General features: G+C 44.6%; 1 protein-coding gene across 1 annotated transcript; it reads left to right on the forward strand.

The window, feature by feature from the left end:
- The first annotated feature begins 15693 nt into the window (after positions 1–15693).
- LOC115864957 (L-threonine 3-dehydrogenase, mitochondrial) lies at positions 15694–36187 on the forward strand. The gene is made up of 9 exons (XM_030879182.2): positions 15694–15808; positions 24546–24743; positions 26309–26351; positions 27004–27074; positions 28631–28780; positions 28876–29048; positions 30026–30116; positions 32530–32799; positions 33370–36187. Exons 2-9 carry the CDS (start codon positions 24560–24562, stop codon positions 33507–33509), a joined length of 1122 nt encoding a protein of 373 aa, XP_030735042.1. The 5' UTR covers positions 15694–15808; positions 24546–24559; the 3' UTR covers positions 33510–36187.
- Positions 36188–62901: the final 26714 nt, after the last annotated feature.

Below are 62901 nucleotides of genomic sequence, written 5' to 3' on the forward strand. Positions count from 1 at the left end.
TAGGAGACTTTAGCACCCCACCAACATCAATAGACAGATCTTCTAGACAGAAAATCAATAAGGCAACAGAGATCCCTGAATGACACAATAAAACAGTTAGACTTAATTGTTATCTAGAGGACACTACATACCAAAAAAACCAAAAACCAAAACAGAACACATTCTTTTCAAGTGCTCAAGGATCATTCTCTAGGACAGACCACATCTAGGTCTCAAAACGAGCCTCAACAAATTTAAGAAGATAGAAATTATTTCAAGCATCTTTTCTGAACACAACAGTATGAATCTGGAAATCAACCACTGGAAAAAGAAACGAGAAAAAAATGATTACATGGAGACTAAACAATATGCTATTATAAAAACCAATGGGTCGGGCTTCCCTGGTGGTGCAGTGGTTGAGAGTCTGCCTGCTGATGCAGGGGACGCGGGTTCGTGCCCCGGTCTGGGAAGATCCCACATGCCGCGGAGTGGCTGGGCCCGTGAACCATGGCCGCTGAACCTGTGCGTCTGGAGCCTGTGCTCCGCAACGGGAGAGGCCACAACAGTGAGAGGCCCGGTACCGCAAAAAAAAAAAAAAAAAAAAAAAAAAACCAATGGGTCAACAATGAATTCAAAAGGAAATAAAAACAATACCTCGAGACAAACAATAATGAAAGCACAACCTTACAAAATCTATGAGATAGAGCAAAAGCAGTTCTAAAAGGGAAGTTCATGATGATACAAGCCATCCTCAAAAAATAAGAAAAATCCCCAGTAATCTAATGTACCACCTAAAAGAATCAGAAAAAGAAGAAACAAAACCTAAAGTCAGCAGAAGGGAGGAAATAATAAAGATCAGAGGAAATAAACAAAATAGAGATAAAAACAATAGAAAAAAATCAATAAAACCAAGAGCTGTTTTTTTTGAAAGGGAAAAGAAAATCAACATACTCCTGGCCATGCTCACCAAGGAGAAAAGAGAGAGGACCTGAATATACAAAATAAGAAATGAAAGGGGAGAATAACAATCAATACCACAGAAATACAAAATACCATAAGAAAATGTTATGAACAGTTATATGCCAACAAAATGGACAACTTAGAAGAAATGGAAGTTTCTAGAAACATACAACCTGCCAAAATTTAATCAAGAAGAAAGAGACAATTTGAAGAGACCAATCACTAGAAGTGAAATAGAATCTGTAATTAAAAAAAAACAAAAACAACTCCCTACAAACAAAAGTCCAGGACTAGATGGCTTCACAGGTGAATTCCATGAAACATACAGAGAAGAAATTATACCTATCCTTCTCAAACTCTTCCAAAAGACTGAAGAGGAGGGAACACTCCCAAATTCATTCTATGAAGGCACTATCACTCTGATACAAACACCAAAGACTAGCAAAAACTAAAATTACAGGCCAATATCTTTGATGAATATAGATGCAAAAATCCTCAAGAAAATATTAGCAAACTGAATCCAACAACACATGAAAAGGATCCCACACCATAATCAAGTTGGATTCATTCCAGGGCTGCAAGGATGGTTCAACATACACAAATCAATCAATGTGATACACCACATCAGCAAAAGACAAAACCCACATGATCATCTCCATACATGCAGAAAAAGCATTTGATAAAATTCAACATCCATTCATGATAAAAATTCTTCCCAAATTTGGTATAGAGAGAACATGTCTTAACATAATAAAAATTATTTATGACAAGCCCACAGCCAACATAATACTCAATGGTGAAAAGCTGAAAGACTTCCCACTAAATTCAGGAACAAGACAAGGATGCCCACTTTCACCACTTCTATTCAACATACGACTGGAAATACTAGCCACGGCAATCAGACCAGAAAAAGACATAAAGGGTATCCAAGTTGGAAGGGAAGAGGTAAAATTGTCATTATATGTGGATGACATGATACTCTATATAGAAAACCCTAAACACTCCACACAAACTATTTGAACTAATAAATGAATTCAGCAAGGTAGCAGGATACAAGATGAATATACAGTAATCAATTGCATTTCTTTACACTAACAATGAAATGTCAGGAAGGGAATGTAAAAAAACAATACCTTTTAAACTCACATCAAAGAACCCAAAATATTTAGGAATAAACCTAAGGAGGTTAAAGACTTACACTCAGCAAACTATAAAACATTGATAAAGGAAACTGAAGATGTTTCAAGGAAATGGAAAGATATTCCATGTTCCTGAATTGGAAAAATTAATATAGCTAAAATGGCCATATTACCCAAAGCAATATATAGATTTAATGTGATCCCTACCAAATTCTCCATGACATTTTTCACAGAACTAGAAAATAAATCCTAAAATATGTATGGGCCTACAAAAAAGCCCAGAATTGCCAAAGCAATCCTGAGGAAAAATTAGAACAAAGACAGAGGCATAACACTTCCAGACTTTGAACTACACTACAAAGCTACATTAGTCAAAGCAGCATGGTATTGGCACAAAAACAAATATATGGATCAATGGAACAGAATAGAGATCCCAGAAATACACCCATACACCCACGGTCAATTAATCTATGACAAAGGGGTAAAAATATACAATGGATAAAAGACAGTCTCTTTGGCAAGGGGTGTTGGGAAAGCTGGACAGTCGCATGTAAATCAATGTAGTTAGAACACTTTTTCATACTACACACAAAAATAAACTCAAAATGGCTTAAAACTTAAATATAAGACATGACACCTGAAAACTAGAGGATAACATAGGCAAAACATTTTCTGACATAAATTGTAGCAATATTTTAAGTCAGTCTCCCAAGGCCAAAGAAATAAAAGCAAAATAAACAAATTGGACCTAATGGGACCTGTGTAAGCTTTTGCAGAGCAGAGGAAACCATAAACAAAACAAAAACACAACTTACAGAATGGTGTGTACTTTAAATTTACACTACATCTCAATTCCAACTGATCACCTTGCAAGCGCTCAGCACCATATGTGGGGTGTGAGTGGCTATGGGACAGTGTGGTCCCCGACTAGATCATCTACTCCTGCAACTGGAAGGGGAACCCTGGTGCTATTTTCAATAACTGGGCGCAGAAGTTGTGGCCCAGTGATGTAATTTACTCACTTGTTCCGTGTGGTTTATTATTATTCCTTCTGGGCCCAAGTCCCTACTGAGGCAATCTATTAGACTTTACACAGGAACAAGCCTCTCCGTTCATATCTTAGATTAAAGCAATACGGAATCCTAAAAGGAAAGCATGGAATTTACATGTGTTGTTCACTCTTCCTTAACTACACACGGAGATATCTTAAACAAACAAAAACATTACCTTTGGACACGTCCTGTTTAGGAATTTATGGTCATAAACGTTTACATAGTCTCTAATTGCACAGAAAATGTTTTTAATAAGTCAGTATAAGCCTGTGATCAGTTTTCTATAAATTATTTGTTTTTCTCTCCTTTTCAATCTTCCCTTACTGAATTATTTGGAATTAATTACTTTCCATTAAATTTTACAACAAAGATTTGATTCGTCTCCTGTTTTCTTTGCTCATTTTATATTTAAACAAATATAACTTCTCCTACTGTGAATCTCCTTTTCTGCTCATTATTTCCACAAAGTCTATTTTTCCCAAGTGAAATTTTACATATCTACATTTTGTTAAAAGATTTTTAGTCATTTTTATTAAGCGACAGGTTTTACTGCGTGCATTCTTTTTACTTTAAAGAATACTTTTTAAATGTTTACTATCATTTTAGACTTACAGAGAGCAAAAATAGTACAGAGTTCCTTTATACCCTTCACCCAACCTCCCCTCATATTAACATCTTACATAACCTTAGGACAATTCTCAAAACTAAGGAAGTAACATCAGGACAATACTATGACCTAAACTACCAACTTTATTCAGGTTCTGCCAGTTTTTCCACAGTTGTTTCTCAGTTCCAGGATCCGTTCCAGAATCCGTTCCAGGACCCACCTTACACTTAGTCATTGCGTCTCTTTATTCTCCCTTAATCTGTGACCATTCCCATCTTTCCTAGCTTTGAGACTTTTTAAAAATTAATTAATTTATTTGTTTATGGCTGCATTGGGTCTTCATTGCTGTGCGCGGACCTTCTCTCGTGGCAGCAAGTGGGAGCTACTTTTCCTTGGGATGTGCAGGCTTCTCATTGCGGTGGCTTCTCTTGTTGTGGAGCACGGCCTCTAGGCGAGTGGGCTTCAGTAGTTGTGGCTCGTGGGCTCTAGAGAGCAGGCTCAGTAGTTGGGGCACACGGGCTTAGTTGCGCCGCGGCATGTGGGATCTTCCCAGACCAGAGCTCGAACCCGTGTCCCCTGCATTGGCAGGCGGAATCTTAACCACTGTGCCACCAGGGAAGTCCCCCGGCTTTGAGACTTTTGAAAGGAGTGGTCAGTTCCTTTGTAGACTGTTCCTCTATGTGTGCTGTCTGATGTATTCTCATGATTAGACTGAGATTATGCACTATCGGGAAGGACACCACAGGGTGGTAAGCTGTTCCCAGGGCATCATATCATGGGGTACATGACGATGCACCTCATTTCTGACGATGTTAACCTTAGTCGCTTGGTTAAGGTGGTGACTGCCAGTTTTCTTTACCGTAAAGTTACTGTCTTTCCCCTTGTTATTAATAAACATCTATTTGGGGAGAGATACCTTGAGACTATGCAAATATCTTGCTTCTCCTTAAGCCTTCACCCACTAATTTTAGCATCTATCTGTGGACTTGCCTGCAGCAATTACTGCTATGGTGCTCTATGGGGAATGTCTATTTCCCTCATTCCCTCCATGCTTATTAGTTGAAATTCTTCTATAAGAAGGAGTTGTCCCTTCTCCTTCCTTCCTTCATTCATTCACTCATTATATCAATATGAACTAGGGGATATTTATTTCATTTCTTATCATTTGGGTTTGTGACCTGAGAGCCAAAATCTCAACCCTGAAAATGGAAGGAAAGTCTGAAAATTATCATTATCTCACTATCCAAGTTAGGGTAAGAGAAACCTACTTCCCTGACTTAAGCCATGGATATGAAGAAGACACAGCCTGGAAAGGGGCAGGAAGCCCACAGGCAATGGCCCCGGGCATGACTGACTTTCTCAGAGGGCCTCTGCTGGTGGGGACAGCACCTGCTGTCTTCAGACTCTCAGTCAGTCCAATCAGGATTTAAATCCTGAGGGAGTGTCTGTCCCTTGACTGGGGGAGGCAGAGGGCTGGTGACATTCATACCAGGCTGTGTCTGTGGGGAAGAGAAGAAATAGATGTTAAGACCTTAAGCCCAGAAGACAGCTTCTCAGATTGCTCTGAGGGACTGCTCCGAAAAGGTAAGGGAGGAGCCAAATATATAGGAGGGCTTCCCTGGTGGCGCAGAGGTTAAGACTCCGCCCACCAATGCAGTGGACACGGGTTCGAGCTCTGGTCCAGGAAGATCCCACATGCTGCGGAGCAACTCAGCCCGCACGCCAGAACTACTGAGCCTGCACTCTAGAGCCCATGAGCCACAACTACTGAGCCTCGTGCCACAACTACCGAAGCCCGCGTGCCTAGAGCCCGTGCTCCACAACAAGAGAAGCCACTGCAATGAGAAGCCCGCACATCGCAACAAAGAGTAGCCCCCCCTCGCTGCAACTAGAGAAAGCCCGCGCGCAGCAACGAAGACCCAATGCAGCCAAAAAAAAAAAAAAAAAAGTTATACAAAATATATAGGAGCTTTGCAACAAAAACCAGGTAGTCGGGCTTCCCTGGTGGCGCAGTGGTTGGGAGTCCGCCTGTCGATGCAGGGGACGCGGGTTCGTGCCCCGGTCCGGGAGGGTCCCGCATGCCGTGGAGCGGCTGGGCCCGTGGGCCATGGCCGCTGAGCCTGCGCGTCCGGAGCCTGTGCTCCGCAGCGGGAGAGGCCGCAGCAGTGAGAGGCCCGCGTACAGCAAAAAAAAAAAAAAAACAAAAAACAAAAAAAACCCCAGGTAGTCAGAACATCAAAAGATTACTTTTAAAGAAAACCAAACATCTCAAGTTAATGAATTTAGCGCTTTACTAAGTATGGGAAGATGCAAGAGTCTGGCCTCATTGAAATCATTCCTTTGATATGCACCTTAACTATCTAAGGCAAGTATCCTGCTTTTCTCCATCCTGAAGCCCCTCAGGGTGAACAGGCAGGGCAGCTGCAGTGGCTGCTGGCTTGACGGCTGCAGCATCCTTTGTTTACTGATATGGCAGGCAACACTTTTCATCCACAGCGCCTCCCCTTGGTCATAAATTCGACCAACATTTGGGAGGCATTTCATGAACAATTTTGTCCCATGGCACTAGGAATTCTCAGTCCTCTATCAGGTGAAGATTCTGTTGACAGGCCATTCAATGTGCTGACCTTTTCTGGATCAGGCCCTATAGATAATCTATAATTCTCTGGATTACCTGTTTTAGTAGCCTATTATGATCTGGGAAATGTTTTCACTTGTTGCTTCTTCCCATACCTAGAGTTGCACAATTACAATTATTCTATGTAGAGTTTTATATATGATTAACTCTCTCAAGACATCATTAATTTTGTTGGAGGCCTGGATACACATTGGGAAATGCAAGAGACAACAATCTTATAAAACAGACAGGATATAAGTGATACAGATAGTAACATTAATAAAGTCATAATGCAGCAGAGAGAGACACAAACCATAAACAAATTGAAAATAAAGAGAACAAATTAAAACAATGATTAGTACAACTAGTTGTAATCTGGTTGCAATAAACCATCAAGTCCACAGGGGAGTTAGCTGGAGAAGCCAAATTCTGGAAGGATCAGGTAGAGAAAAAATATATATGTTTCATCTTTGTTTACCAAGGTATACTTTATCAACTCATTGTAGGTCATAGCATAAGAGGAAACGTTTTTCTAGAAAACAAAGATTAAAAGCTGGTATATTTCAGAAAAAGTCATATAATTATAAATCATATTTATCAGTTCATTTGGTCCCATGTAATTAATCCCTGTTGATCTGGATTAAATCGTCAGGTTTTCCATCAGAACTTTGTAATTTCTTATGCAGTTTAGTGGTATGATCTAAAAGCTATCAGAAACATATTTATCAAAAAGCTTTATGAATTTTCTTGAATATCTTCATTTTATAAAAGCATCAGAGTAAAACAATGATTGTCTATAAACCACAAAAGACTTAAAATAGCACGGTTAAAGATCTGATTACAACGCAATTGACAAGAAACTTGGATATTTCTGTGACATACAACATTTTAAGATACTAACTAGAATTATGACTGAAAACATTATACCAGGACATATCACATTTTTAGGAATTCCATATAAATTTTAGAATATCTATTGATATATTAATGACATTTATCCATACAATATAAGGCTTATCTCCAATAACTTGACAATGCTTCTCAAGTAATTTAACATACCAAATAAGCCCAATTACTCTAATTTTCCTCTCTGAGATGTCTCAAGGTTCCTTTGAAGCATCCCAGAGTTAGCTGGAGGTCAAAAAATCTTTAGTTAGAATTTGATATTTGGAAAGCTTGTCAAAAACATAAAAAAGGTTTCAAAACACTTGTTCCAAAAGGATCATAGGTCACTGTGAAACAATACTTATTCACTTAACCAAAGTGACAAAAAGATTTCAAAAAACAAATACAGATCACTTAAAGGCAAAGAAACTCACACAATCTGTTACCAAAAGCAGTATTCCAAGAAAACTTTGTTCTCTTAACAGAGAGAGGAACAAAATCTAGTCTTGCATCAGCCGACTTTTATAACAAAATCCATTTATCTAACTAAATTTAATCTAATCCCAGACTGACCATGTACAAAACTCCTTTTCAGGACTCCCTTTCTGGAAACCTACAACTTTCTGTTTCCATATTAGTTTGTCCCTTATTTTCCCATCCAAAAACAAACAACTAACCAGCTCTAGGACACAATCATTCTTTCCCCTTAACAAAATGTTTTTCCATTCCTCACACTTTCTTTTGCTGAAAACGCACATCCTACTTTCCTTGCATACTGAAATGTTTCCCTTATTATCTTTATAGCTTTAATTACATATTACAATTTTAACCCTTAAAAACCTTAATCTTATGGTTTCTAAGGGTTAAAATCTTAACCTTAATGTGGGTCCTGGAAGATCCCACATGCCGCGGAGCAACTAAGCCCGTGCGCCACAACTACTGAGCCCGTGTGCCACAACTATTGAGCCTGCACTCTAGAGCCTGTGAGCCACAACTACTGAGTCCACATGCCACAACTACTGAAGCCCACATGCCTAAAGCCCGTGGAGAAGCCACCACAATGAGAAGCCTGCGCATCGCAACAAAGAGTAGCCCCCACTTGCTGCAACTACAGAAAGCCCACGTGCAGCAATGAAGACCCAACACAGCCAAAAGTAAATAATTTTATAAATATTAACTTGGTATGGTAATGTTTTCATAAGTTGTAAAATAAAAGTAAATGAGAGAATAATTTAATTTATTTATTTTTATAAATTTATTTACTTTTGCCACCAGGGAACCCTCCAGTGGTTTGAGTTTTAAAAGGCCACTTTTTCCTTTTTTGCCCCCTTGGTTTCAAGTTCTACCTGATTGAGCTAATTAGGCTCAGTCTCAGGTCCTCATGGGCTCTATTTACACTTCTGTCTTGTAGAGATTTGCAAGACAAAAACAGTTGCTTTTAATTCCCCAAAGAACCGGTCTGTCACCTAAATGATATTAAAAGATTGATTTGCACAGCTATATTTTCATTAATTTGATTTTCTATATTAGTGAGAAGACTTCCAACTAAACCAAAATTTAAGAGTTCTATGTTCTAGGGACTTCCCTGGTGGCACAGTGGTTAAGAATCCACCTGCCAATGCAGGAGACACGGGTTCGATCCCTGGTCTGGGAAGATCCCACATGCCACGGAGCAACTAAGCCCATGTGCCACAACTGCTAAGCCTGCACTGTAGAGCCCACAAACCACAACTACTGAGCCCACGTGCCACAATTACTGAAGCTCGCATGCCCTAGAGCCCTCATGCCACAACTACTGAAGCCTGTGTGCCACAGCTACTGAGCCTGAGTGCTGCAACTACTGGAGCCCACGCACCCAGAGCCTGTGCTCTGCAGCAAGAGAAGCCACCGCAATGAGAAACCCGCGCACTGCAATGAAGAGTAGCCCCCCCGCTCGCCTCAACCAGAGAAAGCCTGCGTGCAGCAATGAAGGCCCAATGCAGCCAAAAAATAAATAAAATTTTAAAAAGAGTTCTAATGGAATCTAAAAAAAAAAAAAGGGCATGAAGAACCTAGGGGCAGGATGGGAATAAAGACATAGACCTACTAGAGAATGGAACTGAGAACATGGGGAGGGGGAAGGGTAAGCTAGGACAAAGTGAGAGAGTGGCATGGACATATAGACGCTACCAAATGTAAAACCGATAGCCGCATAGCACAGGGAGATCAGCTAGTTGCTTTGTGACCACCTAGAGGGGTGGGATAGGGAGGGTGGGAGGGCGCGAGATGCAAGAGGGAAGAGATATGGGGATATATGTATATGTATAGCTGATTCACTTTGTTATAAAGCAGAAACTAACACATCGTTGTAAAGCAATTACACTCCAATAAAGGTGTTAAAAAATAAATAAAAATAAAAGAGTTCTATGTTCTAGAACTTTAGGGTTTAATTCATCAGGCCTTCTAAAGCTTTCATAAGGCAGTCAACAAAGGCCCTCTTTCTGAGTGCACAAGTTAAACTCAGAGCAAAATCTCTACTATTAATTAGCCCCTGAATATTGGTTCCCAGTATTTTTTTTTTTTTTTGTAAAGAGCTCAGGTAACCCTATTAGTTTCCTTTAGTATGTTTCATTAATATTTCTTGAGGGGCAAATCTACTTGGGGAAGTATTCCCCAGTGAAACATGTCTATCCCACAATGTAATTAAGCAAAGGAGATGTAACTGTGAGGGGAAACACTGACTGAAACCGCTCACCCTGGCCAGGCACCACAGTAACCATTTGCCTGAGTTATCTTAAACAGGAGGCCCTGGTAAGGAACACAGAACTAACAAGCCACCACCAACTGGAAGAATTCGGGAAAGGTCAAAAGGACACACCAGTCCATATGTCCTACCAACCTCCCAGAATCCTCCTCGCTGGAATCCATCCTGGCTGAGTGATGCTCGTGCCACCAGGAAGGACCCTGAGTCAGAATGATAGGCCAGAGACAACCAGGAAACTAATCCCATTACCATAAAACCAAAGACTTCGAGCCACCTGGCAGAGCAGTCCTCCTGGGTTCCCTTACCCTCCTGCTCTCTGCCCAGGCGCCCCTTCCCAATAAGGTCTCCTGCGTCGTCAGCCTGTGTGTGTCCTCGGACAATTCATTTCCGAATGTTAGACAAGAGCCCACTCTCGGGCCCTGGAAGGGGTCCCCCTTCCTGCAACATAACCATCTTACATAAAGTCCATTTAAACATACCAATTTTTACAAACTTTAATCTCAATTCTATATATTTTGGTTTACATTAGGACTCAATCAACAAGCCTTGGTTTTACGAGTTCTAGAGCTTTCCTTACTTATTTTATCTATTTTGTATAAAAGGTTCTGGGGTCCCCAGTGAGGGGTTAAGCCCAGAGACTCAGGCCCTTTTGTCAGTCTTTTAACTTGATTAATTGGCCTAACTGTTGTCCCAAGTAATTGTTGGTCAGGTATCTCAATATAATTTTCTTCCAGCTGTATATGTTTTTTAAACTGGGGTAAATAGAGAGGACTTGTTTGGGGCCATTTAATGTTGAGGACCAACAGGGGGTTCCTCTGGCCCATCCAACCTTAGGCAGTGTTGTATCAAACCTTTGATTTAATCCCATTAATGTCCATTTTATTTCTCTCATCTTAAAATAACCACCTAAAGATTTCTTTATCCATTTGGGACAAGCCCCTTTAAAATTTCCACCTGGTTGGGAAAAAGTCTCTAGACTTCAGGTTTTTTTCTTAGTCTGTTAATCAATCTAATTAACATTAATTATTCTAATGTTTTCATTAGCATCTGTAAGACCCATTGAGGGAAAGAAGAGACCATAAATAGAATTCCCAAAATGGTTTTTCTTGTTTGTTTTAAACTAAAGGAGTTCTTAGGTTAACCATTAGATATATATTTTTTCCACTTTTTTTTAATAGGCACCAATAAAACAGCTGTTTATAATGAGAGTCTCTAATTTACCAATTTAGAGTTTTTCCCATTTAAAGGATCCATCATCTGCCTTTAATGAGATATATCTTAACAGTGACTCAAACCAACAAGACACAAGAGGCTTCCCCACAAGAGAGTGTGAAGGATGCCCCCTAAACAAGATCCAGAAAGTTTATTCCCAAAAACAGTCTAAGAAAGTAAAGGCCTTCATTGTACTTCCTGATGCAAGGAAGTTAAAATGGTAAAAATCCCGAGAGTTGGCACAGACAAAAGACTGCTCAGAATCCCAGTCTAATCTACTGGCGGCCAAAAGTACACCACATGTATACCTTTTGGATGGCAGAGACCGAGTTCTCAAAACATACATCCACACATACATGTGGTGCACTTCTGGCCGCCAGTACAGTTTTTGCCTGGTCGTCAAAGAAACATGTGGCCCTGCGTTATCCTGATGGAAGAGTATGCGTTTTCTGTTGACTAATTCCGGATACTCTTCGTTGAGTGCTTTCAGTTGGTCTAACTGGGAGCAGTACTTGCTGGAATCGTTTGGTTTTCTGGAAGGAGCTTATAATAGAGGACTCCCTTCCAATCCTACCATATACACAATGTCACCTTCTTTGGATGAAGACCAGCCTTTGGTGTGGTTGGTGGTGGTTCATTTCCCTTGCCCCATGATCTCTTCCGTTCCACATTATTGTACAGTATCCACTTTTCATTGCCCGTCACAATTTGTTTTAAAAACAGAATGTTTTCGTTATGTTTAAGTAAAGAATCGCATGCGGAAATACGGTCAAGGTTTTCTTTGCTTAACTTATGTGGAGCCCAAACATCAAAGCAATTAACATAACCAAGCAGGTGCAAATGATTTTCAGTGCTTGATTTGGATATTTTGAGTATGTCAGCTATCTCCCAGGTGGTATAACGTTGATTGTTCTCAACTGTTCTCAATTAATGTCTCAATTTGATCGCTATCAACTTTAACTAGCTGACCGTCTTGGAGCACCATCCAGCGAGAAATCTCCAGCATGAAACTTTGCAAACCACTTTTGACATGTTCGACCAGTCACAGCACCTTCTCTATACACTGCACAAATCTTTTTTTGCATTTCAGTTGTGTTTCTTACCTTTCTTGAAATAATAAAGCATAATATGCCGAAAATGTTGCTTTTTTTCTTCCATCTTCAATATTAAAATGGCTACACAAAAATTCACCAATTTTGATAATTTTTTAAATGCACGCTGATATGACAGCTGTCACAATACAATCTAACATAATTGTTTCAAATGACATTAAAGACAATTAAGCGCTACTAGAGCCACCTTACAGAAAAAACTGAATGAACATTTTGGCCAACCCAATAAGTACTCGTAAGCTTTATTTTTTATTTAATTTTTTAAAAGTTTCTTTTGAGGTGGACCATTTTTAAAGCCTTTATTTGTCACAATATTACCTGTTTTTTTTTTTTTACGTTTTGGTTTTTTGGCTGTGAGGCATGTAGGATCTTAGCTCGCCGACGAGGGATCAAACCCACACCCCTTGCATTGGAAGGGGAAGCCTTAAGCACTGGACCACCAGGGTAGTCCTGGTACTTGTAAGTTTTATACGTACATAAACCTGTCCGGGATATTAGTTGGAAACTGGCCATCTGTTGTTCCTTTTTCTTTTGTTTTCGAAGCTTTGTTTCCCATTCCAAGGTTGGTTTGTTGAGATAACTTTTACTTCAACAAACTCTTTTGTTTTTTTTTTTAACAAGCTCTATTAAAGTAGCCAATTCAAGGAAAAATGATAGGCCAGTCTTCTATTAATTACCCAGGCCAACCCTACTCAGTGTCTTTCAAATGAGCAAAGTCCTCCCAGTCTTTCAACTGAGGATAAACCATTCAGTGTCTAAACTGAGCAAAATTTTCCCAGTGTCTTTCACTGAGGATAACACAGGTACCTCTTGAAACTAAGTTTCAAAGATAACCTACTCCTCCAGAGAGTTTAAACACCACTGAATAAAACCTAGGACATCAGCCAATAATGGGAGGTCCAAGAACCAGGAAAGACTCACCCAAATTCGTCTGGACTCTGACGAGGTGGAGGTGCATGGACCAAAGAGGCCTCTGCTGGTACCAAGCTCCAGATACTCGTAGAGCTCAGGTGAAGAAGACAAGTCTGCTCTGGGCCCTTCGTGGTCACCAAAACCGTCAACTGAAAAAAAAAAAAAAAAAAAGCACAACCTAAAAGTTGAGAATTATGTTTTATTTAGCAGATTTTCTGAGGACTTAAACCCAGAAGATAGCCTCTCAGACTGCGCTGAGGGATTGCTCCAAAGAAGTCAGGGAGGAACCAGGATATACAGGGGTTTTTGCAACAAAAACCAGGTAGTGGGAACATCAAAAGATTATGTTAAAGAAAACCAGACATCTCACATTAATGAATTTAGCAGTTTTCTAGGTATGGGAAGATGCAAGGGTCTGGGTTAACTGAAATCATTCCTTTGAAACGCACCTTAACTATCTAAGCCCAGTATCCTGATTTTCTCCATCCCATATGCCTTCAGGGTACACAGTCGCGGGGAGCGGGGGGGGGGGGGGGGGGCGGCAGCAATGGCTGCTGGCTTGATGTCTGCAACATCCTTTGTTTACTGATATGGCAGGTGACATTTTTCATCCACACCAGAAACCACGTCACCTTTCAGTCCCTTGGTAATCACGCCTTGTTCTTGCCCTGTCCTCAGGAGCAAAGGTTGAAGCCACGCTTCCTCCCCTTCCCCGCCACAAACAAGAAGCACCCTCAGTGGGTTGCTCCACCCTGAAACATCCCTGTCTGCAACCCACTCAAAGCAAGTTCAGTGTCATCTCTGACCTCACCACAATCTTTGAGGAAAACAAAAAATAACTCCTAATGATATGATGTGGTGTATTAGAAAGGGCAGTGACCCAGTGGCTGGGGCAGCATTCTGGTCCCCCTGGCCTCTGGGGAAATCTCTTCACCTGTCTAGGTGGGGCTCTACCTCTTCCTGTCAAGTGGGCACAGTGGCCTTGATAATCTCCTAGGTCTCTTGAGAGGCTAAAAGTCTAATTAAAATTGGAAAATTCAAGTGCACTAGAGAGAGACCCATAATGAAGGTCATGTCATATGAGAAAAAGTTGAAGAAATGGGGCCTTCGGGCTTCCCTGGTGGCCCAGTGGTTGAGAGTCCGCCTGCCGATGCAAGGCACACGGGTTCGTGCCCCGGTCCGGGAGGATCCCACATGCCGCGGAGCGGCTGGGCCCGTGAGCCATGGCCGCTGAGCCTGCGCGTCCGGAGCCTGTGCTCCGCAGCGGGAGAGGCCACGGCAGTGAGAGGCCCGCGTACCGCAAAAAAAAAAAAAAAAAAAAAGAAAAGAAATGGGGCCTTCTAAAAGTCTGTAAAACAGAAAGACATATTTCATAAAATCATGGATTCTTAATGTTGAAGGAGGCCTTAGAGCTGTTTTTCCAAACCCTAACGTGCACACGAACCACTTGGAGAGCCCCTTGAAATGCAGACGGTGATTTAGTAGGTCTGGGAGGGGGTTGTTTTCTCCAGGAACCACACTTGGAGGACCAAGCCTCTACGGTATATCCGTGGTTCTCACCATGACAGCTCATGGGGATCACTTGGTTCTTACCTTGATAGCACATGGGGATCACTCGAGAAGCTTAAAAAAAAAAACTTATGCCTGGGCTTCCTGCCGTCCCTCCTTCCCCCGCCGACGAGATTCTGATTTGTTTGGGAGGTTCCAGAACTCCCCGGTGATTCTAATCTGCAGCCACGTCTGAGAAGCCACTCCCCTAGATCAGCGCTTCTCAACTTTAGCACAGATCATCATCACCTGGAGGGCTTGTTAAAGCACCGCTCACAGGGCCCCAACGCAGAGATTCTGACTCAGCAGGTCTGGGGTGCAGGCTCAAATCTGCATTTCCAACAAGCTCCTAGGTGATGCTGACTCTGCTGGTCCGGTGGCCTTGGAGGTCATCTAATTTCACAGCGATATTTCCCATGTGGGAAACCAAGATGAAATGACCCTCTCAAGGTCTCTTTGTACCGTATCTCCTGACCCCGGTCCGGAGCTATTTCCCCTGCCAATCCTTCCAGCTTTCCCTTCGCGTCCCGCATTCCTCCTCAAGTCCACGGCTGAGCCGCTAAACGCCAGCACGGACCAGTGCTCTGGGGCTCCGGGCCCCTTGTGTTGGGAGGCCCTTGAGCTGTCCCCACCTGGACAGTCCCACGCGAAGACCTGCGGGCTGGCTCTGCCGCTGCCGGGGACGCCGCACGCTGGGCTCGAACGCGTCCCTAGCCTTCTGCGAGCTCTCCCGAAATGGGTCGGAGGCGGAGCCCGCGTGAGGGGCGTGAGACGCCAGGAACACTACTGGGACCCTCGGGGAGGGTTACCATGGCAACCGACGCCCTCCCACTTGGTGATCCGACGCCCAAGCCAGGGCGGCCCGGACCGAAGAAGGGGATTGGTGCGCCAGGGGGCGGGATTGTGGGCAGAGACTATAAAGGCGCCGCGCGCGCTGAGCTCTAGTTTCTGTTCCGCGCTCCCGGACTTCTGGCCACGTGCAGCTGCAGCTCCAGCTCCGGCGCCGCAACAGCGCGGCATCTCTGGGCGGCTGCGTCGGAAGGTCAGTGCGGAGGCGGCCGGATGCTTCCCCGGCGGCTGACCCCGGGGGCTGAGCCTCTTCAGAACCGAGGCTGACTGTGCAGGTCCTCTTGACCACATGGCCCCCGCTGGCCCCATCGGTGTGACGCGGCGCGGGACTGGAGACCCAGCGATCCCGAGCGCGAGCGGGGGTCCCCAGCAGTCGCCGCGGAGCTGGGAGGCCGGGGGAGGGCCGGGCCACTGCTGGGGTCGCCAGGTGCGGCCCGGCCCTTCCTACTTTTCTGAAGGGCACACCCTGCCAGAGAATAGGGGCGGGAGCGGCTGTTCTCATAAAACCGGTTTATCCAGCCATGCAGGGAGGCGGAAGCCGGAGACCCGCGTGCGGCCCAAGTCCCCGCGTCTTCTTGGGTTCCCTTTCCCGGGCCGGCGCGCGTAATAGGGAGTATGGGGGCGCCCGCTCCGCGAAGCCAGATCTCCCTCTAAAACCCTCTATGTAGCTCACACTGAGAGCTCCGGGATTTATTCCTCCGACCCTTTCTGGCTTTCGGATCAACCCCACCTTAAGTCTAGACTTTACCAGCTGGTTGATGGAGTCTCTACACTGACTGAGCAGTTTGCTAAGTGCTTTTCTAAATTGCTTTTATTAAATCCTCCCAGCAGTCTAATGTGGTGGTCCGATCATTTTCCCCTTTTCTAAGGATGGGGAGACTTGAGGTTTGGCGAGGTAGTGTACGCAGGCTCGCACGGCGGGCGAGGGAGGGCCGTGTCTGGCCTTGAACGCCCTCGGCTCGAGGGTGCTGTCCTCCTGGGGAGCGGTGAGGAGGAGTAACCGAGCTGTAGGGGAGGAGGGGCGGCGGGGAAGGTGCCCCCTGCGCCACCACGAGGATGTTTCCTCTGTCCTCTCTCTTAGGTACCTGATGTTATCTCTTCTCTTGAGGGAGAAGAGTGGGGGTGATGGAAGGAGGGTTTGAGACTCAACGGACCTGGTTTGCAACCCCTCCTTTTGGTAATTAGTATCTGCCCGACCTTGGGTGGGTCAAAATTCCTTCTGCAAAATGGAGAAAAGATCCCAGCTTCAGAGTTACTCTGAGGCTTAAATAAGAGTTCAGGAAAGCAGGTGCTTCGTCAGCGCTCAGTAGTTGAGGTGCCTGATTTTTCCTTGGGTCATTACTAGGAAGAGGACACGTTTGCTTTTATGATTTAATGAACTGGAGGATGTAAAGCGGAGACTGCCTTGCAAATGTGTCTTAGAAGCGTTATTAGTCCTTAGAAGCGTTATTAACAACTTCTCCGGGGCCAGGAAGTTGTCAACTGGGCAGTGACTGACCTTTGGTGAAAGCAGTTCCACTGGATGCAGAGTAAGAGGCCCCACTTGGAGAGGCAGGGAACTCTCTGGAGATCCTTGAGATGGGAAGGAAAGGTAAAGGCTGGAGGAGAATAATAGGTTTCAGCAGGTTTATAAGCACAGGGAAAAGAACCATTTAGGGGGTTCGGTGAGACAAGGGCTGGGGAGTTTGGACGGGACGGGGGTTTGATGGGTCTCTGGGGTGGCGTTGATCTCCACTGGGAGAATCTTCTAGCTCCTCAGTAGTATATGTATGCACTGACCATTTCTTGGGGCTGGATTTTTTTAAAAATTTAAGTTGTGGCTTCAATTACATCACAAAATTTACCATCTTAACCATTTTTAAGAGTACAGTTCAGTACCGTCAGGTATATTCACAGTGGATCTCTAGAACTTTTTTATCCTGCAAAACTGAAGCTATGCCTGTTAATTGAATACTCGTATCCCCTCCCCCTTGTTCCCACCCCTTGGCAACTACCTTTCTACTTCCTGTTTCTGTGATTTTTTGGATTACTTTAGATAACTGGTATAACTCATGTGAATGGAATCATACTGTATTTGGCCTTTTTAAATATAAATTTATTTATTTTTGGCTGCATTGGGTCTTTGTTGCTGCGTGCAGCTTTCGGCGAGCGGGGGCTACTCTCCGTTGCGGTGCGCGGGCTTCCCATTGCTGTGGCTTCTCTTGTCGCAGAGCACGGGCTCTAGGCACGTGGGCTCAGTAGTTGTGGAGCACGGGCTCTAGAGCGCAGGCTCAGTAGTTGTGGCGCACGGGCTTAGTTGCTCCGCAGCATGTGGGATCTTCCCGGACCAGGGGTCGAACGCACGTCCCCCGCACTGGCAGGTGGATTCTTAACCACGGTGCCACCAGGGAAGCCCACATTTGGCCTTTTGTGACCAGTTCATTTCACTCAGCATAATGTCCTCCAGGTTCATCCATGTTGCTGCATGTGACGGGATCTCCTATTTCAAGTCTGAGTAATATGCCATTGTCTGTATATACCACATTTTCTTTCTCCATTCCTCTGTTGGAGGCTGGATGCTTTTAGCTTCAGGCTAAATGTGCTGGAGACGTTAATACATCTTTATTTACTGTCTCCGTGGCTAAGGATGATTAGAGCTAGAAATCTGGGGAAAACACAAGACAGCAAGAATATTAAGGGAAACTGATGGCGCATTCTCAGGGAAAGGGCCTATTTCGTTGGTTTTCAATATTTCAAATTGGAGTTTCTTTGAATATTTCTGAAATAAAAGTATCTGTCTTCAGAGCAATCGCAATTGAATTCAGGTTTTGTTCCCCAGGAAACAGAAGTCATGTTTTCTGACAACAGGGGACATTCTGTTTATTGTGATGTAGACAAACCCCTGTTATTTCTTGGTTTCTTCTTCCTGCCTACCTGTTTGACATGGTGGTTGAGTTCTGACATGCATCGGGCACTGCTAGGAACTGCTCAGTGGGACTCACAGCTCCATGGGAAAGGCAGCCATACTGGCTCCTGGCACCTAAAACCAACATGTCCAAAACCAAGCTCGTTTGTCTTCTTACCTGACCTGCTCCTCCAGAAAGCCCGTGCTTACAGCAGCACAACTTGGAAGGCTGTGTTATTCTCCTCCATTCCTTCACAAGTTGCCCCACATCCAAGCAGTCAAGGCCAGTTGGGCTCTGAGTCTGTATCTCTATCACCCCCACCGTCTTCCTGACACCACTGCTTTCTTAGAGTTCTGCTCTGGTAAGTGCAGAAAGGGTAAATGCCGGGAGATGGGAAGAGTCATGTAACGGAGGCTTGGGCCGGGGAGACGCTCCATTATTTAAGGAGGAATGTCTGTTGGCCAGTTTCTTTTTCATCCCTTGGAGTCAAAGTAAGCAAGGTGCTTAGGGGAGAAGGTCTATGGACTCTCATCTGATCTTCAGTCATCTTGGACGGTTCCCCTGTATAAGTTTAATAACTAGCTTGGCAAAGCAAGTTTTACTTTAGAACAGCTGTTCTCAAGTGTGATCTGGGGGAGCCCTGGGGTTCCTTGAGACCTCTGTAGGGTCCATGAGGTCAAGGCTATTTAAAAAAAAATACTAAGAGACTGCCTTTTTCATTCTTTCTCTCTCAGGTGTATGGTGGAGTTTTCTAGAGGCCAAATGGCTTGTGATGAGCTTTTCCTCTGATGGCTAATGAGATGTGTGCTTGTGTACTCTTGTGTTTCTAGAATCTTCTAAGGATAGTAGGCTTAGAGTATAAATATGTACATTTTCAGAGATGAACTCTGTTTGTTCTTAGTACTTCTTTGCATTCTTACTAGCTACCTGCAGTTATAGCTGCTGTCATCTCTGGGGCCTGTTTTCTTTTAATAAGTCATTACTTTGAAATCCCTAAATTGAGTCTTGTGGGTATATGGAAAAAGAACAAAAAGTTTATAGTCTTGATTTTAAAACTTTTCTAAAATTTTAAATGGTATAAAAATTCTTTTGAACTTAATATTTTATTCTAACATAAAAGGATATTAATTTATATTTTTTTTATATTTAAGGATAGATCAATGGTTTAAAAAGGGGGATATTAGAACACTCGATTTTTTTCAACTCATAGCTGTACCATGTGTATAAATGCTGAAAAAAAAATGAAACAATGACATAACGGAGTTCTCTGACTCATGAAAAGAGGAATTTACTCCAAATAAATGTGCAGAACTAAATAATACATAAAAATATGAAGGCTTTCGTCAAGTTTTACGGATGTCAGAAATTTACCATATGTGTCTGATGCCACAGAACTTTTTTGAATAGTATTTTGGTCGCAATAGCATTATTCTTAGACCAACCATTCATCATCTGAAGAAAAATAAAACAAATGAATTAAATGTAGATATGATGAGCTCTTTAAAAACCAAAAATTATTTGGTACAGCTTTCCAAACTAGAAAAGAAAAAGCTATTAAGATAGGTTATCAAATTGCAGTGGCTGGAGAAACATACAATAAAACCTTGTTTGGATGAAAAAGCATTGAAAGAAATAATAGCACTGCCACTTTCTAATAATACAGTAACTTGTCAAATTAAAGATTTAGCTGCAAACATGAAGACTAGTTTGGTATCTTGACAGAGAAGGGTATTTTTTCCTTACAAATGGAAGAATTTGTAGTCATGGCTGCACTTACCATTTTGTTTGTATTTATCTGGTATCAGCGCCAAAGCAATTATCAAAGAATATCTTTTTGGTGAACGTTTGACAGAAAACACAAATAGTGCCAAAGTATTCAGTGTGGAATAACTTTTTTGAATTTCATGGTTTATTCCGGAACAACTGTGTTGAATTTGCACTGACGGTGCACAGGTCACACCTGCTAAAAGTACTGGTGCCTTTGCAGGAATCAAGGCAGTGGCACTAAGTGGTACTAGAAGTCATGGTATTCTTCACTGCCATGTACTTCCAGTGAAAAATAAAGTTAAAAAATGGAAAGCTTTACTTAAGAATGCCCTTTATGAAGCAGTAGAAATGACTGATTTTATTAAATCTTGACCCTAGAGACATCTTTTTAACGTGTCATGTGGTAAGTGGATGTACTTGTTCCATATTGAAATATGATGGTTGTCTTGAGAGAAGGCGTTTTGTGTGATTGAATTGTGAGCTGAACTGGTCCCTGTTTTTCATAGAGAACCATTTTTGCTTGAAAGAATGACTGACAAACGATGGTTATTCATACCTGGATAATCGGCACACATTTTCTTAAAAGAATGAACCAAGCAATCCTGCCAAGGTATTTGTTGCAAGTTAAGTTGTATCCACTACCGTGAATTTGACAGCTTCCCAATACTTAGGAATTTTCTGATGAGATCAGTGATAGCAACCAGTATGACTTTTGGGTATTGTACAGTGAAGTGTGTTAACAGTTGGAAGCTCTGCATAACTTACTGAACCAATATTTTCCAAAAAACAATGTATGAAATTACAAAACCATGCAGGAGTAAAAGATGTGTTCAAGGGATTTCCCTGGCGGACCAGTGGCTATGACTTTGCCTTCCAGTGAAGGGGGTGCAGGTTCAATCCCTGGTCCGGGAGCTAAGATTCCTGCATGTCTTGCAGCCAAAAAACCAAAACATAAAACAGAAGCAATATTGTAACAAATTCAATAAAGACTTTAAAAATGGTCCACATCAAAAAAATCTTTAAAAAAAAAGATGTGTTCAAAGCATTAGATATGCCAGTGGGTTTTAATGTAGCAGGTACAAAAGTTTACTGATAATGGCTTCAGATTCTACGTTGCAACTAACCTTGAAGAAACTAGCATGTGTTGAGTTTTGGATATCCAAGATGAGTATCCAGAATTATCTGAAAAGGCTTTCAAAATACGGCTTCCTTTCCCCACTGCTTTGCTTTGAGTCTTGATTTTCTTCATTTACTTCAATCAAAGCAGCAGATTGAGTTAGAAGCAGATGTGAGAATCCAGCTGTTTTCTATGAAGGAAAACATCAAAGAGACAAGTAAATGTAAAACAGTGCCACTCAGTAAATTTTTTGTTTTGGAAAATACAGTTATTTTCATAAAATATGTTTATTTTAACATGTTTATTGGTTTTAAATGAACTCATTCATAGGTTAAATGTTTCTCAGTTTTGTTGTCTACTACAGCAAACATTGTTAGATAGACCCCACTTAAACAAAAGCTCTCTGTAGTCCCCAATTTTTAAGAGTGTAAAAGAGTCCAGAGACCAGAAAATTTGAGAGCTGCTGCCTTAAAAGTATCAAATTGAGTTTGGCAGTGGCAAGATAATAATCTTGACTTGAAAAAGCTACATGCGGTAGGTGGTTGGAGGGTTTTTTGGGTTTGTTTTTAACGTACATGCATTGTTAATCAAAGCAATCCCATTATAGGGACAGTAGAGCTGCTTGACGGTTAAGAACTGGGTTCCCTGAGAGGGGTGGTGCTTGCCATGGTTAAATGCTGTAATTCAGAAAGACATTCACAGGCCTCTGGCCTGTCGTGAACATCAGATGTGAGCTAGTAATAGTAGTGGAATAAGAACCAACTCAAGCATGAATTGTCCACATTGTTAAACTAAAATACTTTATATTCAATTGAGAATTTGTGCCTCCTTCATGCTTTCCCCTTCTGGGGAAGGAGAAGATGAACCGAGTCGTACGTATTTCACATCCCTGTTTCATGTCTTCAGGGTTTACCTTTTCCCAGACTCCAGTGTCTTCAACCTTTAAAAGAAAAAAAAAGAAAAAAGAACCGAACTTCTTCACCTGTGGCCATCACTACTTTGCTTCTGGGAACTGAGAATTGTCTTTGAGTTTCAGATGTTCTGGTAAATCTGGCTGCTTCTTGGCTTCCTCGCCATCCTCTTGAACTTGCTGAAATAAGTGACTTTAAGAATCAAAGTTCTTACCTGGTCTCGGGTGTCAGCAGTGGCTGCAAAGATGGTTTGAAGGGATGATGGAAGAAAAGCTGGGGTCTCTCCTATGGCGACCTCCCTTCCAATCCGGAGATGTACCATCAGAAGGTTGTCTTCTGCTTGTTTGGAAAGTTAGCTGGGATGCAGGGCCTCAGGACCTTGGCGGGGCTGCGTCTCAGGCTGCGGATCTGGTGGGCCAAGCCCCTGACCCGACAGAAGCCATCGGGGCTCTGCCCCGCCTTATTTCGGTGTCCTAAAGAACAAGACCTCTGTGGCTCGCAAAAGGGTGTTCAAGCATAGGGTTTCAGCAGACTGTATTGCCCTTTTGTTTGTATAATCTGGATTTTAGGGATTGCAGGAAAGCTTCTGATACCTCTGGCGGTTTTAACTTAGAATTACTGTTACCTATTCAAGGCACTGGGTTGAGGGGCTAAGTTCAGACCCTAAATGGGAAATGTCTCCAAGTGTGGTTTACTTTTTCTTGTTTTATGATGCAAAATAGAAGATGGTTGAGATCTGGCCACTTCTTTGTGAGGGGGTTGGGCACTGGGGCCGCTCTGAAGGCTCATCCACCAGTGCTGTTGGAAATCTGATGGCTGACAGACGTGGAGGCCACGGGCAGTGTGCAGAGTGCAAAGGCCTGAGCTCTGGGGGCAGGAAGGTCGCTGTTAGAACTGAGTAGCTCTGATCTGCTCTTGTGACATGCTTGCCTGGGTAAAGCTGACTAGGAAGGGGAGCTGGACTGCAATGAAATATACATGATCTGGGAACAGAGGAGAAAATGGCTTTTCTAAATGATCCTTCCTAAAGAGTTGGCAGTGAAACAGAAATTAGTCACAGCTTACTCAGTATTGCCGGGGGCCTTTTCACCTTAACTGTCTGCTTTTCTAGTCTGGTTCATCCTAACGATAACATCTGAGTTAGCACGAGAGTCACAGGGCTCTGTGTTATTTAATCGGGGACCTGTTCGCTCCTCGATGGTACGTGGACAGACGATTACAGCTGTGAAGATCTGAGGCCTTTGCGGGATCCATGATGTTCCTGTCGTGGACGGCTCTGTACGCAGTAACCTCCGCCGTGACTTTAGATCCCAGTTGGTGTCAGCCCTGTGCGGCTCCAGTCCTAAATCTCGGCCAGTCTTTGTTTGCCTGCACTTTGCACCAGTGACGTTTATCCCCTTTTCACAGGGCTGGGCTCACGGGGCGGGCTCTTGACTGGCTCCCTGTCCGCGCAGTCAGTAGTCTCTCTAGTTCGATTCACGAATCCAGAACGTGTCTTTGCTCGTGAGTCGGCGATCTTAGTGTTAGTTGTGGTTAAAGGGTTTGTGTTTTGAGGGGTCGGGAGGGTAAGCAGTGACATACTGAACTCTGCTTCTTTTGTTTGTTTTTTTAAATTTTATTGACATATAGTTGATTTACAGTGTTGTGTCAATTTCTGCTATACAGCAAAGTGACTCAGTTATACAGATATGTATATATTCTTTTTCATATTCTTTTCCATTATGATTGGTCACAGGATAGTGAATATAGTTCCCCGTGTTATACGGTAGGACCTTGTTGTTTATCCATTCTATATATAATAGTTGGCCTCTGCTAATCCCAAACTCCCATTCCTTCCCTCCCCCACCCAGCCTCCCGCCTTGGCAACTATCGATACAAGTCTGTTCTCTATATCTGTGAGTCTGTTTTGTTTCTTAGATATGTTGATTAGTATCGTATTTTAGATTCCACCTATAAATGATATGTGGTATTTGTCTTTGTCTAGCTTACTTCACTTAGTATGATAATCTCTAGGTCCATCCATGTTGCTGCAAATGGCATTATTTCATTCTTTTTGATGGTTGAGTAATATTCCAGTGTGTGTGTGTGTGTGTGTGTGTGTGTGTATGTACACACACACACCTTCTTTATCCATATTCATCTGTTGGTGGACTCTTAGGTTCCATGTCTTGCCTAGTATAAATAGCGCTGCAGTGAACATTGGGGGGGGTGCTTGTATCTTTTCTCAGCTCTGCTCCTTTCGTGTTGCAGTGTCTGCAGAGATCATGCCGGTCGTTTGGATGCTGTGGCGGGTTGCCAGCCGGATGCTACAGAGACCGGCCTGTGGCTGCCAGGCTCCTGTCCTGCCCAGCCGGTTTCTGGGCACCTCCCCTCAGCAGATTCCAGCGGATGCCAACTACCACTCTACCTCGTTCTCTGAAGCAGACCAACCGCGCGTCTTAATTACAGGTTGGGTTTTTTTCTTTTTTCCACATTTGTGGCTTTGTTATTTTCTTTGTGTGCCAGTGTATTTATTATTGGAATGTCTAACATGCCGCCAGGTAACACTTATTAATCAGAAACTCCCTTTTCCACTCCTGGCTCCCTCCGAAATAGCACAAGTCCCCTGTCCTTATTTTGCCGCTGTTGCCAGGGCTTGGTTTCCCTGCCCAAATCTTTTATTGTCTGAAGGGAGGATCTGGGAACCTGAAGAGGCCCAAAAAGCTGCTGTGCGACTCAGTTCCCCTTTCCTGCGAGGAAGGGCCTGGGAGCCAAGGTGTGTGGGTAGAACGTGGCCTCTGGAATCAGGCGCGTCTTTCCTTGGCCAGCCTTCTCAGGCCAGGCAGTTCCTGCACATGTGTATGGAAGAGATAGCCAGGGCCTGCCCAGGGCCCGAGGAACGCCTCACCGTCACCTCGTGACACTTGCGGCTTACTGTCCACAGACTGGCCCGCTGACCCCTCTCCCCTCGTAGCCACCCAACACCTGGTTCTGTATCTGCTCGCTGCAGACTTGACCATCTGTCCGTAAGTCCTTGCAGCTGACTCAAGCCCCCCTCTGATTTGACTGACGTGTTTTATTGTCCTCTGTTTGCCAGAGTTTCATCCCTTGGCCTCACGTCCTTATCCTTCTTACATTCCTCAGTGTGTGTGTGTTTCTTTCACTGGCACCTCCTCTTCCTCTCCTGCTGTAACTGGGTTTCCAGTGAGGCCAGTTCCCTCTGCACTTCCCCCTGGCTCTCCCAGCTTCTTGTCTGTGTGTTTGATTCCCTCCTCCCTGCACCAACAAAGCATCTTCCAGGGCCCAGTGTTACCGTCAGTGGGCTGGTTTCAGTCCCATGTTAACACACGCTTACAGGAAATCCCACTGTCCATATCTTCCTGCCTCTTACTTTCTCCCAAATGGAATCTAGGGTTGTATTCCCCTGAATGTGTTCCCAGACCCCTAGCTCTCCCATTTCCATCAATGGCATTTGTAAGCGTCCAAATTAAGATGCTGTAATACTCATCTTTAACGTTCTGAGCAGCTCCTTGCCCATCCAGATATCTGCCCCGTTTTTCAGGTGACTTCTTGGTTTGTCCCTTCTTTCTTTCTCCCTTCCTGTTCCTCTCCAGGTCTAATGGAAGGAGGGTGCTCTGCATAATCTCAGCAGAGGTTGATATCAAACTATTATATCTAGCTTTGAGTGTTCTGGTACCCGTAGCAGATAATTTTCACAGCCCATCAAATAACAAAGGCGAAGCTCGTAGTGATTTCCTGACCAGGAGGTCAGGAAGGCCCTGCTCTTCTTACCTGTACCCTGGCTTCCCCTCAGCCCCTCTGTGCTGGAGAGCACTTTTGTCTCTGGAATTAATCTTACCTGTACCCGATCTCTGTCATAGCTCCGAGGAGGTAATTCCGTTCTATCAGACCAACCTGGGGCTTTATCTAGTTAGCTAAGAGTGCCCGTGGAGTTTTCTTCTATTATTACATACTGGGAATAATTGAATTGGTTAGATTTAGATTAAAGATTCACTTTTTTCTTCTTTATCCAGGGGGTCTTGGCCAGCTTGGAGTGGGGCTTGCTAGCTTTTTGAGGTAAGAGCTCGCAAAGTTTCCATTTAAATTCTGAGCTTTTCAGGGCTTGTCTTTGGCCCCATGTAACCATTGAATCTTTTCTCTCCCCTCTTGCTTCTCTCCCCTCTTGCGTACGTTAAGATATCGTATGTAAATGACCGTTTGGAATGCATTTCATTGTGCCTCTTCATATCACAGACAATGTTTCAGGTCCTCTACTCAGCAGCCCCCAAGCTGGTCCTTCGCCCTCTGCCTTTCCTAGGTTAGGCAAAGTAAGACCTGCCTCTCAGTAAATCACTTGGTTTTCAGATGTTTGGGGGCAGAGGGAAGTATTGTATGTGTAGAAACTAAAAGGAACAGTGTGGGATTTGGAGAGTGGGATAAAAGGATAAGAGGAGAGAAGAACGGGGAGGCAAAGGGAAAAACTCAGGGGCACTGGGAAGAAATTGGTGACAGATACCGGGATGATAATGGGCTGAGGTAGAAGCAGGAGGTGCAGCCCTGAGTGTGCCTGCAACTGCAGGGCTGTGAGTTGAGGACAAGAGGGAAGAAAGGTGTGAAGAGGAGGGATTTGGAGGCTGACGGGACATGACAGTTCCTGTTGGAAAGACTGTTTTCATAGGACCTGTTATGTCCTCCGTGTACCAACTCGTGTGTTTGATTTTCCCTTTAGGAAACGATTTGGGAAGGACAACGTGATTCTGTCTGACATTCGGAAGCCCCCTGAGCACGTCTTCCTTAGTGGTAAGAGGCTCACAGAGCAGGTAGAGAGGCAGCTCCCAGAATCGGTGTCACCGCTCATAACCAGGCTTGTGAATTAAAGAAAGAGGAGTATTTGAGGCACACCTGTGCCACTTAAAAATGTTTCATGGTTTTGTCCTCATTAGTTCTGTAAAAAGCCTACGGTACAGCTACTGCTTGTTCAAGGGATCCAAGGACAGGAGAGTTCTTCAGACCTTGACATGAAGTTGTGGGAATAGTATCTTTGGATATTATTTGGAGCAGTATCTGTGGGATAAAACTGATTCCTGTCTTTCAGAGTTTTAGTGAACTTAGCTCAGAGAGAAAGCAAACAAAAATCAAGTTCTGAAATGAGGGAAAGGAACTTTAAATTTTGGAGAAATTAATCCACATATTTCAACGTGAACTTGTTCTTAAACTACTGTGCACACACACAGACCCCAGACTCCTCTAGTCAGGTTGTCTACACCTCAAAGATGTTTTTATAATTCCAGTCCTTCCTGGTTCTGTGTCAGCCTTTTGCTGTTTACCATGGGGAAGAGCGGTAATTTGCTGAAAGTGGGGGAAATTGGCACAAAACATCGGCTCTGCCTCTAGCCTAACCAGGTGTGGTGAACTCTTAATTTATAGTTCTTTTATACCATGGTGGGTTTTTTGTTTTTGTAAACCCATTTCTCTATTCCTTTAAAATATGCAACTTTTTTTTTTTTTTTTTTTGCTGCACCACGCGGCATGCGGATCCTCCCCAACCAGGGATTGACCTGTGCCCCCTGCACTGGAAGCGCAGAGTCTTAACCACTGGACCACCAGGGAAGTCCTAAACTATGCAACTTTTTTTTTTTTAAAAAAGGGAACACTATTTATTTATTTATTTTTGCTGTGTTGGGTCTTCGTTTCTGTGCGAGGGCTTTCTCTAGTTGTGGCGAGCGGGGGCCACTCTTCATTGCGGTGCACAGGCCTCTCACTGTCGCGGCCTCTCGTTGGGGAGCACAGGCTCCAGACGCACAGGCTCAGTAGTTGTGGCTCACGGGCCTAGTTGCTCCGCGGCATGTGGGATCTTCCCAGACCAGGGCTCGAACCTGTGTCCCCTGCATTGGCAGGCAGATTCTCAACCACTGCGCCACCAGGGAAGCCCTATGCAACTTTTAAGCAGGGTGAAATCTCTGTGTGCCTATAGGTTTGGCAACTCAAGCCAGTTGCCTGGTCATTACTCCAGTTCTTAATTTTATTCTGTTTGATACTGGCAAGCTACTTAACCTCTCTATGCCTCAGTTTCCTCATCAACAAAATATCCGCCTCGAAGGCTGTGAGAGTTAAACATACAGAAAGCCCTTAGAACAGCACCCAGCAGGTGTGTGCCCTGTATAAGCATTAGCTGCTGTTAGCCGTGGGGTGGCTGGGATTTGTTATTCTCCGTAAGGAAAGTGCTGGGGAGTGTCCAAGTTGTTGTTATCAAGTCGGTACCAGTGGAATTCAAAGTCAGCGGGGGAGGGGAAAAGATCTGTTGAGCTTTTCAAGCTCGGAACTCTTTTACTTCCTGGTTTCACTGCTCCTTGCAGGCCCGTTTATTTATTCCGACATCCTGGATTACAAGAATCTGCGGGAGATCGTGGTGAACAACCGTGTCACCTGGCTGTTTCATTACAGCGCTCTGCTCAGTGCAGTGGGAGAAGCAAACGTGTCCCTGGCCAGAGCTGTGAACATCACTGGTGAGTCTCTGGATCTTGCCCCAGATGACCCGTCTGCCAGATTTCCCAGTTCTTTGGGAAGAGGTTTCCCAGTTTACGACATCTGCTTGTTTCAGGACTGCACAATGTCCTGGACGTTGCCGAGGAGCACGGTCTGCGATTGTTTGTGCCAAGCACCATCGGGGCGTTTGGACCTACTTCTCCGCGGAACCCAACCCCCGATCTCTGTATCCAGAGACCCAGGACTATCTACGGGGTGTCCAAGGTCCACGCGGAGCTCATGGGCGAGGTAAGCATCACTTGGCAAGATGACGCAGTGTTTCCTTTTCTGTTTCTGCCTCAAACACCTGCTGGTTCATCCTTGGAGGGGACTCTCTCCCTCCCTTAATCTCTGCCCCCAGAAATGCTCGGGGACTGAGTGTGTTTGCCAAGTGGTCAGTACCGACAGCTCCAGAGGAATCCTCAGTCCTGTGCTAACACAACACTTCGTACACGCCCCTCGAACGGCACCCCGTCTTTGGTTTGCTGCCCATCTTATTTGTACTGCACTGTTCTTTCAGGTTCCCAATATTGGTAGTTATCAGAGGTAATTTTAAAATAACCTCAGACGTCTTTTTGGTTTTATTTTTTAATACGCTTTGTCTTTATAACTCTATAGCACATTTTAGCCGGTTTCTGATCCTTCGTCTAATATATCACAGTCACCATCTTTCCCTATACTCCTCCCCGCACTGCACCGCAGGACAGGCTTGTGGAGATTTGTTCAGGACTGTGTGCAGGGTCTCCCTTCCAAAGAAAGGCTGGAAATCCTTACTCTCGGCTGATCTGTTATTTACAGTGTCGCCTAGTGATGTTATCAGCAGAATGACGATTCTTTGAAGATAAAAACTTCAGGGTTATTTGTTAAAGAAAAATGAGTGACTGTTAGCAATTCTAGAGCCTTCATTTCCTTGAGGAGGATTTATTTTTATTTATTTTTTTCACTTAAAAAATATTTATTTGGCTGCGCGGGATCTTCGTTGCAACATCTTTTTTTTTTTTTTTTTTTGGTTGCAGCATGTGGGATCTAGTTCCCTGACCAGGGATTGAACCTGTGCCCCCTGCATTGGGAGCACAGAGTCTTGACCACTGGACCCCCAGGGAAGTTCTACGAGGATTTTAATATGACTGTATGGGATGAAGTTTCAGGAGAAGGCTGTTATTTCTTTGCATTGCTCTACCTGATTTAAAAGATTCTTTTTAAAGTAAGTTTTCTCTTTTTTGTAGTATTATTATTACCGGTATGGGTTAGATTTCCGATGCCTGAGATATCCTGGAATCATTTCTGCTGACTCCCAGCCTGGAGGAGGAACGACTGGTAAGTGTTATTTTCGAATTCTTTTTTCACATAAGATAAGCTTTCTAATGGCCGGGCAGAGTGGAGATGGATCTGTTGTCTTTTTAGTCGTATGCTGACCGGAGTTTTTGCATCCTTTCTGGGAAGTGCATCTGAGAAGCTCATTGAACCCTACTGACTTAAACTTAAACTCATGCCGATGCTGTAAGTCCAGTGGGATTGGCCACCCACAGTGCCGGAGTCAAACTGACATTCGAATTTGTTACCCACAATGTAGGAAGACACCAAATGAGAAATCACCTCTTGGGAATTCCCCGGCGGTCCAGTGGTTAGGGCTCGGCGCTTTCGCTGCTGTGGGCCTGGGTTCAATCCCTGGTCGGGGAACTAAGATCCCACAAGCCGCGTGGTGCGGCCAGAAAAGAAAAGCCTCTTTCTTTGAATCTACCTTTGTTTCTTCGTACAGAGAGTTCTATTAAAATGGACTCTGCATCTTCAGAAAGAACATAAGCGTTGCTCCCGCCGCTCTTGTCATTGTGCCTATTGCTGTTTATCCGAATTGTCTTAGCGTTTATTTCAGAAAAGCTTGCCCCCAAATGAGAGTGGGTCACTGCTCATCTCTAGTGCCGTCGGTTACTTGTCTGTTTAGGAGCCTGTATTATTCATTGGTGACTGGAGCACCAGGCCTGCTTAACTTCATTTTTTTCTTTTTTCTTTTACCGAGGAATAGTGAATTTACGATATTGTATACGTTTCAGGTGTACAACATAGTGATTCACGGTTTTTAAAGGTTGTATTCCATTTATAGTTATAAAATATTGGCTAGATTCCCTTGTCTGTACAATGTATCCTTGTAGCTTATTTGGTTTCTGCATAGTAGTTTGTACCTCTTAATCCGCTACCCCTGTCTTGCCCTTCCCCACTTCCCTCTCCCTACTGGTAACCACTAGTCTGTTCTCTATGTCTGGGAGTCTGTTTCTTTTCTGTTGTATTCACTAGTCTGTTTATTTTTTAGATCCCACATATAAGTGATATCATTTATTTGTTTTTCTCTGACTTATTTCACTAAGCAAAATACCTTCCAAGTTCATCCATGTTGTTGCATATGGCAAATTTTCATTCTTTTTTATGAGTGAGTAGTATTTCATTGTGTGTGTGTGTGTGTGTGTGTGTGTGTGTATATATATATATATATATATATATATACACGTTGTGTCACATCTTCTTTATCCATTCATCTGTCGATGGACACTTAGGTTGCTTCCATGTCTTGGCTATTGTAAATAGTGCCGCAAGGGACATTGGGCTGCGTGTATCTTTTCGAATTGGTGTTTTCATTTTCTTCGAATATGTACCCAGGTCATATGGTGGTTCTATTTTTAGTTTTTTTGAGGACCCTCCCTACCGTTTCCACACTGTTGTTGTTATCATTTTGGACTTGAGCATGTGTTATATTCAGTAACTCCCACATTAGAGATCCCTCCCATATGAGGGCTTCTGAGATACAGTGTAAAAGATACTTGACAAAATCCAAGGGGTTTTTTACTGTAGATTTGTAGTATTGTCTGAAGTCCGAGAGGGTCGTGCCTCCAGCTTCTTTCTTTTTCCTTGGGGTCGCTTTGGCAATTCTGAGTCTCTCGTGGCTCCATATAACTTTTAGGGTTATTTCTTCTAGTTCTGTGAAAAGTGTCATGGGTAATTTGATAGGAATTGCAGTAAGTCTGTAGAGAGCTTTGGGTGTATGTCCATTTTAACAATACTAATTCTTCCAGTCCAAGAGCATGGGATATCTTCCCATTTCTTTGAATATCTTCAATGAAAATTTGAGAGATTTTAAAATAGGTTTTGGTTACTTTAAAAAATTTTGCCTTAATGTGATGCATCTCCAAGTATGCACTAGGAACCCCTAGGAATCCTTGAGACCCTTTCAAGGGGTCCAGGAGGTCAAAACAATTTTCCTATCAGTACTAAGATGTTATTTGCCCTTTTCACTCTCCTTTACAAGGACACCGTGGAGTTTTTCAGAGGCTACATGTTGTGTGTAGCGCAGTGGACTGAACACAGAAGCAGAGATTCCCGCTGTCGCCCATTAAGACAGTAGAGAGGTTTTCAAAATGTAAAACACGCTGTTCTTCTCACTAAATTTTCTCTTGTTTGGAAAATGCGTTCTTTTTCACATAAAATATTATACATGTGAATGTGTGGGTTTATTATTGTCATTTTAAAATGCAGAAATTTTTTTTTAATTCTCAGTTGATTTGTGATATAGTAGCTGTTGCTACAGCTCACCTTCATGAAACCTCTTTGGGGATCCTCAGTGATTTTTAAGCACATAAAGGGGTCCTGAGACTAAGACGTCTGAGAACCACTGCCTTAATGCAAGAGGTTCACTCACCATTTTGTTATGAGAAGACCCACAGACCAGATTCTCTTTCAGACTACGCCGTCCAGATTTTCCATGACGCCGTCAAGAATGGCAGATTTGAGTGCAACCTGAAACCCAGCACGAGACTCCCGATGATGTATATTGATGACTGCCTCCGGGCCACCCTGGAGGTCATGGAGGCCCCAGCAGAGTCCCTCTCCATGAGGACTTACAATGTCAATGCCATGAGCTTCACCCCCGCGGAGCTGGCCCAGGAGATTCTCAAGCACGTTCCAGAATTCCAGATCACCTACAACGTGGATCCCGTCCGACAGGCCATAGGTTGGTACAACATTGCAGAACCCCTCAAAGCCAAAATTAAGCTTCAGGCCGCCCCACGAGTCCTTGAGAACATAAACGGAGGAAGATAAGGAGAGCTCAGCACCTTCCCAAGGGGCCCGACACCTTCTGGAGAAGGAGCTGCTGTGGCACCAGAGCCAGCAGATGCTGCGGTTTTGGGAAATGATGTCTAAAGGGGGTGAACTAGAACCGTCCAAATAAACAGCTTGTTCTCACTTCACCATTTGCCAGTTTAAACGTAAAACCAGCAGGTGTAGTAGGAGAGCAGCCCTGGGTTCTCAAAGGCTGTGACTGTGCCCCTGTGTGAGTGCCATCTGAGCACAGCAGCCCCACCTTACAGGTCTGCATGAGACTTTCCTCCGAGGTGACAGACTTCTAATCTAAGAAGGTGACTGTGTGTGTGCCCATAATAGCTGCTCTGCTCTGCTCAAGGGGGGATTTCAAATAGGACGTTTCTTTCGTGGATGATAATCCTTTATTTAAAATGTTCTAGACCTTTTTGCAAATCTAGAGCCTGAATAACTTAAGCTCCTCTTCCATATCTTGTCCTAGCCGATAGTTGGCCAATGAACTTTGATGATAGCAACGCCCGGAAGGACTGGGGGTGGAAGCACGATTTTGACCTCCCGGAGCTGGTGACGACGATGTTGAACTTCCACGGTTCCGAGAGCAGAGTTGCCCAGGCTAACTGAAGGGGCCAGAGGAAGAGCTCGTGAGTCCTGGGAGGCTGTCCAGGGAAAGTCAAAATAACCCCGAGATTCCAGACCCCGAGGAATCTAGATGATGTGGAGTTGAAGGACTAACTGGACTATTTTCGCAGCTCATATGGAACTGCCAGATGGAGAATTGACTTGGCTTTAGCGTTTTCCCAATGCTGTAGGATTGGTGGCAGGACCTCTGGAGCCTTTGCTGTCTGCCTAAGCTTGTCCAAACACACAAATCACAGAATGAACACTTAAGTCATAATAGTTTTCCATTTCCTTAGTTAAGATGAAGGAACCATTTCCGAGAAGGTTGAAGTATGTGATGTTTGTATTAAATTAAACTTAAATATCGCTCCTAAGACTCCATTATTCTCTTGACTAAGACCGAAGATTACATTTTAAAGACTATCAAAGATAATCTCCCATTTTAAAAGAATTCTTTGCTATCCCATCAGAACATAAAAAATGCCTGATGTATTAATCCCATGTTCACAACGTTCAAGAGATTCATTGATTGATTGATTGATTTTTGGCTGTGTTGGGTCTTCGTCGCCGCGTGCAGGCTTTCTCCAGTTGCGGTAAGCGGGGGCTACTCTTCGTTGCGGTGCACAGCCTTCTCCTTGCGGTGGCTTCTCTTGTTGCACAGCACAGGCTCTAGGTGCACGGGCTCAGTAGTTGTGGCTCGCGGGCTCTAGAGCGCAGGCTCAGTAGTTGTGGCACACGGGCTTAGTTGCTCCGCGGCGTGTGGGATCTTCCGGACCAGGGCTCAAACCCGTGTCCCCTGCACTGGCAGGCAGATTCTTAACTACTGCACCACCAGGGAAGTCCCTGTTCAAGAGATTTTTAATGTGTCAAAAATGATCACTTCTAATTTATTTGTCTGTAAGAAGATATACTGGTAGGAAACTAAGAATATCAAGAGATGATCTAGGGGACTTCCCTGGCGGTCCAGTGGTTAGGACTCCACGCTCCCAATGCAGGGGGCGCAGGTTCAATCCCTGGTCAGGAAACTAAGATCCCATATGCCACACAGCGTGGCCAAAAATAAATAAATAAAATTTTTAAAAAAGAAAAGAAAGAAAAGAGATGATCTAACTAGTAAAGGGGAGCACCTCTTACTTTAATTGCCTTCCTTTTGGTGAGCTGAGGGGTGCTGACCGGGACTGTGATCCCTTACCTGCCATGTCAGCCTCCGGAGGAGCTTGTCTAAATATACAGATTTCTGGGCTGTACCCCTTCAGGTGGATTCAATTGATAGAGATGGGAATCTCGAAGGACCACTGGTTATTCTCTTCCAGCTTCGGCCCCCTAATTTAGACCAATCCCAAACACGATTTTCTAAAGAGAGCTTCCTTACTACAGCCTTTCTATACACTCTTAGGTGAGCCTTCAGAAAAGCTACGCTAACCCTCTGAAGCAGTTACTGTCTAAATATATAGACTTACTTTCTCCAGCTACCTCAGGATGTGCTGCCCCTGAAATCACTGGAAAGTGAAACTCCAGTCAGTCGATCACGGATCTCATGGACACAGCTGTCAAGGATTAAAAGGCATTTCTACTATCTGCTTAATGACAGTGTTATGTATTTGGAACTTGTAACTGCTCGGTAGAAGCGTGAATTGTTTTCTTTTGAGGCGTAATTGGATTTGAACTTCTAGATAATTATTTAATAGTTATGTTGATACAGTTTCCTTCCCTACTTAGTATAATTAAGCTTACATTTGTATGTTTGATTTGCTAAAACCAAACAGCTAGTGTTACGGTCTTTTTTTTTCTTTTTACAACTTTATTGAGATATGTTTCCCATACCATAAAATTCACTCATTTAAAGATTGCAGTTTGGTGATTTTGCAGTATATTCAGAATCGTGCAACCGTCACTATAATCTAATCTTAGGCCATTTCAGCATCTCACAAAAAATCCTTCCCCAGCCTACACCACTACTAATTTACTTTCTGTGTCTATGGATTTGTCTTTCTGGATATGTCACATAAGTGGAATCATACAATATGTGGTCTTTTGTGAATGGCTTCTTTAATTTAGCATAATGTTTTCAAGGTTCATCCATGTTGTAGCATGTGTCAATGCTTTATTTCATGGCTAAACAGTGTTCCGTTGTGTGAATGTATGACATTGTTTTGTCAGTTCATCAGCTGAGAAATGTTTAGGTTATTTGCACTTTTTTTAGTTTTTAGGAATAAATGCTGTTATGAATACTTGAGTAGATAATTTGGTTTTGAAGCTCATTAGAAACTATTTCTAATCGTTCAGTTTGAAAAACAGTTGTTCTCTTAATTTATTCTCAATTACCTTAAAGGAACAGAAATTAATTCCCTCCTTCCATGTGAAGGGAAGAAGCAACTGAATTGAATGACCCTTTGTCTCTTAGACCCTAGTCTTCCAGAGTTTCCACCAGGTTCCTCGCATGACCTTGTAATTGGGGCCCTCTGGAGGGATTTGTTCTAGAATGGCTTCCTTTAATCCTTCTAAATCTATAAATGCACCTCCGGAAGAACCTCAAAGAAGCATAAAAGAACAAATGAATCCTTCAAATTACATTGGTGATTCTTAGTCACTGACAGCTTTGCACTTTAAGATTAAAATTAGAGTTGCCCTTTCTATCCAGATACTCAATATCAGGTGCATATCTTGGGATCCCAGGAGATGACTCAATACTTTACTATAAAAGCTTTCCTTTCTGTTGGGAGAAAGGGTTTTTTGTAGTTAATTTGAAAGTGATCTGAAAAGCTACTTAGAAGGGGAAAGTGTGGGTTGCATCGCAAAAATAGTTTTTTGATTTTTAAATAAAGAGGAATACAAAGCTTGACCTTGCTCTGATGTTTTTCATCCTGAAGATTTCTACAGGCTACCAGTGTGGTTACTAGATCTGCTGGTGTGTTTTCTATGTGGCATTGCCGTGACGCGCCTTTGTGTCACTCCACAAACAGCACAGCCCATGGCTGCCGTCAAGGTGTACTGTTTAAAATCGAGAAGCAGGCTCTGGGCAATGAATACGATTGCACCATTTAGGATACTTACTGTAGAAGGGGATGGGTGCTAATACTATTTTTTTTTTAACTCATATAGGCCAAATTGCCAATTTGTTATTGTATTTTATGGTAAGGGCATGAGTGTTTTCAAGAAGCATTTAAAATTTTTTTAACTTAAAAATGTTTCTATTAAGAATTTAAAAATTAAAAGATACATAATGAAAAAAATTGTCTTCTCCCCTAAACCCAATCAATAACTGATGTTAACAGTATAGTGTGTGCCTATGTTTTTCCCCGTATGCTTATACAACATGGTATTAGATAGTCAATTTTTTTTTTTTTTACTATAAAAGTAGTGCTAAGACAACACTGCTGAAAATTTTGGAAGAGTCACTTGCAATTTTTGCTGCCTGACGTACTAGCTGTTTTTTTAATATTCCCATCCAGTCTTCTCATATGTGTTACAAGTAACTTAAATGTAGTGTTGATATTTACCATTTCAAAATAGCTGTGTAATAATTCATTGAGTGGAATATCATAATTATGCAATCATTCCACTATTTAATTGCTTTATTTAGAAACCCAGAAGTATGCCTACTAAGTCAAAAGGTATAAACACTTTCCTTGCCTCTTAATTTTACAGTCAAATTCCTGTTGAGAGTGTTGAATTAATTGATGATGAAATTCTGCTCTACTGTCAGCAGCCCTTGGTACCTATTTACCTAGTAAGATATGGTTCACATGTATTTAAAAGTTTGATTTTTTAAAAAAGTTTGGGAATATAAACTTTATCTTTTGCTGGATAACCTTAAGATTCTAATTGAAATGGATTTGAATTAATATAAGAAAGATACTAAATCTCAGACTAGTGGTAACTGCCTCTAACTTCAGTGCATTGGTTCCGTAAGCCCCCCATGAAGATAGTAATTCTGTCTTTTAATCACATTTTATTAAGATAAATTAGGGTACTTGCTTTTTTGAAAATAGAATGATCTCGTCAATTTTTGTGGTTTTAATATCATGTATGCTTGACTATACTGAGACTAAATTGAACAGACAATGCCTCTTCTTCCAATGTGAAGGAAGATCCTCCCAAAAACTTTCTTTCTGCCCAACTTAAACATTTAACTTTTAGGGTTGCAGATGAGATGGTAAAGTACCTCCTTTTAACATTAGCTATGTGTTTCAAATTTGTTCATCTATAAACCAAGAAACGAGCTTTTCCCCCATTACCTTCATGTTTCATGAGTGTTGCACACACTTCAAATTCACTGTTGAACGTTGACTTTTGTAGTCACCTAACAAATCAAGAGCAAACGATCTTTTCTTCCAATTTGTTTGAGATGCAGCATTCTTTTCATCCATTGTTTGATGCTGTTAATGGAAATTTTATCCCAGACCACAAGGACCCCTGCGCATAACACCAGAACATTCAAAATCCATCCTGTGATTGCTACGCATCGCCTACGGTGTTGCTTTCCGTGCTTTTTAAGTCGTGACACCCAACACTTGAAATTGTAGCTTTATGATCTCAGGGAGCATTAGCAAATCTGTTCTGTTTTTTTTTTAATTAATTAGTTTATTTTTGGCTGCGTTGGGTCTCTGTCGCTGCGCACGGGCTTTCTCTAGTTGTGACGAGTGGGAGCTACTCTTTGTTGCAGCGCGTGGGCTTCTCAATACGGTGGCTTCTCTTGTTGCGGAGCACGGGCTCTAGGTGCGTGGGCTTCAGTAGTTGTGGCATGCAGGCTCAGTAGTTGTGGTTCGTGGGCTCTAGAGCTCAGGCTCGGTAGTTGTGACACACGGGCTTAGTTGCTTAGTGTTATTCTCCGTGCCAATAAGTGTGTGGATGAGAGCATTTCTTAAAAGAATTTATAAAAACAAAATCTTTGGTGCTATAAACCAGCTTTACAAGGATATCAAGTTAGTCTACTTTTAACACCTGCTTCAGGAATGTGGCTAAATGTACTGGACTCACCCTAAAACTACAACTCTGGTTCCTAGGGGTTGAAAAGCTGACGCCCACCCTGCAGGTTTGATGCTGTTTTTGATGGTGCTCAGGTAGGTGATACTGACACTATTCCAATTGCCCGCCCTGATCGATAGCGGTTGTGCAATGGAGCCTGATTTCAAAGATGTTTGAGTGTGAAGAACATGTGAGTCTGAGTGTACATATCGAGATGGGGCTGCATTTGTACGTGGCGGGGCCAGGGGGAGCCCTGCAGCTGGGCCACTGTTGGGCTCACCACCTGCCTTTTGCATCGCTGGTGGGTTAACAGATCCGGTGGGCGCTAGATGAGTTGCTGAGGGTGATATGATGTGTACACCTGCGGAGGAGGAGAGGAGATGTGAACCGCTGGGAGAGAACTTCAGGGAAAGAGCAGGTTGTCTAATGGGGGCTGTGTGGTCATGCTGCTCTCTGTACATCACCTGCCCGACCAGTGCTGCTTCACCTACACCCTACGCACATGACTGATCTTCCTATGTCCTTGCCCCAGACCCCAGCTAGTGATTCTTCTTATCTAAGGGGCTGTGAGGGGCGTGCCCCTCTGCTAGTTTCCCTGGTAACAAATGAGCCCACCTGGCCTCAATCCCCCTATAACTGGCAATCTCCCACCCCCCCACCCCTGCCCTGCCCCAGGAGCAAAGACTGCTGCTATGTCCTGCTCGCCCATCCGATGCACACAGTGGGGTGTCGCTCCAGGACCTTGCTTCAAACGTGTAAGTTCCCCCATCCATTAAACCACTCATGTCTCTCTTACTGACTCTGGGCTCTTCCTTTGATCTTGAAGCTGGGCAAGTGCAGGCCTTCTAGGCCTGCAGGGGGCAGCCCAACAGGGGGTTAAGTCACATTAGGGTTATGGTCCCTGAGGTGACCCATGCCTTTTGTTCCGTAAATGAGTTCTGGCTGTTGCTTTGCCCCCCCGGTTGTGGATCTTGACCAAGTCACTTCCTGTCTTGGGTCTCTACTTCCTCACCCATGAGAAACGATATGAACCTGGCCCTGCTGGGCTGCTGCCTCCCCGCCTTCCAAAGGTGTGATTTTAATCGAGGGACTAAACGCATGCCCATAGTTAAATGTTTTCTGAAAATGTAACATTGGGTACGTTTGAAAGAATATCTGTAAACATGTAAATTATGAAGTATAAGAAAACCAGCTGGGGGGTAAACCAGGGGAGGGATAAATTGGGAGACTGGGATTGACATATACACACAACGATATATAAAATAGGTAAGTAATAAGGACCTACTGTAGAGCACAGGGAACTCTGCTCAATACTCTGTAATGGCCTATATGGGAACAGAATCTAAAAAAGAGTGGATAGATGTATATGTATAACTGATTCACTTTGCTGTACAGCAGAAACTAAGACAACATTGTAAATCAACTAGACTCCAATAAAAATTATAGAAAAAAAAAAAGAAAGAAGAAACCAACTGCCATAAACCCACAACTGTGCTCAGGAGCTGCCCGTTCCCATGGGCCCCCTTCCCACCCACCCCACATTTTCCTTCTCTTGTGCAGTTTTGCTCATTAGAGCTGGACGTGGCAGTCTGTTTCCTCACTTCACTGGTGAGACATTAAGCTTCTAATGGAAGATGAATCAATATTTCTGTTCCCTTTTCTCCTTTAAATAAACCATTATCAAAATACCTAAATTAAAAAATACTTTCCTTAAAATTATTCGGCACATTCATAGTAAAGCAAAATTTTTTGGTTGTCTTGCTGAAGAATATATAAAGCTGAAGTGTGGATTTCCAGTCAGTGAAATAGGTAGAATATATGTATGGCAACAGTTTGAAAATTTCTCATTTTCTCCTTAAGTCATTGAGTTTGGGCGGGGGGGGGGGAATTTTTGCTAAATATCTCCCATATGCTCTGATACTAAGTTTGCAATGTTTACTAAACTCTGGAAATGAACTGCTGTGCGGACATATTTATTCAGTCTTGAAACAGATGGGATTCTGTTTGAAGGGGAGAAATGATTTTTTAGAATCTTTTTGTTTTAGTAAAAGATTAAAAAACTGTCCCTGTTCATATTGAATTTTGGTCATCCGGTAGTTTGTATAATTGTATGGAAACTGTTTTCAACACTTCTGTTTAAAGACAATTTACAACTCCCTGAGAAGATTCCTTTGCACTAATAAATAATGTCCTTTATTTTATATTTTAATACTCACTTTAGTGAGTGCTGTTTTGCTATCATTTTTCACAACAAATATCAGGGAACCCAGACTGACTTCATAACTTAAAAAATAAGCTGGAGGCATCAGGCTCCCTGACTTCAGACTATACTACAAAGCTACAGTAATCAAGACAGTATGCTACTGGCACAAAAACAGAAATATAGATCAATGGAACAGGATAGAAAGCCGAGAGGTAAGCCCACACACCTATGGTCACCTAATCTATGACAAAGGAGGCAAGACTATACAGTGGAGAAAAGACAGTCTCTTCAATAAGTGGTGCTGGGAAAACTGGACAGCTACATGTAAAAGAATGAAATTAGAACACTCCCTAACACCATACACAAAAATAAACTCAAAATGGATTAAAGACCTAAATGTAAGGCTGGACACTATAAAACTCTTGGAGGAAAACATAGGCCGAACACTCTGACATACATTGTGGCAAGATCTTTTTTGACCCACCTCCTAGAGTAATGGAAATAAAAACAAAAATAAACATGTGAGACCTAATTAAACTTAAAAGCTTTTGCACAGCAAAGGAAACCATAAACAAGACAAAAAGACAACCCAAAAAGAATGGGAGAAAATATTTGCAAACGAAGCAACTGACAAAAGATTAACTCCAAAATATACGAACAGCTCATGCAGCTCAATATCAATAAAACAAACCAATCGAAAAATAGGCAGAAGACCTAAATAGGCACTTCTCCAAAGAAGATATACAGATGGCCAACAAACACATGAAAAGATGTTCAACGTCACTAATTGTAAGAGAAATGCAAGTCAAAACTACAATGAGGTATCACCTCACACTGGTCAGAATGGGCATCATCAAAAAATCTACAAATAATAAATGCTGGAGAGGGTGTGGAGAAAAGGGAACCCTCTTACACTGTTGGTGGGAATGTAAATTGATACAGCCACTATGGAGAACAGTATGGAGGTTCCTTAAAAAACTAAACATAGAACTACCATATGACCTGGCGATCTCACTCCTGGGCATATACCCAGAGAAAACCAGAATTCAAAAAGAGTCATGCACCCCAATGTTCACTGCAGCACTATTTACAATAGCCAGGACATGGAAACAACCTAAATGTCCATCAATAGAGGAATGGATAAAGAAGATGTGGCACATATATACAATGGAATATTACTCAGCCATAAAAAGGAACGAAATTGTGTCATTTGCAGAGACGTGGATTGACTTAGAGACTGCCATACAGAGTGAAGTAAGTCAGAAAAACAAATATCGTACATTAACTCATATATGTGGAATCTAGACAAATAGTATAGATGGTCTTATTGGCAAAGCAGAAATAGAGACACAGACATAGAGAACAATGTACAGATACCAAGGGGGAAGCGGGGAGGGATGTGTGTGGGATGAATTGGGAGATTGGGATTGACATATATACACTACTATGTATAAAACAGATGACTAATGAGAACCTGTCGTATAGCACAGTGAACTCTACTCGGTGCTCTGTGGTGACCTAAATGGGAAGGGAATCCAAGAAAGAGGGGATAGATGTATACGTATGGCTGATTCACTCTGCTGTACAGCAGAAACTGGCACAGCAGTATAAGGCAACTATACTCCAATAAAAAAAATAAGCAAATATGAGTCTTCTGAAGTCTAGGTGACGGCTCACGGTAACAGTTTCCAGGGGTAAGGTTTAGCTATAAAATGAGTTCACAGAATAAAAGGAATACGTCTTCCAGCACAATGTGAAGGACTTTATAAAAGCTAAACTTACAACAAACACAGTGATTCCTGAGATGAAATGGAGAAACCATTTATCCCTGTCCTGGAACCTCTGTGCTTCTGTCTGCCAACACGGACACTCCTGACCACAGCACAGGTTGAGAAAGCCGTTGAACTTTCTCGCTCCATGGCTGTGTTAGCTATCTATTGCTGTGTAAAAAACAGGGTGGCTTAAAACAACACACATTAAGCATCTCATAGCTTCTGTGGATCAGGTATGATCCTAGGAGATCCTAAGCAGGTTCTGTTTAGGATGTGACTGAATCACGGTGTGGTCCAGGGCTGGGTTCTCATCTGGATGCCCTCCTGGGGAAGAACTGCTTCTAAGCTCACTCAGGTGGCTAGCAGGATTCGTTTTCTGGTGGTTATATTACTGAGGGCCCTGGTGATTTGTGGCTGTTGACCGTCAGTCGCCCTCAGCTCCTAGAAGTCAGTCCTAGCTCCTAGAAGCTTCTGGAAGTTTCTTGCCACGTGGGCTTTCCCATCATGGTCACTTAATTCATCCGGCCAGCAAGAAGAGTTTCTAGAGTGAATCTGCTAGCAGGACAGAGTCTTACATAACATAACCCAACCAAGGAAGGGACATTCCATCATCTTTGCCATATTCTATTGGTTAGAGGCAAGGTCTTGCTTACATCCAAGGGGAGGGGATCCCCAGAGGAGTGACCACCAAGAGGCAGGGACTGTGAGTCTGCCACAATGACCAAGTTTGACGGTTGTCCAGCACCCTGAATTCATCATGATGTGTTATATCACGAGGGTGAAGAGAGACTTGCAGTTTACTCCCAAAGCCTCCCATGAATTACGTTCTTGGGCTCCTGCTGGATTTCTGCCTGGCCAGGTGATCAGGTCGGGACTATTGAAGATGCTCTGCTAACATCTGACTCCACCCACTTGGTATGTGGCATCCTTTACTCCATCAGCCATCTCTGAGAGACGATGCTTCCCGTCTTTTCTTTCACCGCAGAGTTTAACCTTAGCTAACACTTCTCCCTGTTCCCCTCCCTTCCTCTGGGGCCTCAGAGACAGCTTCTCTCCCCACACTCCAAGTAGCTTTCCCATCCTCCCATCTATCTATCAACCAGGTTTCAGAGGGATGGAAAGCCAAACTCTCAGCCTTCCATTAGATGCTACATTTTTCAGGGCAAAAGGTGCTGGCTTTTATCAGATTCTCAAAGGGTCCCCCTCTACCCCAAAAGAGTAAAGAACCATGGTGTGAGGGGATCCTCACGTGTACGTTTGGAGGAAAATGCAGACAGCTCCCGTTTGGGCGCACATCTGGGGGCTGGGCTGGCCGTCTTGGCCCCACCCCCCGGCCGCGCCGGCGGTACCAGGCCTGAGCCGGGCAATCCTCCAATGCCCCAGTTGTGGTCGGCCACAGAATAGCACGGTAGGTCGTGTGCCTGTGCCTGGTGTGGTTCTCAGGCTCTGCTTTGCTTATCAGCCGCTCTGCCCTTGCCTTGAAGCTCAGACCTTGTGAGCTGATAGCATCCTCCCCTCATGCCAGAGTCTACACTGCCAGGGCACGTGAAGCTGGCAGTGCTCCTGGAGAGGGGGTTGGATGCCACGTTGTCGCTGAGGCAGCAGGTGTGTTTGGCCCTCATCTTGACAGGCTCCTTTGGTTCAGACCTTGTGAGCTGATAGCATCCTCCCCTCGTGCCAGAGTCAACACTGCCGGGGCACATGAAGCTGGCAGTGCTCCCGGAGAGGGGATTGGATGCCACCTTATTGCAGAGGTGCCAGGTGTGTTTGGCCTCATCTCAACAGACCCCTTTGATGTCTCTCCTCATCTCCCCTCCTCCCGAGGCCCCGCAGTACTTACTTGGGTCAGTGGATCCAAGGGCAGCAACTCTTCCCTGTCTAGGGTCCTCTGGGGTCTGTTGTCAAGTAAGATCCGCTGTTCTTCAAATGTCGGCCCCATGGACATTTCATTCTCACTGGCGGGAACCCTGGCAGGGCCTGTGCTTCCAGAAACCAGAGCCACGTGTAGGGGTACAGCATCACATCCCTGGGCAGGAAGCTCTGAACCTGCGCTTGGCCAGTGTCCCTGGCTCGTGACAGGGCAGGCTGCACAGGTGGAGCAGAGACGGCGATCAGCTGAGCGTGTGCAGGAATTCTATGCGCCGTCAAAGCTGCCGGGGCCTCCAGCTCTGTGCCAGCTCCATGTCGTACTACGGAGATCTGCAAGGATGCCACACCAGTGTTCCTGCCTTGCAGCCCCGGAAGAAAGAAGCAAGTTCTGTACATGGTCAGGACGCGAAAGGCATCTGCCGGGAAGTGTGGACTGCGCATTCTGGAGAGCGCGTCAGGCTGGCTGGGCCAGTTTGCAGGAGTGACGTGTGGCAAAAATCATACCTGAGGAACCTAGAGACATGAAAGGCCCCAGCTTCTCATTCTTTGTGCAACTAATTTCACAAGAGGGAGGGAAGGAGGCCACGCTGGTTGTTATTGGGAAATGAGACCAAATAACTAGGTCAGAAAGGGTAGCACCAGTTCTGACGGGATGGGGGCAGGTGCCATGGATGCGACCCAGCTACTTGGGATCAGATCGAATAGGCCGAGTCCCAGGGAGCAGGGGTCACCGGGTACCCACCTCTGGTCAGAAAACAACCTGAACCCTGAACTACTGTGCAAATGTGACTGTGAACAAAACACATGAGCAGAGCGTCAATAGAATGTGTGGGAAACGAGCGTCCTGAAGGGGAGTCTAAGAATCTCCACCCAGGGCTTCTCTCTGGGTGCTGTGGGTACAACACAAGTGTGCAGAGAACCTGATGCCCTTGGCCCGTGGGGACCCTCGGGCGAGGGCTTTGCCCCAGTGGCAGCACCGTCTCCTGTGCTCCAGCACGGGCCACGAGTTCTATCACCTTCTCTGGATGCCACAGGTGAAAAGGTGGGGAGACACTGGTACAGGTGACCTCAGAGATGTTGCGGCTTCTGGTCCAGACCACCACAATAGAGCGATTATCGCAGTAAAGCGAGTCACACGAATTTTTTGGTTTCCCAGTACATATAAAAGTTATGTTTATACTATATTGTAGTCTATTTAGTGTGCAATAGCATCATATCTAAAAAACAATTTACATACCTTGATTAAAAGAAACTTTATTGCTAAAAAATGCTAACCATCACCTGAGGCTTCAATGAGTCATAGTAGTAATATCATCAAAGATCACTGATCACAGGTCACCATCACAAATATAATGATAAGGTCCCCAAGTCCTTGTGATAAGTAGGCAGAGGTCTGGGCTTTGTGTCTGATTGGGCAATATGGTGAGGGGACCTCCAGGCTGAGGACCTACTTGATAGAAATGCAGAGTCTCAGGCCCCACCCCAGACCTGCGAGTCAGAATTAACAAGAGCCCAGGTAATTTGCGTGCACATGAACGTTTTGAAGAAACTACCAGAAACTAAGTTAGCAACGTATGGAAAAGAGTGGTCTCAGGAAAGGCATGGCCAAGGGAGCCCCTTGAAACCACAGTCGTGGTTTCAAATACTGTCTCCACCGTCCTGCCCATGTGACCCACTGCAAGTTAGTCACCTCCTCTGTGCCTCACCTGCAAAACGAGGACCGTCACAGCACCAGCTTCATAGGACTGGGAGACGAATTACATAGGCTGGTGTATGAGAAGTGTCTGGCGCGTGGTAGATGCTTGGTGGATAAGGACTCTCTGGAGTTTTCTTCCTGGCAGATTCTTCAGGGGTGGGGCAGAGGAAGGGGTGTCTTTCCTCAGGCGGGTGAATTGCTCCCAGATAATTCCAGTGCAAGGGCAGGTGACACTGCTTTGGGCCATTTACAGAACCTCACACCTGGGATTGTACCTGGGATGTGCCCTTGTGCCAGGACGAGGCTGAGGAGAGAACTCGAGGCTGAGGAGAGAACTGAAATGGTATTGGCAGTGGGGACTGGGGGGTAACTAAACTAGCCTTTATTTAGCCCCTGATATGTTTTCTATAGGTTTACTTTTTTAAAAAGCTTTTTTTTTTTTTGGAAACTGTATGATAGAACATATATATACGAAAGTGCATAAAATAAAAACGTACAGTTTAATAAATAATAATAATTATATAAATAGTTAATTTATAATTATTAATAAATAATTATAAAGCAAAGTCCTGTGTGGCCACCAACCAGCTCAAGAGGGAGAACCACGCCGACACCAGAAGACGGTGTGGACCATGGCCTCCCAGCAGGAGACCGCACGTGTCCCTATGTCTTTCTTCGTGTCCCTATTTTACCCAGTAGGATACCGAGGCTCAGGTAGGTTAACTACCTTCCCCAGGGTCACACAGCTCGTAATCAGCAGAGTCAGAATTCAAACCTATGTGTGTCTGACTGCAGGATGGGGCTAAGGGGCAGGGCTCCTGCATGGGGGCGGGGGTGGGGGGCAGGACTGGAGGGGCAGGCCCAGGGCAGGTGAGCAGCAGCGGGGGGAATAGATTCGGGGACAGGGCTCCCTGAGCAGGGGAGGATAGAGGAGAGGTGAAGGGCGAAGGGGGAGCCCATCCCGCAGGTCCCCCGACTGTGCCCAGAGTGGTCACCCCTCAGTAAAGCTAGCAGGGGGCGCCCTTGAGTCTTCCTGCTAGAGAGAGAGCTTGGCAAGCAGGTCTGGAGGGTGCAGGATCACCAACGAAAGAATACCCATGGAGGTGACAGAAAGCCCAGCAGAAAGATGGACCTGCCCCCAGAGGGAAGGGTTCCAGTGCCCTCAGGGTCCACTGCTCTCAAGGGAGCTGGACTGTTTCCAGAGGAAAACGCTCTGCTGGTTGGTCTGAGGGTTCATGCTGGGTTTCAGGTGAGGTAAGACAGATAACAAGGCGCCGATCAATGGCAGGTCAAGGTGAACCCCGCCAGAAAGGGTTATCATTCAGAGGCGGCCACATGGCCATTAGGCAACACTCGAATCTGATTTCTGCTTTCCCATAAGCAGCTGGGAATTTCTGAGACCTGTTTGTATAAAATGAGAAATTCTTAGAAAAGATACATGACAAATGTCACACCGACCCTTGCCCTCTATCTGCCCAGTTCCCACCCCACCCCTCCAAGGTAAAGTTTATTTTTAGTTTCTCATGCATCTTTCCAGAGCTTTAAAAATGCATATCCAAGCAAATAAAGTACTAGAGTCTAACCGCCCCCCCTTTCTACCATAAAAGTAACTGATTGCATACCGGTTTGCACCTCGCTTTTTTCCCCTAATTAAAAAAATTTTTTGGTAGAATACACATAACATGAAATTCGCCATCTTAACCATTTTTAAGCGTACAGTTCATCGGCATTAGGTACATTCACATTGTTGTGCAACTGTCACCACCATCCATTTCCAGGTTTTTTCATCTTGCAAAACTGAAACTCTCTCCACTGAACTATAATTCCCCATTTTTCCCTCCTCCCAGCCCCTGGCAACCCCCATTCTACTTTGTGTATCTATGAATTTGACTCTTCTAGGTACCTCATAAAAGTGGAATCACACAGTATTTGTCCTTTTGTGTCTGGCTTATTTCACCTCGTATACCTTCTTCCAGGTTCATCCATGTTGTAGCCTGTGCTAACATTTCTTTCCTTTTTTAAGGCTGAATAATATTCATTGTATGGATAGACCACATTTTGTTTATCTGTTCATGCATCAATGGACACACCTGGGTTACTTCTCACTGTAGCCCTTACAAATAATGCTGAGTATACAAATATCTTTTTGAGTTCCTGCTTTAAATTCTTTTAGTTATATACGCAGAAGTGCAATTGCTGGATCATATGGTAGTTCTATTTTAAAATTTTTGAGGAACCGCCATACTGTTTTCTACAGAAGCTGCACTATGTACGTTCTCACTAGTAATGCATGAGTCCCAATTTCTCCACATCCTCTCCAACACTTGTTATTTCTTTTTTTTTTTTTAATAATAGTCATCCTCATGGGTGTGAGGTGGTAGCTCACTGCAGTTTTCATTTGCATTTTTCTAATGATTAGTGATGTTGAGCATCTTTTCGTGTGCTTATTGACCATTTGTATATCTTCTTGCAGAAAAATCCATTCAAGTCCTTTGCTCATTTTTATTTATTATTATTATTATTTTTTTTTTTTTTTTTGCTGTACATGGGCCTCTCACTGTTGTGGCCTCTCCCGTTGCGGAGCACAGGCTCCGGACACGCAGCCCCAGCAGCCACGGCTCACAAGCCCAGCCGCTCCGTGGCATGTGGGATCCTCCCGGACCGGGGCACGAACCCATGTCCCCTGCATTGGCAGGCGGACTCTCAACCACTGCGCCACCAGGGAAGCCCCTATTTTTTATTATTTTTGATTAATTTTTATTGGAGTATAGTTGCTCATTTGCTCATTTTTAAATTGGGTTGTTGGGTTTTTTGTTGTTGAGTTTTAGGAGCTCTTTAAATATTCTGGATATTAATCCCTTATCAAATATGTAATTTGCAAATATTTTCTCCCATTCTGCTTGCCTTTTTAATCTGTTGATAGTGTCCTTGGACACACAAAATTTTCCATTTTGATGACCTCTAATTTATCTATTTTTCTTTTGTTGTCTGTGTTTTTGGTGTCATAGCCAATAAATCATTGCCAAATGCAGTCATTTTAAAAAATCAAAATTAATGCAAAAAAAATCCATGTGAACAACTATCAAAATCTAACCAAGATGAATCTTGCATGACTTACCTTCCTCATCTCACCGTGATCTCAGCCTTGTCCAACCCTGTCTTTCCTTAAAATTTTGATATTTTGTTCATCATGGGGCTTGGTGGGAGGCATTAATTTTGATCTTTAAAAATATTGCATCGAAAGTACAAGTTGTCTTGATTACTGAGTTTCCCCGATGCCCCCTAAAATTTTGTACCCGTGGTGAGTCCCTCCCCCCATCACCCTAGTGCCAGCCCTGAGACAGCAGTTAGCCAGGCTCTCTGGGGACGTACAGCTGTCTTCATGCGGGGGCCAGTTCTCCTCTTAGGCGAGGTGGGGTGAACTGGAAACCCACCTCTGCAGAGAAGCCCCCTGCTCTGCCAGCAGTTAATGGACGAGTGTCCATTGCGGATCTCACCCAGATCTCCACCAGTGGCGTGCTGGTGAATGTTCAGAGCTGGCCCTTGGTGGAGTGGGGATGGGCAGGGTGAGCAGGATTTGTAGTGTTTGCAGATTTCCATGACTCCCTCCATACGAGATTTCAAGCCACAAACAAGATGTTGCTGAAAGCAGAGCTGGGAAGAGCTGGCAACGGGCAGACCCAAGCGTTGGCAGGTGTTGAAAGGAGAACCCAAGGCCACTGGGGGAAGGGGCAGAGCCTCCCCATGGGATGTTATTACCAGGTGTTGAAACTGCAACACATCAGCCAGAGGTTAACCAGGAAAACATATCTAGATAGCAAAGGAGGTTGAATGCAGGAAATTGGTTCCCCAAGGGATGGAGAGGCTCAGGAATCAACCAGGGACAATGCAAGTCCAGGAGCGGTGAGAAGACCCTCCATCCCTGGGCTGAGAGAGAGAAGGAGGTGATGGTGAGTACCAGAGCCAGGGGCTGGGGTCCCCCGGGAGAACCTGGGCCACAGAGGGCCTGTACGGCAGTGCTGGAACTGCAGACAAGATGGAGATGCTGGCGGAGGGAGAGAGGAATGAGAGGAATACCCTGTCTTCTCTTCTCCTGCCTTTCCGTCCCCACCGGTGCCTCCCATTGGAGACCTCACTGAGAAGGGGGCTTGCAGGCTGCAGGCTGCCCCTTCAACATACAGCAGAGCAGGGAAAGGATGAGGAACAGATCCGAGGGCAACCAGGCCCAGGGCTGGCACATCCAGGTGCTGGGCACCTAGCACTGGTCCATTATCACAGTGCCCATAGCAAGGGCCATGGGTACAGATGGCCTGGCTCTGTGATTCTGAGTATTATTTGGTGATTAGACTATCTACAGAGGGAAAGGAGTTTGGGGCTTAAATAGTTGAGGACTTTAGATCTAAATGTGAAAATTACCCAATTCCTATAGAGCATGAAACTGAAATGTGAGTAGATAAATGTTTGGAAAAAAAAATTTTTGGGGGGGGCTGCACTGCGTGGCATGTGGGATCTTACTTCCCCGACTAGGAATTGAACCGTGCCTCCTGCATTGGATGGGTGGAGTCTGTTTTTTTTTTTTAATATTTATTTATTTATTTGGCTGAACTGGGTCTTAGTTGCTGCTGCAGCATCTTCGTTGCAGCAGGCAGGATCTTTTCTAGTTGCGGCATAAGGAATCTATAGTTACAACATGTGGGATCTTTTAGCTCAGGCATGTGGAATCTTTAGTTGTGGCCTGTGGGGGTCTTTAGCTGTGGCATGCGGGATCTAGTCCCCGACAAGGGATCAAACCTGGGCCCCTTGCATTGGGAGTGTGGAGTCTTAACCACTGGACTGCCAGGGAACTCCCAGAAGAAATTTTTTAAATTAGAGACTTGGCTTAAGTAAATAATATTCTAACAGACCTCAAAACTTTGTTTTGTTTTACAAGAAAGAAATATTTCTGTTATTAAAGCTGATAGATTATTCTGATGAATGATAGTCATTACACTTATAAATCTAAATACAGAAAATAAGAAAGAAGCAGAAGATATTGAGAATGAGGAAATAATGAAGATATATATCCTATATAAGTATATGAGAAAAAATAAAGAATTTAAAATAAAATATCAAGTACAAGAGAAAAGTTATTAATTTTTAAATAAAGTATCTATAGATGCATGTTTGATGAGAAAAGTGAAAACCATAACAGATTTTAAGTTCCTTCCATATGGCTGATGGATGTTCACAAAGCTTCATGGGTTGCAGGTGAACATAAGTTGATAAAATTAAACCAATTCTTTAATAGGACATTTCAATGAACATTTTTATGACTTAGTTGGTATCAGAAATATTAAATAAATAGAAATATCAAACAGGACTATAAGGGCTAAGAAATTCTTTAGTGAAATTCCTTAGTTCAGTAGAAGATTCAGCACCAAAAACTAAAGCATTGATGCTAAGAGACATTTACTTAAGACAAAAGTCACCTGCCAAATATCGACTGAATGTGGAACGTTGTTGAGAGCCAGATGTGATTCTCTAAGTCAAATTATGGTTCAGGCGGTTACGGTTTCATCTAGCAGGTGATAGCTAGCCAGCCAAAAAAAAAAAAAAAAACCATGGCAAAAACTTTAAAAGATCAATACGTGATTTGGAAACTGCTAAAATGGTTTATTGATTTATTTTCTCAATCATTTCTATCCCTTGATAAGTCATGGTAGTAGCTCTGTAATTTAGTTTATTTCAATATGAAATAGACTATATTTTTGCTGATTTGATTTGCACTTGATTTACATGATCCTTCCTGCTGTTCACTATTTTCAGATCACAGCTGCGTGGGGAGCTCATTTCATGGAGGAGAGGCTGCAGCTGAGTTTCAGTTGATAAGTTGGGAGGGGGTTTCAGCCCATAAACATGAGCAGGGACATGTGAAAGAACTGATACAGGGGCTCATTGGACAGTCACATGTGGACAGGGAAAGCTTACTCGTCATTCATTCAACAAATATTTATAGGACACCTGTGTGCCAGGCACTGTCTTAACTGCTAGGAATAAGGCAGGGAGCTAAAAAGATAAAGACCCTGCCTTTCATGGACCTTACATCATTGAGGACAACGTTCACATACACAGGGACTTTTTTTTTTTTAAAGAATATGAGAAAGGGGCTTCCCTGGTGGCGCAGTGGTTGAGAGTCCACCTGCCGATGCAGGGGACACGGGTTCGTGCCCTGGTCCGGGAAGATCCCACATGCCGCGGAGTGGCTGGGCCCGTGAGCCATGGCCGCTGAGCCTGCGCGTCCGGAGCCTGTGCTCCGCAACGGGAAGGGCCACAACAGTGAGAGGCCTGCGTACCGCAAAAAAAAAAAAAAAAAAAAAGAATATGAGAAAGAATATATATGTGTATAACTGAGTCACTTTGCTGTACAACAGAAATTAACACAACATTGTAAATCAACTCTACTTCAATAAAAGTTTTTAAAAATTGAACAATTTTGTGTTTAAAAGTTATACAGGGACTTCCCTGGTAGTCCAGGGAAGGTTAAGACTCCGTGCTTCCCCTTCGGGGGTAGTAAGAAGTGGTTTGATCCCTGGCTGGGGAACTAAGATCCCACATCCTGCGCAGTGTGGCCAAAATAAAATAAAATAAAACATATATAAATCCCTACCACCACGGGACACCCCAGTCCTGACCAGGTTGACACACTGGAGAAAGTATTTTACGGGTTGATGTTTGCCGCACTTGACCGTGAGACGCAGGCTAGGGTTATTCTGTGTGCCATGAACAAGGATGCATCCCATAGGAGGCCAACAGGTGTCTGAGGAAGCCAAAAATCAGGTTTGTGTCACCCTTTCTGCTCCTTATGTGTTCCACATTACAGAAAATGCGGTGAAAGTTATTAATTTTACATGTTACGATATGAAAAAAGTTAGGTGTAGTTCACTTTAATTTTTCAAATGAATGTGTGTAATGGGGCATCAGAGAAGGAAGCGTGCATATGTCAACACTTTAAAAAGGATTGAGATGCACAAAACCACGGGGTGCTTCCCAGTGGAGTTTCTCATCATGGAAAACAGCAATAACAGTCTCTGCTTTCCTTCCAGGGCCCTCAAAAGGCAGGACATAAATAAAGGGAATCTGCTTCTCACAGAAGTGCCCCACCCTATACCACCTCTTTCCCAGAGAAATGTTTATAATTTGAGGTATTTGCTATAATACGTAAAAGAGCCGTTTTAAAATATGCAAGGAAAGACAAAAAAAAAAAAAAACCTATGTTTGCGTGACTTACCATATTTGACAGTTATGTTAAAAAGCATCTGAAAACTCTAATGTAACTTTACCAGCTCTCAAGTAGCTTGGGGCTATTGGGCCGGAGGCTTACAGCCCTATTCAGAGCAGTGCTGTGTTATAGACTCCGCAAGCTAGGTCTGATTTAAATTGCTCTTTCCTACTGTGGGCCCCAGTGCCCTTGTCAGATCCCTCCATTTGACTTTGGAAAATGCCGTTAATACTTCTTGGAAAACAGACAATCTGGACATGGTGCCCCATCTGGCGCCCATTCTGTGAGTCACTGTGGGAGCTGATGGGATTGCGGTAGGAGGTAACTGTTGGTGTTAGGACCGCACGTGGGAGAAAACAGTCCTGAGCTGAACAGGGTGTAACACTGGCTTTTAAGTTCTGGGAAGGCCAGGACTGTGCCTTAATCCTTTCTGAATGCCCTGCTCCTAACAATGCCTTCCCCACAGAGTATTTGTTGAATTGAGATACTAATAAGCAAAGCACTATTAAACACAACCATCAGCCGTTATAGTCATTCCTTCTTTTGAGAAACACATGTGGACTGGTCTGAGCCGGAAAATGAATGTTACATCCTAGTTCTACTTCTTAGCTCTGGTACTGTTGTTATTGATACGTTATTGCTCATGGTGATTTCAATTAATTACATAATAACTGAGTGACTTTTCCTGGGGGACAGGAGGATAGGGAGGTGAGAGAGTTTGGAAAATTGGAGTTCCTTGGCACTTGGACTTGAATCGCAGGTCTATCATTTTCCGTGTGATCTTAAAAAAAATCACTGGTTTTTCTGAGCCTCAGTCTCCTTTTCTGTAGTAATGGAGACCACAATAGTATCTAAGTCAAGCGTGGCTGTGAGGGTTGTGAAGAGGTCTGGCCACAGACCATAAAATCCAGTGCGGATACGAAAGGCTCTCTGTAATGATGATTATAACTGTGTGTAGGCACGGCCGGCAATTGATTCAGAGAAATAACCAACTGAACTTACAGGCGACAGCGCACAGGATCCTGTCCACTGTACCATGGGTGTAACTGAGGCCAGGAGAGGGAAAGGTGTTTCACAGAATCTCACTTGCTTTACCTCTTGTGTCTTCTGGTCCCCATCTCTAGCACTCCATAAAGTCGTGATTTTCCTTTTCATCTGTTATGTTAATGTTTTCTAAGCCTTATTTTTTCCCAGATTGCTTAGGTGTTTTTTTTGTTTGTTTGTTTGTTTTTCGGTACGCGAGCCTCTTGCTGTCGTGGCCTCTCCTGTTGCGGAGCACAGGCTCCGGACGCGCAGGCTCAGCGGCCATGGCTCACGGGCCCAGCCGCTCCGCGGCATGTGGGATCTTCCCGGACCGGGGCACGAACCCGCGTCCCCTGCATCGGCAGGCGGACTCTCAACCACTGCGCCACCAGGGAAGCCCTAGGTGTTTCTTTTAATCAACTTTATTGAGGTGTAATTTACTCAGGTATAATTTATTATGCATCCAAAACCCATTCTGATGAGCCTTGACAGATTTACATATTCATACCACCACATTCAAGACACAGAATATTCCTTATTACCCCCAAAATTTCCCTAGGCCTCACCCCCAGTCAATCCCCGCTCCTGCCCCAGGTAACAACTGATCTGCATTCTGTCACCGTGAATTAAATAAGACTTTTTTCTAGCTTTATGTAAATGGAATTGTACACTTATTCTTTTGTATTTCACTTATTTCGCTCAGTATTTTCAAGACCCATCTATGTTATTGTACGTATCAGTAGTTCATTCCTTTTTTTTATGCTGAGTAGGAATATTTATGCTGAGTAGGAAGATTTATGCTATTGTATAAATATACCACAATTTTTTTATCCATTCACCTACTAAAGGACATTTTAGGTTTTCCCCCAGGTTTTGACTATTATGAATAAAGCTGCTGTAAACATCCGTATACGGGTCTGTGTGTGTACATCTATTTCCATTTCTCTTGGATAAATACCTTAGAAATGCTAGGTCCTATGGTAAGTATATGTTCAACCATATAAGAAATTCCCAAAAGGTTTTCCAAAGTGACTGTACCATTTACAATTCCATCAGCAATAGATGAGTTTGCTCCACATCATCAATACTTGGTGTCACTAGTTGTTTTCATTTTAGTCATTCTCATGGGTGTGAAGTGGTGTTCCACTGTGGTTTTAGTTTTCACTTCCCTGATTACTGATGACGTTAAGCATCTTTTCATGTGCTTCTTGGCCATTTGTATTTTTTTTTTCTGTGAAGGGTGTGTTCAAATTTTTTGCCCATTAAAAAAAGTAGGTTGGGGGCTTCCCTGGTGGCGCAGTGGTTGAGAGTCCGCCTGCCGATGCAGGGGGACGCGGGTTCGTGCCCCGGTCCGGGAAGATCCCACATGCCGCGGAGCGGCTGGGCCCGTGAGCCATGGCCGCTGAGCCTGCGCGTCCGGAGCCTGTGCTCCGCAACGGAAGAGGCCACAACAGTGAGAGGCCCGCGTACCGCAAAAAAAAAAACCAAAAAAATGAGAATGAAAACACCACATTAAACAATAGATTTTAAAACATATCACACTATTTTCAAGTTAATGGCCATTTTATTTTCTTTATAAAGGATTGCATGCCACGACTGACATGAAACATGAATTTCAGTTGAGATGGCATGAATGAAACCAAAGTGCTGTATAAACCTTCAGCTTCTAGTCACCTTGCTTTTCTAGAATTGGCATAGTGCTTGGCACATAGTAAATATTAAAAAGTATTTGTAGAATTTAATTAAATTGTGACAGGGTACTCCCGCTAGAGATCTCATTTTTTGAGTGGTGGAAATAGCATTTGAACTTTGAATTTTTCAGCAAACATGGAAAGTGATGACAATCACAAATGCCAAGAAAACAAGCAAATATTAAGGTGTAAGTTATTGGCGCTACTACAGCATCTGGAAGACAATCCACATGTGAGTAGATTCCTCTGTTTGTCCAGCAGGGGGCACTTTAGGCTTTCCTTCACTCAATAGGCCCGCATTATAAAGTCTGAAAAAAACCTTTTGTTTACAGGGGGAAGAACTTCTCAGATCTGTTTTCTCAGACCTCCTTCTCTGTGGAGTTGGAAGGGAGAACTCGGAGGTGGGAGGGCTCCAGGGAAGAGAGGGCGTTGGGAAGAGCCAGGATAAGGAGTTAGGAGACCGCGGTGCAGTCCCAGCTCTGCACCAACCGGACGGTGACCGTGGTCAGCCACTCCAGCTCCTGGACCTGCTTCTTTGTTTGCAACAGGAAAAAAAAAAAAAAAATCGTACTCTGAGTGGTAAAGCCACTCGACTCTGACAGCATACGGTGTGTCCCACCTGCAGCTTGGAGTCCATAAAAAGCCATGTTCCTTTGTTATTTTATATGATTTAATTCCAGCCCCATTTCATCAGGGTGAGTCGCTGTCCTCTCCCTTCTTCCCTGAGACTCATCACTCCCAGAGGCTGCTCTTTACCTCTGCTTTGTCCCTTAAAGTGGGTACCATCACCTCCTCCCCGTGTCCCAGCCCCTAGGATGCGTGTTCTCACCCGCTGGTCTGTGATCCCCTGAAGAAGTAAGGCCTTGGGCCTCAGAGGTGCTTTTGAATCTGTAAAGGAGTCAAGGTCGTTTGCTTGGGAAGGCTTCTGGCACGGATGCAGCTTGCCCATCCCTCTGGCTCCCTTCCCCCAGGGGCATGGACGCTGACCCCCTCTCATCCACTTCCCTGAAAGGAACCACTCCTACGGTTTTTCTCAGGGAGACTCACTGTCTCCTCTGCTAGAAATAGAAGTGGCTGGAAACTTTTAACAGAAACTTGCTTTCAGAGCGTCGCTTTTTACCTCCTGGGCACCACGCTGCATCCTCAGGATGGCTCATTCAGTCTTGTCTTTCCTAGAGAGGGGTACAGGGAGCCCAGCTCAGAGGCCACTGTGGGCGGGGATGCGGGATACAGGAGACGACATTTTGTGTGTGGATTGTGTCAAACTGAGTTAAATCGTAGAACACCCAGCTGGTGTCTGCAGAGAACTGCAGGATCGTTTGGGGTGGGAAACTCACACATCTGGTGTCAGAAGTGTTCTGGGCGGGGGTGTTTGTGTGAGTAAAAACCCAGTGGTGGCGGAAGGCAGACAGGCAGACAGAAGACCTCTTGGGAATACCTGCCCAGGTGCTGCCAGAAGCCCCAGACGACGCCTGCCGAGCTCGCTGGAATGCAGCACAGCTCCGAGAATCACGTTCCCTGACTCTTCCAGTGGTTCGTAAGCCTGGATGCCCTGGGTCAGGTCCTCCCCTGCTTGGGATGCTGGAACAATTCCACTTCCCGCCCACCCCGCCTGGTGCAATGGGACAGCGCAGAGAGCCCTTGTGCTGCCCCCCAGCCCTGTGCCACCCCAAAGGGGCGTCCGATCCTGGGGAGGCTCTTGGGGCAGTGGGTGGTGCCCAGGCCGGCCCCCCCTGGGAAGGGGAGTTTACTGGAAGGAGGCGGAGTCCCTTGGGACCCTGGATGTCCTCCGACAAGTGGTCCTTTCTCAGGCTCCAGTTGTCCCCACGTGGAGGAGGGGGCAGGAAGAAGAAGCGATTGGATTGAGGGATTCCCTGTCTGACAGAATGGTTTAGGAAATAAATACACTCCAGTCCTGCAGAGCTGAACCAGGCCTTACTGGAATAACTCCCAGGGAATTTCCACCCACTCCGGCACCTGTCCCTGCCAGCCAGGAAATGCCCCCCGCGGACTTATCTCCTCGCAGTGAGTGTGGGTGACTGCTGTCCAGAGCCCCCCAATGTTTGCGGTCTCTCTTCCTGAGTCGGTTTCCCTCGGAGACTGCCTAGGTGTCTCCACCGCAGTTTGCTTTGAGCCTGCGAACAGGGTATTTAAAAATAGCCTTATCTGAAAGCTTCAGTGTGCCTGAGCGGTTCCCATCAGATAGGCCCACGGTTGTACTTGGCCTGTGTGTCCTGGCAGGGCCACACGACTGTCCTCCTCCAGTCTCTTCTTCTCAACTGCAGACTCGGGGCTCTGACAGAGAGCATCAGGAAGCGGGAGATGCTCTGCTCTTGCCAAGAAGCCAAAGAGAATGCTGTCGACAGAGCGTAAAAACCCCTTTCTAAATAAGACGGGTGAGATCTGCAGGGGCCGGGGCAGTCTCAGTCTTGACTGATGTCACCAGTGCATGAGGTACACACTTACTGAGGCCACCAGGCAGCTAATGTAGCATCAGGCTGTGTCTCAGAAGGAAGAAGCTGCACCATCCCCGAAATGTCACTTCTGCTGTCCCCATACTCTGATCATCACCTTCTGTTCAGCTTTTCCCCACCAGCCCTGTCACTCAGCGAGTCCCAGATGGCACAGAGACCGCCAACCATGGACCCCACCGCTCTAGCACTGCTGTCATCCCCGCCCCCGTGTCCCCATGTCCCCTCTCCCCTCCTCACTGGGTTTGGATTCCTTGGTTCAACACTACGGTTGCTCCTTTGCAAAACACTTTAAATTCCGCTTCCTTGTCCTCCCATGTACCTGCCTGACACATCCCCTTGCCACCGTCTGCCTGCCCTGTGTGCGCACTGTGGCATCTAACCATTGCTGGAGGGAAAAACAAAAAACAAAAAAAAATACACGCAACCACATTCACTGGATTTGCATCACACTGAACGACCGCAAGCCTCAAATGGGCAGCCAGCACTCCTGGGTGACTTGACTACCCTTCCTAATAAATGAACATGCCCATTCGCTGAGATAATTGTTTCAAAACTTCTTTCTTCCCAAACCTCCAACATTCCACCACCTCCAAGTCACTCTCCTATTTCACAGAGAAAATAGGAAGGATCCAATGGGACCCTCCTCTTCCCCACCAGAGATTCCCTAACCCTCTCATCTTCCGCCTTCCCTCTCGCTACAGTGGAAGGGGTGTCTTTACTCCCCTCCCAGCCCCCTCTCTCCTCCTCAAGAACTTCACTGCTACAATTACTTTCTGCTCTCTCATGCACCCTCAGTTTCTCCCTTCGCACGTCTTAGATGCTGACACCTTTATTACACATTTGTATTATGATACATTGTTAATATACAGTGCACTCTATTATGTATTTATTTTGTTATACACTGTTTCCAGGAAGCCAAAAATTGTTTCCCTGACTTTAGGACTTTGTCCAGCTGCTATGTCTCTGCTCGCTTTACAGCAAACTGACTTGAGTCAATTTCTTCACTTTCCATTTTCTCCTCAACCCAGACAACTGGACTTCTGTCCCTACCCCTGGACTGAAAGGGCTATGACCATTGGAATAAAAGACAGATGATCTCCATCTTGCTTGAAAACACTGTTTATCTCTGTCCACCTCTTCCTCGATTTCTCAGCAGCATTTGATATTGACGACCGTCTCCTTGAAACATTTTCTTCTCTTAGGCTCCCCGATGCCCCCTTCATCCGGTTTTCCTTGTACTTTACCAGCTGGTCTTTCTAAGTCTCCTGTGACTGTTCTTATTTCTCTCTCAGACCCCTAGGTGCTGGCGTCCCCACGATGCTGTACTTGGCCCCCTCTTCTATGTCTACGCTTTCTTCCTCGAGGAGTTTATCCAGGTATGGTGCTTTTTAATATCATCCAAACACCCAAATCCACACTCCTAAATTTATGCCTCTGACATTGGCCTTTTCCTGAAGTCCGGGTCCTTATAGCCAACCACCTACTCACTTCCTGCTTGAATGTTTGATAGACATTTAAATATAACACGGCTGAGACAGTCTCCCCGACTCATGCTCCCCTCAAACTTTCTCATCTCAGTAAAGCCCCCGGCCCCCAATCCAGCTGCTGGCCAGAGGGCTATCCTTAGTCTCTATTTCCTGCACACTCCACATCCAAGCTACCAGTGGACCCTGTTGGTTTTACCTCCACAGTATCCAAAATACATCCCACACTAGGTTCCAAAGTAAATCCCAAATCAGACCGTGTGTCGCCCTGTCCACAGCTGCCACGGGCGTCCAAGTCACTCGCGTCCACTGTAATTGACCTCCAGTGGATGCCACATCTGCCCCACTTCCCCCATACTTTCTACATAGATCTTGCTAACACTTACATCAGATCATACATCACTCCCCTGTTCAAAGACCTCAAAACACTTCTGGCCCAATCCCAGTAAAACCCAGATTCCTTACTCTGACCTACGAGGCTGACCCCACTCGAGCCGCACTGCCCACCACACTCCCTCCCGCCTCAGAATCTGGGTCCTTGTTTTTCTCTCCAGAACACTCGTTTTCCTGATCTTTGCACGGCTGCAGTTTCAGCTGAAATAGCACCTTCTCAGAGAAGCCTCCCCTGACCGCGTGGTAAAGCAGCCCTCCCCCACAAGGCAGGACACTGCCGTCACCTTTTACCTTCTCTGCGGCACTTAAAAGTATTTAACTCGTTTGGAGGCCAAATTAGAGTCATTTCCCTTGGGGCTGAAAAAGTGTGCAGTCCCATCTGCAGGGGTGGAAAGGCCCAGCGGCTTCTCGAGTGCCCTTTGAACTACACGGCCGATGGTGATGGCAGATCTCCAGGTGCCCATCCGTCCCTCAGCTCATGACCTGTGCTCCACGCAGCCAATTCATACTGGGAGCTCTCTGCAGGAACTAGATCCCAGTCACTCATCCGCTTGGTGTAAGCAGGTGATATGATCTCGAGACGGCTACAGTGCTTCTCTCCAGCTGTTCCTTCTACAGAATGGGATTCCTGACACCTGCTCTGACCTGCGGACATGGACTTCTCCCGGGAATGAGAGACGGGAGCCATTCAAGACATGCCTTCCCTGCCTGCTTTGTCCCTTTAAAGGTTTCTCCAAGTGTCTGTAGACCACCTGTGTCAGTCTCCTGGAGTGTTCGTTAAAAACAGATTCCTAGGCCCCGTGCCAGAGCGGCACACCAGAACCTCTGAGTGGAGCCCAGGAATTTCCTGGGAATGTGCATTTGCAGCAGGTGCCCCAGGTGACCCTCACGCAGCCTTCATTTTGAGCACTGCCACTTAAGATGTTCAAAAAGTTTGACACGAGTTCTCCACACAGGACAGTAATGCTAAGCCCCGTACTTGGATGATAGAACTGCGATTTGAAATACATGTCCTGTGGGTCCGCTATCCAGCAGGGCTCTGAGTTGGACCCATATATTCTGAATCCAATCAGAGTCACCTTTGGAAGTGGCTAATGTAAGAGAGGCTCCGGCCTTGGTCAAATTCAGGAATAATGAATGCCTGCATCTCTCAGTTTCACATCTTGAGCTCACACAGCCTGCACCGGGAGGCTCCTGACGGCGACACCACCAAGCAGCCCTCCTTGGGGGAAGGTACCATAAAGAAAGGAGAGTGATTCAGGCGACTGTTCCTCCCTCCAGGCCTCCCTCCCTCCCTCCCTCCCTCCTCCCACTTCTTTCTCTTTCAATTTAGTGCTCGGCCCTGTGTGTGCTGTAACAGGAACAAGATAAAAGGAAGCACATTTCTCCTCTTTATAAATATATTCTTTTGAAATATTTTAATTTCACTTTTTCTAACAGCAATATAGAAACAAACAATCATAAAAAATAAAATTATAAATTGTCCATCGATTACGTAATAGCACTTGGTATTGCTACAGGGAGGAGGCCTGAGGCTGGGTCAGGTCATCTCAAGCTTGCCCGGGCTCCCCAGGCCTGTGATCACTGCTGAGCCCACGAAGGCGTCAGACATCACCCTGCGAGGCAGTGTCATGGAGACTTCGAGTTTTACACCCAGGGGTCCTTGAGAGATGGCAGGGAGACGGGTAGATAATGAGTAAAACTGCAACAGTATCGTATACGCGTGGTAAAGCTGGAAGGCTGCCCTGGGGAGCTGGGCACGCAGGTTAGGCTGCGACTGACTCAGACGTTTCTTGACCCACAGGAGGCAGGGACTTCACAAAGCCGAACTGACTTGGTTAGTTGCCTGTGTTCGCCATGGAAATAAGGACGCTAACAGACACTGGACAGTGAGTAAGAAAACACACCTGTCTTTTCCCTGCACTTCTCTTCCTGACTTCTCCTCCCCCCTTATCCCAAAATAAAATTCCCTTGGCATGAACTAAGCACAAAAGCTGAGACATCTAACCTATTCCAAAAAGTGCGCCTATTGCAAAACCTATTCCATCAAGTGTTCTTGATCTCAAAGAATCATTAGGTCAACTGAGCAACTAAATTGCCCAGTTGACTCCAACTCAACTGGGTTGACGAAATTCAGGTAAACCACTCAGCTGTGGCCGGACCCAGCTTTTTTAGTTACTGTAATGACTGGTTCCTAGAAAGAAAACTAATCAGTTTGGCCCTCTTTTCAGTTGTGGAATGCGCTTGCCTGTGTGGGTTCAAGCGTGTGTATGTGCACGTCTCTGAAGAGTGAGCGTGTGCAGGCTGGCCGGCCACCTCAAGACCTCAAGGGTTCTTCTGGAGGACGGCTGGTGGGCACGCCTCTGTAGGACTTGGCAGCGCTCAGACAGAACCCCTGAGGAGAGGCATCAACTAACTAGAGAAAACCTCCCTCCTTCCTGCCTGGGGAGGAGCCGGCCTGAGGAGGCCTAGCCTTCCACCGAGGGCTTCTTCATGGACAAATGCTCTGCGCCTCAGACTTCTGCCACTGCTCAGAGCCGAAGGAAAAACAGATCTTGGCTACG

This window comes from Globicephala melas, chromosome 6 (assembly GCF_963455315.2).
Source record: "Globicephala melas chromosome 6, mGloMel1.2, whole genome shotgun sequence".
NCBI classification, from domain to species: domain Eukaryota; kingdom Metazoa; phylum Chordata; class Mammalia; order Artiodactyla; family Delphinidae; genus Globicephala; species Globicephala melas.

Excerpts from the sequence above, each read along its gene's own strand:
- LOC115864957 (XM_030879182.2), top strand. The coding sequence starts at position 24,560 with ATGCCGGTCGTTTGGATGCTGTGGCGGGTTGCCAGCCGGATGCTACAG. Across the intron at positions 26,352-27,003 it reads GGGCTTGCTAGCTTTTTGAG|GAAACGATTTGGGAAGGACA; the intron begins GTAAGAGCTCGC and ends TTTTCCCTTTAG. Across the intron at positions 27,075-28,630 it reads TGAGCACGTCTTCCTTAGTG|GCCCGTTTATTTATTCCGAC; the intron begins GTAAGAGGCTCA and ends TGCTCCTTGCAG.